At 44.5% G+C, this 72089-nt stretch overlaps 1 protein-coding gene across 2 annotated transcripts; it reads left to right on the top strand.

Annotated features, from left to right (window-relative positions):
* The first annotated feature begins 1661 nt into the window (after window positions 1-1661).
* PANX2 (pannexin 2) lies at window positions 1662-34747 on the top strand. 2 transcript variants are annotated; one of them, XM_077264896.1, is made up of 4 exons: window positions 1662-2060; window positions 2368-2674; window positions 27206-28654; window positions 31907-34747. In XM_077264896.1, exons 2-4 carry the CDS (start codon window positions 2449-2451, stop codon window positions 32275-32277), a joined length of 2046 nt encoding a protein of 681 aa, XP_077121011.1. In that variant the 5' UTR covers window positions 1662-2060; window positions 2368-2448; the 3' UTR covers window positions 32278-34747. The 2 variants fall into 2 exon arrangements, with proteins under 2 accessions (XP_077121011.1, XP_077121012.1); XM_077264897.1 differs by lacking the exon at window positions 1662-2060 and having other exon boundaries at window positions 2542-2674; window positions 27153-28654.
* The last annotated feature ends 37342 nt before the right edge of the window (window positions 34748-72089 follow it).

A 72089-nucleotide genomic window follows, 5' to 3' on the forward strand; every position in this document is an offset into this window, starting at 1 on the left:
ACTGTATGAAGACCTACTCAGCCATTTGTATCTTGGCAAATTCGCCACTGTCCCATATATACTGTTTGATGGACTCCACAGCGCCCTTAATATTGTATGATGGCTCCCACAGCTCCCTATATACTGTATTATGGTTACCACAGCACCCTATATACTGTATTATGGCCCCCTATATACTGTATAAATTCCCCCTCAGCCACTTATACTCTATTGTGACCCCCACAGCCCATTCTATACAGTATGATGACCCCCCACAGCTTCCAATTTCCTGTATTATGGCTTCCGCAGCTCCTTTTACACTGTATTAACTGTATTGTATTAACGCATCGGGTATTCTAGAATATGCATGTCCCCGTAGTATATGGACAATGATGATTCCAGAATTCGCGGCAGACTGTGCCCGTCGCTGATTGGTCGAGGCAACCTTTATGACATCATCGTCGCCATGGCAACCATTATGACATCTACGTCGATACTGTGCCCGTCGCTGATTGGTCGAGGCCTGGCGGCCTCGACCAATCAGAGACGCGAGATTTCCAGGACAGACAGACAGACAGACAGACAGACGGAAAAACCCTTAGACAATTATATATATAGATGATGCCCCACAACCTCTTATGGCCCTCACTTCTCCTTTTTTACAGTATTACAGTATTATAGCCCCCACAACCAGATAATATAAAAAAAACAATAAAGATTATACTCATCTAACACTGATTGCCAGTACTGCAGCCTCTATCTTGCTTCCGACTTCTATGGTGGACCTGCAGAGATGGTGCAATACAATAACTTCATCGCACTGCCTGTGTGGGTACACTGACATTGTAAACTGCAGGCCTATAGCGGTATCCGGCTTAGGAGACAGACAGTGATAGAGCACGGAGTTCTCTATCACTGGATTGAACTGTGTTGGCGTCATGTTGACACTGAGACTGTTAAATGCAGAGGTTGCAGGAAATCGAGGGCTCTCCGCAAGAGATTTGGGTCTGGAGCTCCCACAAGCAACACCCCAATATTTTTAATAATTTGTAAATATTCTTTTTAATAGTCTATTTAGCTTGCAACTGTTTGGTTTTATTGGTGTCCCATTAAATAAAGATTATAATGCATTAGTAAAGAAAACATTTTAAGGTGTTAACACAACTGCATAGATGCATAGATCTTAATCAAACAGACTTCCAAAATGAGAGAAGTTTGTCATTTTATAGAGCAGGTAAGACATCAAGATTTTTTTTAGTAGGCTAAGGCTATGTGCGCCATGACATTATACGGTCGGTTTCCTATCCACTCTCGGCAGTGTCTCAAGGACAGGTCGGCAAATTCGAGTTGATTGCAGTACTTGTTTCACATGCTGTAAATTATTTAGATGTTCCTTTTCAAGTGTAATACAGGGTCACACGTAGACAAAAGAAATACTACATTACCGAAAGCTATATCATATTTGTGTTATTAGTAGATTTTTGCCATTTAGACCCTTTTCTGCGCGTTTTTCAATAAGCACTTTACTACATAGATATTAACCTAAGGATCACAGAACTGCATTGTACCAGCCGTAGATGCCAATTTACTGTAGACATGAGGAATGAAAGAAAAAAAGGGAAAATCTATGTATTGGTAATGAAAAAGCTTATCTGATTGTGTGGCTGGGAGGAAGAGAGAACACATATGGTTGCATAGAGCAGTGAGGCTTGTAATGCTTCACCACAGCAAGAGATCCCACCTCCTTTTCTGGAGCCTGCAGTAAATGGAAGTGCTATGTGTCTTTTCTTCTCTGTTCATATGGCCGACCAGAATCCCTATTTACTACCAATCCTCCGTCCATGAGAAATGCCTTTCTCTATGTAATCAGGATGCACTGAGATTGCACATCAGACAATTCCAGCTGTCTTGTAGCATTAGGGACCGGTTTCGAGGCGAATGACAATCTCACTTCACTCATCCTCACTTGAACATTTGCCGGCTTGCAGGGACATGCAATGTAAGTTTTTGGTCTGCCTGAAATCTGTAGATGGCAGCTCTTCTGCACATCACCTTTCGGAAACTCAGGGGACATTCAGCAGGTAAATATGAAAATATCTGCACATCTACGTATATTCATAAAAGAATTCTGTCAATTATTTAGCACTATAGCGGCACTGCAGCGAAATGCAGATGTTGCTTCTAATGCCTAAAGTCCTAATTACAGTGTATGCTTTTTTATATTTTGCCTTTCCTTATTTTTATACAGCACTAGAAGCACCATATGCAGAATACCAATGGGTGATGGATGGCAGGATAGCATTTCCTATTCATCCATTGCATGTGTTTGTCAAGTTAAACAAGTGATGGACGGGTATATTTTCATGTTCCACATGTATTTTCTCACAGACTTGAATTCTCGGAACCAACAGCAGTTACTTCAGTAGCTGGTGAGAACACATAAAAGCAAAGAAGAAATCACAAACGCTTATGCAACATATCATCGATAACCATCCAGACATGGCTACTGCTTTGCTAGCTGGAGAGAAACTGAAAGAATTGATCCTGCCGGGGCAGCAAGATGATAAAGCTGGATCTTTAGCAGCTCTTATGGTCCAGCTGAAATTGGAACTGCCCTTTGACCGAGTGGTTACCATTGGCACAGTTCTTATCCCCATACTCCTTGTAACCTTGGTCTTCACAAAAAACTTTGCTGGTAAGTCAGATGTGATGTCACCGATGCAGACTGTTCATTCTTAGATGACAATTCTAAATCCTTGATATTTTAACAAGTCTATTTTTATAAAACACAATATATTGTTTAGATATGTCAATCCAATATAGTAGCCCAGCACGTAAGTTAGAAAAAAATCCATCACACTCCATTTGTTATTTTCCATTCATTTTCCATTTTGTGACTGCGACTGGATGAATTTCTTGCTGTATGTGTGGATGGGACTGTAACAGAAATGGTGTTGTGATTATTATTCCTGGGATATGAAGGTTTAGAATAACTGAATTGTTTAATGTGATTGTTTAAGGTGAATTGATCCAAACATGCAGCAGCTTTGTAAACCTTCTAGTCCAGGCGTGGGCAATTAATTTTCCTAAGAGGTCACAAAAGACGGTTAGACTGTTACTGTTGTGGAGGGCCAAAACAACCGACAGAACTTAATTCAATGGATTATTGTTTTATATTAATTTATATGACTTAATTTTGAGCAGAATTGAGTCTGTTCACTAGCTGCTACTGTTAATACCTGATATGATGGGGCTTATTGTGAAATGTGTTCTTATCAGAAACAGCTAGGCAAAACCATATAATTTACTGCTTTTTATAAAGTGTATTATAAACAGTAAGTCGTACAGCTGTCGGTCAGTCATTGTACCGTGATCAACAGTTTACAACACAATCTGATTCCTCTACAGGCCCCCACACAGGATGATGATGTCCCTACACAGCCCCAAACACATCATGATGTCCCTTCACACAGCATGTCACCAAAGAGCCCCCCATGCAGTATGCTATCCCCACACTACCCTTACACAGTATGATGTAAGGTTAGACCCCATATACAGTATAATATTCTCACAAAGCTCCTACACAGTATGTCCCCACAAAGCCCCTACAGAATATGATGTCCCACAAAGACCCTCACACAGGGCCCCCCACACAATATGATGTCCCCACACAGCCCCCTTGCACAGTATAAAATCTCTACACAGCCCCCTACACAGTATAATGTCCACCCAGCCCCCCCCCCCGCACAGTAAACTGTCCTCACAAGGCCCCTATGCACAAAGTCCCCTTAGATGGTATGAAGTCTGCAAACAGCCCCTGCCCCACTGCCCTGTGCAGCATGATGTCCTCACCCGTAAATCAATAGTACACGTGAAAATAAGAAACTTTGTAATATATCATCTTAGAATCAGCTTCTTTCCCCTATTGGACTGATCATTGCATCTTAAAATTCTCATTTCTTGGTTACAATCTGTCTTCAGTGGATACAGATATTCCCATTACTGAGATAGGAGGTGACACTTGGTTCCCATAAAGTTCTATGGAGAACTGTAACTGTTATTTCAGTAGAACTTGCAGCAGAATGTCTGCTTCTAGCTCTTCCCTTTTCCTTCCCACTCCCCACCCCATAGAATCCTGTAGGCAGTAACTATCATCCCTTATATCAGTAATGTGAACATCTTTCTCTGATATATTACAAAGTTGCTTATTTTCATGTGTACTATTGATTTATGAAATAAAAATTAGAACAACAGTTAATTTTTAAATGGTCAATAGTGAGCGACCTTAGGGTTAAAATATGAAATGTGTAAGGTAAAACCAAATATCCAGCATAAACATAAATCTTGTAAATATCAGCAGTTGTCTTTTCTCTTTGTTTCATTAGTCATAGAAATAACTTTATTTTTCTGCCACAATTAGGTCTCATGCTGCGGGCTTATATCAAACCTCAGTGTGACGGTGACTTTACATGGCGGCAACAGGACTTTTCTTCTAGTGTATTTCATGCAGATCCTTAAAACAGTTTTTCTTCTATTCACTGTGCAAAAATTATCTAGACGCACAAAGAAGAAAACATTTGGGGGAGAATATCATAAAACAGAATGAGTAAGCACATTTCTGATGCTAAAGAACTGCACACGTTTGTAGAGAGTCACACTTCTCATACTTTTTAAATGACCATTATTTTATTCTAAGGGGTAAAGTTTCTCCTTGTGGAGAGTGACATACCGGCTATGTACCCTTGAATAAAAAAATTCCCCACATTATATCCCTCAAGCAAAAATTAGCCACATCATGTGCTGCCAAACAAAAAAATCCATTCGTTGTGGTCCATTAATAAGAAAAAAATGTCCCATTCTGTACCCCTGAATAAAAATATTTTACTCACTCTACCCCTAACCCCAAAAAATGCCCTACAAAGTGTCCCCTTGAAAAAAATATCCCACACTTTTCCCCACAATTACAAAATTTACCCTACAATGCATCCCCTGAATAAAAGGTGTCCTAAAAAAAAGTACCTAAATAAAACTATGGACAAACAACTGTCCAAAAGGACAAAATAATGTACTCTTCTTCAACCATAAGCACTAGCATTATTAAAACATCTCTTTTATGAAGTATTATTTTAATGAATGACATGATATATGCAAAACTAAACACATTATTAAGACACGACCGAGGGACTTTATCCCTAATGTGTAGAATTTCCATTATTGCTGTCTAATTGAGCGCACTGTTCCTCAACTCTCCTATTGCTGTAATGGTTATGTTACTGGTCTGGGGCATGACTGTAGGGGGTGCAGGGTTTGCAGACAAACTTAGGTGATGGAGCCTAGTGGGCCCAAAAGGTACCTTTGGCTCTTATGAGAAGACCAATACTATTAAAGGTCCTGTGAGAGTGGGGGGCCTAGTTTGAGATGTTGCATTGAGACCCACAAGCTTCAAGTCATGCTACTGTTGATGGTGTATCTGCAGTACACTCCACCTTACTTGTGCAAGGGACAATCACTACAATGGTTAAAAACACACATACAAGCCCTCCTCAGGCACATTTCTCTATTAATCCAGATTCTGTGATAGGTGTTAAAAATTGTGGTGCCTGTCTCTGGCACAAGTACACGTGGTATGTTCTGTAGACATACCATCAAAACAAGGAGAATTTAGGACTAGTGCTCTCGATAGGACAGTAATACTAGAAAGTCCATATCAGAAAAGTTTTCCCAATATGCATAGTTCGTTGTTAGAAAAACAATCTGCGCTTTACTTACCCAATTCAGTTCCAGTGCTCTGTTGTGTGTCGGCAGCACTTCATATATGCAAATTGCCTCTTCAGAGAGGAAGAGGACTAGAACTCTAGTGCCACCGATTGGAAGTAGTGATCCTAAAAGTCAAAATCGACCTTAAGGAGCCTTGCAATATGACTTAGAATAACCCCATCTTCACAGAAAGCACTGATTGGTGATAACAGCTGTTACTCACCCACATAATACATGCCAAACTGTGTTTGGGACAAAAAAGTCTAACTCTGAAATGCTCAGGCATGCCCCCAAAATGCCCATAAAGGCCTAAAATGGCCCACATGGTTTTGCTAAGCACCACCCTTTATTCAACATAGTTTGCAGTAAAATTGGGACTGTTGACAAGTTTGATGACTGCCAGGTTGAGAGAAGATAAAGTGTGCTCTATTTAAAAAAAAAAAAGATTGGGTTCAATTCATAAAAGCTTTTAGACCAGAATTCTGGAGTAAAAATCTTTGAAGTTGCAAATTTTGGTGCAACACAAGATTGTGTAAAAAATTTTCCACTTTTGGTGTTCTCATGCCATTTTTTTGCCTTGCTTTGATAAAGTGGAGTAAGGCGTGTACCTCTTAATGAATCAGGAGTGTCTGACTCCAGCATGCCTCCTCATCAAGACCCATGTGTACAACACCAGTCCTGATGAATTGGGTCCAATGCCTTTGTGAATCCACCAGTTCATGTTTATATTACAACGTAGATTTGAAATTCAAAAATTGCAGAAAAGCTGGATGACCACCTCTGTATTTGTAGCCGCCACCTAGAAATAATATGAGCATAACATTTTTTTAAAAGAATCACAGAAGAGAAACTCTGAACAAAAAAGATGCAAATTTGATTTAAACTTCTAGTAATATTGTAGTGTGTTCATAAAAAAAATGACCTTGTAAGACTCTAAATTTATTTCCTGATTACAAAAAAGTATGTTATGAAAGAAAAGCATAAGACTTACAATGTGGATCTTCTAAATTGCATTTTTCTTAGTAGTTTTTCTTAATAGTTCTTCTTATTCTTCTATATTAACAATATATAAAAGGCAGTGGTAATGAGGCCAATTTTATGGTATGGTCATACCAACTTCTCCTATTAGTATTTGGCTATGTTAAGACAATGGACCATTCACAACCACAAATTGTGGACGTGACAGTGTCCTTTGGCAGCCCTGTGTACTTTGCCACATCGCAAATGGGTGCACTAGTTATGTACTATTGGGCATAACTGAAAATAGAAGTCTCATTCACAAAAGAGATGACATTACGACCCAATGGTCGCTCATGTGCACTACCCCATTGCCTTAGGGTACCGTTACACTAAACGATTTACCAACGATCACGACCAGCAATACGACCTGGCCGTGATCGTTGGTAAGTCGTTGTGTGGTCGCTGGAGAGCTGTCACACAGACAGCTCTCCAGCGACCAACGATGCCGAAGTCCCCGGGTAACCAGGGTAAACATCGGGTTACTAAGCGCAGGGCCGCGCTTAGTAACCCGATGTTTACCCTGGTTACCATTGTAAATGTAAAAAAAAAAAAAAAACACTACATACTCACCTTCTGATGTCTGTCACGTCCCCCGCCGGCGGCTTCCCGCACTGACTGTGTCAGTGCCGGCCGTAAAGCACAGCACAGCGATGACGTCACCGCTGTGCTCTGCTTTTACTTTACGACCGGCGCTCACAGTCAGTGCGGGAAGCAGACGCCGGGGGACGTGACAGACATCAGAAGGTGAGTATGTACTGTTTTTTTTTTTTTACATTTACAATGGTAACCAGGGTAAACATCGGGTTACTAAGCGTGGCCCTGCGCTTAGTAACCCGATGTTTACCCTAGTTACAAGCGAACACATCGCTGGATCAGCGTCACACATGCCGATCCAGCGATGACAGCGGGAGATCCAGCGACGAAAGAAAGTTTCAAACGATCTGCTACGACGTACGATTCTCAGCGGGGTCCCTGATCGCTGCTGCGTGTCAGACACAGCGAGATCGTATGGATATCGCTGGAACGTCACGGATTGTGCCGTCGTAGCGATCAAAGTGCCACTGTGAGACGGTACCCTTACAGTAATCAGTTTGATGTCCGCATGTGGTTTTGTTTGTCAACTCTTTGCTTTGATGTAGCCTAAGAGTCATAAAAATGTCATGTGGTACCAAGTAACAAAACAAAGAAGAATTCACATTAGGATGTGCTCAAATAAAAGTATTTCCAGTAAGTTGCACGTGGGCAGCACAATTTCCAGTGTTAGTCAGTGTGCAAGTACATGTGAGCATTTGTCGCTCGGACTTTACTGAGTGACAGATGACATTTTTATGACTCTGAAACTAAATGGATATAAGAGCAACTTGCACTATTCTTGTCCGTTTTTCAGAAGAAAACAGTGCATGTAATGGCAGACACCCTCACTTGTGTCAGCGTTAATTTGAACACAACCTAAGGGTGAAGCAGCCCATCAAGTAACCCCTTAATACCATATGACATACTATCCCATCAAGGTGACCTGGGACTTAATTACCAGTGACGGGATAGTACGTCATACTGTTTAATGCGACATCGCGACTTAAGTCGCGGTGATCGCATTAAATTTCCAGCACCATCTTACCTGGAGGAAGATGGCGTCGGCATCCCAGGGCCTGGCTCCGCTCCCAGGCCTCTCGATCGCTGTGATTGGCTGTTCAGTTCTGATCAGCCAATCACAGTGTTTCTCATTGTTTCAGCCAATCGGAGCGGCTGAAACAATGAGGTCCCTATGCATTTATCACTCTCCACAAGCTCAGAACAGCTTTTCCTTTGAGGCAGTACAAGAAAATAGCCCTCAAGCATCATTTGGTCTGTATTATATGTATATAGAGGGCCTTATGTATTTAGAAAGTCTTTTATATACAATGTAGACAATGATCCTTCAGAAATACTTTCTCATCTTGTACACTGGTGTGCTGAATGAATAGCCAGTTACCTATTATCATAGCTGGTCCCAAACATGTAAAGGTCTTTAAGTATTTAGCACAGTTGGAGCCATTCTTCAAGGGAACTTGTCAAAAACTTCCACACCCCAAAACCATTTATATGTCTATAAAATTCACTAAAAGATAACTATGTTGATTTCTTTATAAAACAAATGCACCACATTGTTATTGAAGTTCTGTATATATATATATGTGCCTAGAAGTGCATTGGGGTGTGACGATGCACTTACAGCTCCTGTCACACAGGTACACCAGTCACACAGGTACGTGTGATGCACAGTGTCCGGCTTACAGCCTATTAATGACGCCCATAATATTATGTCAGGCGGGCTTTGCATCACATGTACGTGTGTCACTGGCATTCTATTCAAGCTTCGTTTGTGTGCATTTTTTACCAGGCAGCCACCTCCTCCATGAATTGGTATGTCTGTGAGTGGCTGCTTTCATCAGTAGTTCGCACCTGTGCGTCCCCCACCTTTATAATTGGTGTCTGCTGCATCCTGCTTGTGCATTTGTGAGCTGACTTGGTTTTGGTAAGGCAGCTTTTTCTGGTTTGTTTGTTTTTTTTTATTTATGTCCTTAGGTTGTTACATTCTGGATCTTGTATCTCTACTGTGGAGTGATATACTTCTCCCTCTAGGACCTAGCGGTGATCTCCACCATCTGCTGCTGATTAACACACCCTTGCTGGATGTTTAAATATCTTTAGACACTTCAGCAAGGTGTCAGTGATAGCTCTATTTACCTCTGTTTGTTGGAAGTGCTAAAAGTCGACTAGTTTCTTCTTGGAGCCTCTTGAAGGATTACTGGCATGAGCTCTCTTGTGTCATCTCAAGCTAAGTGTATTCCCTCATTTGTCTTGCTGCTTTGTCTTTAGTTGTAGTGGGGGCTGACTAGTGCATACGTCGTCCCCTCCCTATCCAGGGCCTATCGCCAGAGGCAGTCATGGATTAGGTTCCTGCTCAGCGATAGGTGCGGAACCTATTTAGGGACATAAGAGCAGACAGGGTCTTGTCAGATCTGCCTAGGGGTCTCCACTCCCTCCTTTCCTAGTGTTTGGGCTCCCTCACCCTTTTCCCATTGTTGTGCACCTAGCTTATCGCTCACCCAGCGTGAAGAGCTCCTCAGCTTTACACTCACATATTCCCTGCCTTGTGCCACTCTGTTATGGTTGATAGGTCATTAGATTTGATACATGGCAGGGAATACTGCATGAGGCTGTGGAACTGTCAGTACATTGTCACGCCCCAATGCACTTCTAAAAACATACACAGAACTTCAAAATACAATATCTCGCTGCTGGAGCATCTCTTTGGAGTCATAAAGTGATCAACTTACTTATTTTTTAAAGAGCTGCACGGTCATATAAATGGTTTGGGACATAGAACTTTGTGACAGATTCCCTTTAGCTAATTTGGAACCTTCCATAAGATAAATGTCCAGGTACTATGTGTTCTTCTCTACAGTGATCTCTTAAAAGTAGAGAAGCTGCATCCAATCATGCAGCTGCAGAAGAGGGGAGCCGTCTGTCAGACACAGCCGGATTCCCCACAAAGAAGGCAGAGATGGTTTATTTCTGTCTCAGTATTCCTGATCACTGTATACACAGCGCTAAACATCCATTGTGTACATGGCATATAGGAAGTGCTGACATATCAGAAAGTTGGATTTTTGTGGATATTGTCTGCGCTGCTGTACAAATGGAAATCTTGACATATTGATGAAAAGGAATTGTGTTTTTATTCAATGCATTTTGAAGTCTATATATGACTTCTTCCTCAAGAAATACCACACACATATGATATGATATGTGGTAATTCCTGAGGAAGAAGTCATATATAGACTTAGAAACGCGTTGAATTAAACCACCATTCCTTTTCATCAATACGTCCAGATTTCCATTTGTTCAGCAGAGCGGACAATATCCACAAAAATCCTTTGTATGGTTCCTGACATGGTCAATCTTTGACCCATGGATCTGTGGCAGCTGACATTTATATGCCCTGTAAAAGGGGCACCAAGTGAGCAGTTTTCTGAATAACAGAATCTGAAATTGTTGGATAAGACCCTATGTGCGCTTCTTCTCTCCTATAGTTTCTTTGTTTGATATCAGAAAGTTGGTCATGTGAACGCTAGGTGTATAGAGGGAGCAGGAGTTATCTGGGACCTAGGAGATCCAGTAAGCTCTGTTGTGCAGTTTAGAACACAAATTTCTCCTGTAACTGAGGCTAATATACCAGCTATATTTGCATGGAAAATTGGGTAAGAATGGTGAAATGCCCCCCAAAGTATATATTAAAAAAATGTAAAAAAAAATGAATAACTAAAAAGGCACTGCCAATCTTGCCTCATCAAAATAAACCCGTGTCTGATAAATAGAAATTTCTAGTTAAAGGAAAACTTTAAAATGTACTTCAGTGGTCCTTTTTTGATTATAAAAATAGATGTGAAACACAGACAGGTATTATTTACTTTACTTTATTTCCCCACTAAAATCACCCAAAATCGTCAAAAATATAAAGAAAGAGAATATGAAAATAACATAAAAATGACACTGCAAGTATTATGAAAAAAAGATGCAAAAATTATTTGAATATCCAAATGAGAAAATTTTTGACAGCTCTTTATACTGCATGTAAGAAAAAAATCTGAAAATGTGGGGAACTGGAGTAAATGGCTTGGTATTGAACTGTTTAAACAAAGGCACAAGATGGATATCACAGGGCAGACTGTTACATTAAAGGGAAATTATCAGCGAGTTCGTCCTGCTCAAGCCATGGCATCATGAATCAGCCTTGCAGCCAGGTATACTGTATATTTCTCTTTTGCTTCGGTGTGTCACAAAAAGAATTATTTGAAGACCTTTTTCCCAAGTGCTGCAGCTAGTGATTGACAGGTCTCTTACCTTGGGCGACACCTGTCAATCATCTGGAGCAGTGCTGGAAAAAGATGTCCGCTGAATTGCTGTTTTTGCATTTACTTATATTAGTATAAGTGTACTAAGGGTGTATGTTGAAACAATGTGAAGTTTATGCTATGGCTATACGAGAACATGTGTCTAGTGCTTTTCTTTTCTGAATGTTAGTCTCAATTTACCATGGGCCTTCTTATGATAGAAGCCATATGATATTGCCCATGATAAATACTGTATATGGCAGCTGGCACCAAGAAGTTAAAGAATAGAGTTTTCTTTGACTCCAATCCTTTCCCATTTTGTTGTAATTCTTTGCTATATCTCTCAGGTATCTGTAATACATCACTCACTGTCCCTTCTAGTATCATTATTAAGATTGGTCTTTCTACCTAATGCCTGTTTCCCTGGTAGCTATTCCTATGGTCCAGTGGATGGGTACAAAATGATCAATGTTAGAATTTGTTTTTATTTGTACATGGACCTTAATGTGATATATATTTCCCTCCGGCCATGGGTGCTCTAATTTTATATGGGCTATTTTACCCTTCTCCTTACAAATCGTCCAAGTTACAATATTTGCAGGTTTTATATAGTGTGGTTTTGATGCAGTTTCTTTTAAATACAAAACATGATAAAAGCATACATGATAGACTTATTTTTTATATGACATGTTTCTGAACTAAAAAATCTGTGTTTTTAAAGCTCACAGGGTTAATGCTTGTTACTGATTATTGCCCGTGTAAACATGCCACCAATCACCTAATGAATGAGCCAAGCGGTCGTTAATCTGGTAATAATGATGACTTTTATGTCAACATAAATTATCCTTGGGATGTACTGCACATAAAATGATGCTGTATTGGGATAGAACAATCTCATTAATGGTTGTTCTTCTTCCATATAGTTTTTGTTGACCTGTGGAAATGGGGCTTTAAAGAACCAGGATCGACCTGCATTTAGTAATTCTGCACTCTTCTATGAGCCAAATAAATGATGTAAATTGACCATTATAGACAACAGTGAGGGGATATGATTAATACCATACACCTAATCACTTATTTAATAATTTTGAAGTGCACTGGCAGATCACATTGAAAACTGCATGATCAGTGCCAGGCAAAAAAGCAAGCTGTGTGGGTGGCTATTAAGAAATCTGTCTGATCACAGCTCGTGGTCTCATAATTCTATTTGCTTTATCAGAGTGATCTGTATAATCAGTGAAATGCAGAAAGGGAGCCAAGTGCTCTGTGCACATGACATGAATCCTCCCGAAAATAAACATTAAGACATAATAGTGGGGTCTGAGGAGGTAAATAAATCACAAGACTACCAAGTATAAATCCCAGAGAAGTTTTAATTATTACATATATTTTCTTATTCTCTGATCTCTAAATATGGTTATGTGCATCAAAGTCTGCACAATATGGCAATCCTGCTTACATAGGACATACAGAAAAACACTAATAATACATATTTAGCCTGCTTCAGAATTTAGCTGCTTCTGACAGACATTATTATATTATTTTGAATTTTCATTTTAAATCAGCTATTTGATTCTGCAGAATTCAAGAAAGGTAGATAGCACTGTGCCAAGTAGTACTGCGTTATCTGGGAGTGTTATCTGAGAGAGGCATTAAACAGTGAATGTCATCCTCAAGGTCATATGCAGCTAGTGTACAAGGCATCCCCATGTAAACCTTCTTCGGCTATTGCAGATAAACAAACATTTCTTAAAGGTGGATTAATAAAATTAGCTATACTTCTAAAACAAAAAACTAAACTAAACATTAAGGGTGTGTGCACACGTAGCATATTTTTCGCGTTTTTTTCGCGTTTTTTCGCTATAAAAACGCTATAAAACCGCGAAAAAAACGCTTAACATTAAGCATCCTATGTAACAGAATGCAATCCGCATTTTTTGTGCACATGCTGCATTTTTTTCCTGAGCGGAATCGCATTCCAGAAAAAAACGCAGCATGTTCATTAAAATTGCGGAATCGTGGCGATTCTGCACACATAGGAGTGCATTGATCTGCTTACTTCCCGCACGGGGCTGTGCACACCATGCGGGAAGCAAGCAGATCATGTGCGGTTGGTACCCAGGGTGGAGGAGAGGAGACTCTCCTCCACGCACTGGGCACCATATAATTGGTAAAAAATAAAGAATTAACCGCTCATGTGACTCACGCGACCAATCACAAGACAGTGACGTCATCGCAGGCCCTTCACTGCACTCCAGCTATAGGAACGGACGCCGCTGAGGTCTGCAGGTGAGTATAACCATGTTTTTTATTTTTTTTATTATTTTTAAACATTCGATCTTTTACTATTGATGCTGCATAGGCTGCATCTATAGTAAAAAGTTGGTCACACTTGTCAAACACTATGTTTGACAAGTGTGACCAACCTGTCAATCAGTTTTCCAAGCGATGCTACAGATCGCTTGGAAAACTCTAGCATTCTGCAAGCTAGTTTTCTGCGGGTATATGCATGCTAATTCTGCATGCGATATACCCGCGGCAGGAGGCGCAGAATTGCCACGGAAATTTCCGCGGCAATTCTGCAACGTGTGAACTTAGCCTAAAATATTCTATGTATCACATTTATGTTAGATGTAAAATATGCCTTTTGTAATTATTTATTGGGGCTTCATGGGTCTGACCTTTATTTCGCTTTATACAGATTTAAGCTAGAAATATTGATTTAGAACAATCCCCAACTGAACAAACATTTAGTTGGTATCAAGATTGAATACACAACTTTAGTGGTCATGTAGTTTGTTACTGATAAGACAGGTATAGTTAGAAACTCTGTGCCTTAAGAGGGTGGTCTGAAACTAACATTTATTTTAATTCTAAATGTCTGTCAATTTAATGTAATAATCAAATCTCTTTTCTAATATACTTTAATTAAAAAGTCCTTATTGTCTCCTCACTACGCTATCTAACTGCGTTATTTTATTTTTTTTACCTATTTCCATTTTGATGACTCTTCATTTGAGAATCTCCAGTCCATGCTGCGAAACTCAAGCAAGACATCAGGGAGCAGAGGCTGTGGTCACTGCCGCAGCCTGTGCCCCCACCCTGAAAAGCAGTATCATCAGTGACATCCGATTCAGGGGCTGGGCTACTCCAAGCTCTACTGAGCATGCGCTGATTGTCAATTCCAACGTATGCTCATGAAATTCCTTATATGACAACCTTTGGCACGCTCAGTGTAGGAATGAATGTGTCGCATGGATTTATGACTTTCTATATTAAATAAGGAATGTGCTCCTCAGACCTTTTGGGGGCATCACAATCATGGACCAGACATCAATCACAGGACAATAAATCTTTCACACTTCTTATCTATGAACTGTTCCAATATTTAGGGCCACAACTGTTTCTCCCTGTCCCACATTGATAGTTCTGCTTCACATCACTTGTCTTATCTATTGCATTATTCCTGTGTTCTCTTGTGCATAAAAATGTGACTCTTCAGATTTTGTGTTATTCTATGCCTGATGAAGAGACCTGAGTATTCTCGAAAGCTTGCAATTTGTTGCCATCTTTTCAGTTAGCCATTAAAAGGTATCAACCACTGAGGATTCTCAAGTTTTTATATTTTTCTATCTACTGGCTAACCCGGTACAAAGATATATATTTTCCTGTATCAATAGGATCTTGTCACTGTACAATATTCTTTTTCATGCACAGTGACAGTGCACTATCTCAACACATCTGATGAGAAGTGTTCAGCCAGCAAAAGAGTGCACTGTCAGTTCACATTGTATGGTAAACAAGGTGAGCAGAGACCAGCCCTGCCACTGCAAGTGACGGTAACTTAATAAATTATCTTACCAGCATTTATCACCTAACCATATTGTTGAGGTCTGCCAGCTGAGCCCCCGACCGACTATGAGATGTGTGACTTATCACCTCTCTATTCACTCTCTATGGAATTGGTGAATAGCGTGATTAGTCACGCATGTGTACTACTGCTCGATTTACTTTGGGACCTCTTAGAGTAATTTTATAGATTAAAGAAGTTGTCCACCTTTGGGGTCATTTTTTTGCTACTAAAATTCATGTACTTTTGGCTAAAAATCATTATTTTTGTAATTGGGTTTCAGTTAAAATTTTGCAGTTTCCCTTCTAAAACCTCAGTACCTATTGCTGGCTACAGAATGGGTTATCTGAGAATTCATCAGTGAGCTCATTCTGGAACGAGAGTTTGTAATTTCTTTCAGCTCTTCTCTTCTTATTTATGACCACAGATGACTTCTAAGTTGAGTGTTTGGGAAACAAAAGCCTGTAAAAGCCAATCAGTGCAAAAGTTTTAACCCCTTAGTGAGAGAGCCAATTTTGTACTTAATGACCGACCCAATTTTTACAATTCTGACCACTGTCACTTTGAGGTTACAGCTCTGGAACTCTTCAACGGATCCCACTGATTCTGAGACTGTTTTTTCATGACATATTGGACTTCATGTTAGTGGTAAATTTTCTTCTATATGACTTGCGTTTATTTATGAAAAAAACGGAAATTTGGCAAAAATTTTGAAAATGTAGCAATTTTCAAACCTTTAATTAATATTTGTGCCCTTAAATCAGAGTCATATTGCACAAAATAATTAATAAATAACATTTTCCACATGTCTACTTTACATCAGCACAATTTTGGAAATATTATTTTTTTTTGTTAGGATGTTATAAAGGTTAAAAGTTGACCAGTGATTTCTCATTTTTCCAACCAAATTGACAAAATAATTTTTTTAGGGACCACCACCTCACATTTGAAGTGAGTTTGGGGGGTTGATATAATAAAAAATACCTAAAAGTGACACCATTCTAAAAACTTCACCCCTCAAGGTGCACAAAACCGCATTCAAGAAGTTTATTAAGTATATCTAATATATAAAGCTGAATGTGTGTATGTATGTATGTATGTATGTCCGGGATTGGCATCTGAACCGTCGCAGCTACAGGCACAAAATTTTGCACAGTCACACGTCTGGACCCCGAGAGCGTCAAAGCTATGTTGTGAGGTGAAATTTTAACCCCGCGCTTTCCAATTCACCAAACAATTTTGCCCCTATCTACATAATGGGGAAAAAATGAAAGGAAAAGTGTTGGAGGCAAGTTAACAGCTGCCAGATGTGAACAAGGGGGACTTAAAGAATGACAGCGATGGCGCCAAAGAGTATATACTGTACAGTTGCTAAGGTGGGGCCCCGACATGGGATAATCACCACACCACCATGGGGATATGAACACACACACAGAAAATGCGCCACACACTACCACGTGCTCGAACACATATACCACCGTCAGCGCACATTTCACCACACATACACCAACCTCGCCACATAAAAGTCGAAACACAAAAGTCGCCGCTCAAAACTCGCCACGCGCAAAACTCTCCACATGCAAAACTCGCCACACGTGCAAAACTCGCCACATGGAAAACTCGCCACACGCAAAACTTGCACACGCGGAAAAATTGCCACATGCACAAAAGTTGCAACACATGCAAAAGTTGCCTCACACAAAACTTGCACATACTCAAAAGGCACCACACATAAAACTCGCCACGCGCAAAACTCGCCATGCGCAAAACTTGCTGCACACAACTTGCTACACTAACCTGTCACATGCAACTCGACACACAAAAAGTTGCTACACGCATGTCGCCACACAAAACTCATCTCACAAAAGTCGCTACATGCATGTCGCCACACGCAACTCAACACACACAACTTGACACACGAAACTCGCCCTGTTATGGTTCTCAATGGCAAGAGAACATAGCCCAGCAAACATAAGTACTAGCTCTTGGAAGGATGGAAACTAAACTGACCATGAACTAAACCTGCCGCACAACTAACAGTAGCCGGGTAGCGTTGCCTACGTTTTTTATCCCTAGACGCCCAGCGCCGGCCGGAGGACTAACTAATCCTGGCAGAGGAAAATATAGTCCTGGCTCACCTCTAGAGAAATTTCCCCGATAGGCAGACAGAGGCCCCCACATATATTGGCGGTGATTTTAGATGAAATGACAAACGTAGTATGAAAATAGGTTTAGCAAAATTGAGGTCCGCTTACTAGATAGCAGGAAGACAGAAAGGGCACTTTCATGGTCAGCTGAAAACCCTATCAAAACGCCATCCTGAAATTACTTTAAGACTCTAGTATTAACTCATAACATCAGAGTGGCAATTTCAGATCACAAGAGCTTTCCAGACACAGAAACGAAACTACAGCTGTGAACTGGAACAAAATGCAAAAACAAACGAGGACCAAAGTCCAACTTAGCTGGGAGTTGTCTAGCAGCAGGAACATGCACAGAAAGGCTTCTGATTACAATGTTGACCGGCATGGAAGAGACAGAGGAGCAAGGTTAAATAGCGACTCCCACATCCTGATGGAAACAGGTGAACAGAAGGGATGATGCACACCAGTTCAATTCCACCAGTGGCCACCGGGGGAGCCCAAAATCCAATTTCACAACATCGCCCTAAAACACACACAAGTCTGGTATTATCCTTCAAAAATAAAAATCTGATTAATAAGCAGACAAACTACAAGAGCAACAAATGTACCATATAGGAATCCGGCAGCTGTCAGTCACATGACCAGTCTATTATGTGCATGTGTGAGCTAATATATACTGCCAGGGTGTGGGCTTCCTGTAGGCTGGGGATTTGTCAGGCTGCCAATTTAGCTTACAAATATTGAGGTAAAAATACTGACCAAATAACGTGTGAACGAGGTCTAATACAGGAGGAGATGACATACAGATATATACTATATACAGGAGGAGATGACATACAGGTATATACTACATACAGGAGGAGATGACATACAGGTATATACTATATACAGGAGGAGATGACACACAGGTATATACTATATACAGGAACAGATTACCTACAGGTATATAGTATATACAGGAGGAGATGACATACAGGTATATGCTATGTATAGGAGGAGATGACATACAGGTATATACTATATACAGGAGGAGATGACACACAGATATATACTATATACAGGAGATTACATACAGGTATATCTAATATATAAAGCTAAATGTGTGTATGTATGTATGTGTGTATGTCCGGGATTGGCATCTGCACCGTCGCAGCTACAGCCACAAAATTTTGCACAGTCACACGTCTGGACCCCGAGAGCGTCATAGGCTATGTTGTGAGGTGAAATTTTAACCCCGCGCGTTCCAATTCACCAAACAATTTTGCCCCTATCTACATAATGGGGAAAAAGTGAAGGGAAAAGTGTTGGAGGAAAATTGACAGCTGCCAGATGTGAACAATGGGGACTTAAAGAATGAGAGCGATGGCGCCAAAGAGTATATACCGTACAGTTGCTAAGGTGGGGCCCCGACATGGGATACTCACCACACACGGGGATATGAACACACACACAAAATGCGCCACACACTACCACGTGCTTGAACACATACACCACCCTCAGCACACATTTCACCACACACACACCAACCTCGCCACATAAAAGTCACCACTCAAAACTCGCAACGCGCAAAACTCGCTACATGCAAAACTCGCCATATGCAAAACTAGGCTCACGCAAAACTCGCCACACGTGCAAAACTCACCTCATGGAAAACTCACCTCATGCAAAACTTGCACACACAGAAAAATTGCCACATGTACAAAAGTTGCACCACATGCAAAAGTTGCCTCACACAAAACTTGCACATACTCAAAACGCACCACACATAAAACTCGCCACGCGCACAACTCGCCATGCACAAATCTTGCTGCACACAACTTGCTACACTAACCTGTCACATGCAACTCGACACACAAAAAGTTGCTACACGCATGTCACCACACAAAACTCATCTCACAAAAGTCGCTACACGCATGTCGCCACACGCAACTCAACACACACAACCTGACACATGAAACTCGCCCTAAAACACACAGAAGTCTGGTATTATCCTTCAAAAATAAAAATCTGATTAATAAGCAGACAAACTACAAGAGCAACAATTGTACCATATAGGAAATACGGCAGCTGTCAGTCACATGACCTGTCTATTATGTGTATGTGTGAGCTAATATATACTGCCAGGGGGGAGGGCTTCCTGTTGGCTGGGGATTTATCAGGCTGCCAATAGCAACCAATCACAGCTCAGCTTCTATTTTGCTACAGTTAATTAATCTGAGCTCTGATTGGTTAATATAGGCAACAAAGACATTCTCAGTATAACAAAGCTAATATATGTTAAGAAATGCTTCTATTAGCTTAGTTTTTGCCTTTTAATAATTACATTTCTATCTATTTGTTTTGTGGTTTTTGTGTGCAGAATAAATTTTTGTTAACACATTCTATTTTGCTAACAGCAGTCATTAACCCGGGCGAAGCCGGGTAGTACAGCTAGTTATTTATAAAGTATATCAGGAGAAAATGGACAACAAAATTTGTTGTGCAATTTCTCCTGAGTACGCTGATACCCCTTATGTGGGGGAAAGCCACTGTTTGGGTGCATGGCAGAGCTCAGAAGGGAGGGAGCACCATTTGACTTTTTTTAACTCAAAATTGTCTGGAATCAATGGCAGTCACCATGTCGCATTTGGAGACTCTCTGATGTACCTAAACAGTGGAAACCCCTCAATACTAACTCCACCCCAATACACCCCTAACCCTAATACCAACCCTAACCCCATCACCACCCTAACCCCAACACCACAAACCTAACCCCAACACAACCCTAACCCCAACACAACCCTAGCCCCAACACAACCCTATCCCAACCCTAACCCTAGCTGTAACCTAGCCTCAACCCTAGCCTAACCCTAGCCATAACCCCATCCCTAACCCTAGCCCCAACCCTAACCCTAGCTCTAACCCCAAGCCTAACCCTAATCATAGAGAACCCTAACCCTGATGGAAAATGGAAATAAATACATTTTTTTATTTTATTATTTTTACCTAACTAAGAGGGTGATAAAGGGGGGTTTCATTTATTATTTTTTTTTATTTTGATCACTGTGATAGGGTCTATCACAGTGATAAAAATTAACCAATAGAAAAAATCTCCCATTGCTGCCGGGTGCTGGATGGCAGATCTCAGCGGGTGCACTGTGCATGCAAGAAGACAAGACACCGAGGGCCGGGGGACACAGCCGGAGAGACCGGGGGACACTGGAGGTACTGGGTGGGTTCAGGGGACCCTATTTCTCTCTCCTCTTATGTGCTAGATCATATCAGAGGGGAGAGATATCAATAGGAAATTCAACTCTTTTTTTTTAGGTCGCCGTTATTCCGTGAATAACGGTGATTGCAACACTGGGGTCAGTAAAAAACAACCAGAATCATGTTCTCTGGAGGTCTCCCAGTAGCTGAGACCCCGTAGATTTTTCAACGCTGGGGGGAGCTATAACCTCATTTCTCAGTGCTGTTAAAAGCAGCGCTGAGGAATAAGTATGGAGCACCTGCCAGGGCTGTGGGGATACTCGGTACTGGGTCGGTTCTTAAATGGATGTGTCACTGCAGCAGTGACCTAGTTCGTGACCCTGAGCATCCAATGAAAATGATAAAATGAAGGGGAATAAAGTTTATAGGGGAATTGTTCGTGATGCCATCTGTGAGGCCCATGCTGCTTAAAGGGGCTGATGGTGTTGCAGCAGAGTTGGTATAGCTCCCCACAGGTAGAGCTTAGTCCTCAGGGCAGTTAAAGAAGTGTATGATAAAGTTATTGACGGGTGGTAGTGGTGCAGGGCAAGCGTCGCAGGAAAGAATTTAGAGGACACAGCAAGATGCAGTCTTCATGTTTTACTCAGAGCTCTGATGTTATTCCCCAGCTGGGGTGCTGTGTCCTCCAGGTCAGCGGTCCAGGAAACTCTCCAGTAACTTAGGGTACTTGTTCAGAACCCCCTTTTATATGCCTTTCCTGGCCATCTCACTGCACTGGCTGCCTCCTTTCCTGCCCTGCGCTTCACACCCAGTGTCCCGAGCTGGTAGTAATGGGTCCTGCCGGGCGACATCTTCACTGCCCCTTGACCCTCTATGTCAACCTTTTCAACAAAGTAGGTGCGAGATTGGCTGTCACACTTACAGTCACGACAGTCTCTGGGTTTCTAGTTGAGATTTGTAGTTCCTCCACTAGATCAGGGTCCGGTTCCCCTTTCTGCAACCTGGTCCCTCCACCTGGCAATGGTCAGCATGGATGCGGGCCTCACGGGTGGCTTCTGCACTTCCCGTGCCCCTAGGACTGCTTTGTTCTTCCTGGGAACTTCTTTCCTTTCTCTCTCCCTCTTCAGACTCTCAGGAGCTTCAGACCCACACATCTGCTCGGCTCCACTTCTCTTCATCAACTCCCTGACTCCTCCCTCCTGTCTCCCCTGACAACTCCTCAGTCTCCACCCACACCTTCTACCTAATCCCTCCCTGGTCTGGGGAGGTCTAGTGATGGGTGCAAGTGTTAGGGTTTTGTGCAGTGTCCCCTCCTTACCAGAGAGTTGGAGTACCACACCCCTGGATGAGAATCAGTACCTCTGTGGCGACTGAACCCTCAGGGGCACCACAAGTACGCTCAACTACCACTGTTAAAAGGTGTATCGGCGGTAGTTAAGGGGTTAATGAAACCCAATTGCAAAAATTATTTTTTAACATCACACACATATATTTAATTTTAAAAAAATTCCTAAAATGTTGAGTACACTTTGATCCATTGTAGATTTTCCAGCTACATACAAGCTGGCTGTAGATTAATGGCCCATTTAGACAGGCCGACCATAATTCTATGTGCACAGAAGGATCATTAACTATTGCTCTTTGTGTACAGAAAATCATAGTTATCGGGAACATACGTCATGTTATACAGGACGAAGTGATGGCAAAAAAAATTATTTTAATAAAGGCATGAACAAACCAATAACCTGATGAAAGCACGTTTTCCTTATTTATTGGGTAATTGCCAGCATGTTTACACAAGATGACAATTGGCGAACAAGTATTCTAAGAAACGCTCTTTCCAGTTAGTCTAAATGGGTCTTAAGTGAATGTATTGCTATTTATCACTATTGCACATAGTTAAAGAACCACTCTATAAATTTTTATTTCAGCGCTGGAGTGGTGCCACTAATGTGATATCCCTGACCCTAGTATTATACATTCCAGCTGCCGTCTTGTTCTATTCCCGCTGCCGCTCTAATCCCGATCCGTCATCTAGCGACCGCAACTTCTTACTGACGGAAGTCCAAAGTAAGTGACAAACTCTAAACGTAAGTCTTTGAGAGCTTCATTCTGGCTCTGATAGTTTTACATTGAGTAGTGACTTCTAGATCGACCAGCAAATACTGGAATGATCCGGCAAGTCACAACCTGCTGAAGAATACCGACCGGAGTGGCACCGATAAAAGATGAGGACGGCAGCTGGTCAGTATAAGTCTAGTTAAAGGGAATTTCGATTAGTGACACCATGCCAGCAGTAAAATAAAAAAAAACTGCTGGAGTGGTGCTTTAAGAATCTTTTCTTATGTTTTATATAAACCACAATTGTACTCTCTAAAACCTTCAAGGTCAGTTCCTAAAAAATAAGATGTTAGAAAATGAAAATTGCATTTGCAATCAGGATTCATTTCTTTTTTTCTTTAAGCTTTTTTCACAAAATTGTTAGGTGCATGCTAAGGTATTGAAGTCCATATATTCATGATCTGGCGCTTGCCCCGCTCAACCCCACTGATTGACAGCTTTCTCTCTGTACTGTGCAGCACACGCAAATAATCAGATTCATATCAGATTTTATGCTGGTGATCATATACAAATAATAATAATTATGTATGATTTTTAAAAATAGAAAAAGGGTAAACAGCTGCCAGACATCTCAAGCACCATTCAAGTATAAAGTGGCATCAGTTCATTAATATCTGAAAAATAATCATACATCAGCTGTATAGACTGCTGTGTTATTATAATAGCGTATTTATGTGAGTGGGGTTTTAGTCTGTTATTTACTTGGTATCAATGTTTCAGGATATAAAGATTCTCTTTTTACTCAGTTTTATATGATCATTGTGTATTATCTGTTGATCGAAATTGTTATATTGTGTAAATACACTCATAATTCAATAGCCTTGCAATAAATGGAGTGAGTGGTAGAGCCTTCAGCTAACGTTTTTCAATACTCAAGTATGCCCTTCAAAGCTTTGCACTAAATACACACACTTGAAAGAATGATCTGAATAGTGTATTATTAAATTGAATACATATGTATTTACTTATCTATTTTACAAACATCGATAGATATCAATAGCTACATTGATAAAATACAAAGGGGTGTATGATAACACAGAATACAATGTGGTAAGCGCATACGAATAACTGATAAATTGTAAAATGCTACAATTTTCAGTTACTGTAAAAAAAAATATATATCTCTCTATATATATTTTGCCAAAGAGCCCACAAAATTTTCCAGTTGAATAGCCTGCATTAGTTGAACAGATGGCGCACTTCTCATGCATGTCTATTATTTTTTTTAAAAAAATATATATCCCTTTGCGACATTTATGTACAGATTGACAAATGAATTCTCTACCATCTGTGTCTTGTTCTAGTTACATTTTGGCCATGGTACACATTAATAGGGAGGAGACCGATCCCTTTGCTTTAAAGGCTAATACGTCTATGCATAAATTTGTATAACTTAACAGTTACAAGATATGGACACCTTCAAGGTCAATTACTTATTTATTTTACTTAATGTAAAAAAATCTATTTTACCATTGTGATTCATTAAAAATTCCAATAGTTTGACCAGAATGAAAAAAAAACAACAAAACATATCATTATAATTGTAGGGGTTCTAAATATGTAGATGTTAGGCCTCTTTCACACTTCCGTTTTTTACAATCAGTCACAATCCGTCAAAATGTTGAAAAGACAGATCCTGTGCAGATTGTAAAAGACGGGTGCACTGTCCCTGTTTTCTGACGGATCCGTCGAGGCTATGTGTGCACGTTGTGTATGCATCTTCGCAGTGTTTTTGCTCTGCGAAAACGTATGCACAACACAACCCAGGTTAAAAATAATAATAAAAAAAAATTGTGATATTCTTACCTTTCAGCGTCCCCTGCAGCCTTCCCGATGCTTGCGATGCTGCTGGCAGCTCCCGTTCCCACTAATGCCTTGCGAGCAATGACCTGTGATGACGTAGCGGTCTCGCAAGACCGCTACGTCATCGGGTCATTTCGCAACAAAAGGCTGCAAAGGACGCCGGAAAGTAAGAATATCATGATTTTTTATTTTTTTATTATTTTTAACATTATATCTTTTTACTATTGATGCTGCATAGGCAGCATCAATAGTAAAAAGAGAGAGAGAGAATTTTCCTGACTGGAAATTCTTTCTCGCATGCTCAGTTTCAAAAGACGACATCCGTTGCTGGATTCCTGCTTTTGACAGTCAGCGACAGATCCTGCGTCCATAGGCTTCCATTATAGCCAATGACGGGCAGCGCAGGATCCATCACTGAGCGATTTTCCGATGTGCAGAAAAAACGTTCCTCTGTGCGTGGTCTCCGCCCAACGGACAGCAATTGCTAATACAAGTCTATGAGAAAATAAACGGATCCAGCAGAAACATTTGCTGGATCCTTTTTTTTCACAAAACGACGCATTGTGACGGAAAAAAAAAAAGATGGAAGTGTGAAAGAGGCCTTAGTCTCCCTATCATAGACAAATTAGTAAATGGCTGAGTTACTGGCATATGCAACCTAGAAAAGGATACAAAATATCCAAAAACACTACTCAAAGAGATATATAATATTAAAATATAATGTATATTTTATTGCAAAATAGTACACATTAAAAAATAATACACATTAAAAAAACATGAATCAAGAAATTAAACTGATGCATGTGGGAGGGATCAAAAGAGGAAATTAATCGAGTTTGAAAGGGTGGTAGAGTGGTGTAAGGTCAAACTGCGAATACCAGTTGCATAAGTATATATGAACCCTACATACCAGGGATGCCAAAGTGGTAGTCGAATGTATAGATATAAATATATAAGTAACATTTAGTTAATCCACATGGAGAGGGGTGCAATATAGAGGTTACCCATGATGTAGTTAGTCGACCATCCACAATACCACCCACCCCAACGTGCGTTTCACTGATGTGCTTTCTCCCCTTCTGTTGCATGAACCTACAAATCCCCGTATGTCCTGAACAAAGCTAAGGAGATTTTGGAAATTGTTATCAGTCATCATGAGACTGTGGACCATGCAGGGACCACTGTACTAATGAGATACAGGCAGTATCACAAATAAACATTTACATCCTATTACATCCAGGCATCTTAAAGGTGACATCTTTTCTGATTAGAGAACTTTTCTTTATTTTCTTCTTTATCCAAATGCTATGAGGATTTTTACATCCACAAATCATTTCTACAGACTTCCATTGCCTCTGGTCTTCTGCAGCACATCCCAACAGGTTTCCCTTAACAATAACAATGTGATTAGAATGCTCGTGAATAAAAATATCTGCCATATGCTGTGCCCCTGAATAATTGCCCCTCACAGAATATGACTCCCACACTGTCCCTCTTTTGGTACATGCCCTTCACACAGCCCTCTCGTTTCTCTGCCCCATCATACTGTCTCTCCTATACTGCTCAGTCTGTGCTTCTTCCTCACTCGGCATACTGTCTCCTCCATACCATACAATTATACTGTCCCCCCATGCTTCCCCTTCTCGAAACTGCCCCTCCCCCACACTACCCAGTCTCTGTACTGCTCCATTACTGAACTAAGTCTGATGGGAATGTTTTTCACACTTATTTACTTATTTCTGAGCTTTTTTCAGCTGATTTATGGCCACATTAAAGTTGAGATCAACTTTGCAGTTGTAAATCAACTGAGACGAGCTGATAAGAAGGAAGTTAAGATCTATAAACTCTCCCTAGAAGAAGCTCGCTGATGGATTCTCAGTCAGCACAGAGGCTATGGAGGGCAAACGGTGCAAAGTTTTTAACTGCAAAAATGACTTTTATCCAAAAATACATGCATTTATGTAAAGTAAAATGAAGATGTCCATATCCTTTGTAGACATTTCAGCAGTGTAACACAAGGTGAACAATACACGATAGTGTATCACACTATAGATCTACTCACAGTAATGCAAAGTTAAAATGATTATCCTAATGACTCTGCTTATGCATGCTGCCAGAATCTCCAGATACATAAGCTTATTATAGCTTCATATCAATTGCTTTTTTTTCCTTACATCTGTTATCAACATGTCTCTGTATCTTTTTTTTTTGTTAATTTTGTTTATAGATTTTAGAAGATTGAATTTCTCCAAAGACATATACATACACTGTATAATCACTCTGATTCAGCTGCATTTGGCATTATGGTTATACTTTACTCCTGAGAAAAGCCCTTCTGTGCCTCAGGACATGCTCACATATGCTATTTCCCCAGTGTCACATTCGATCACTATACATTTATTTATTTTTCAGAGTTTCTTTTGTAGGCTAAAACTACAGCAGTGACTTTTCTATCTGTTATACAGAGGAACCTATCTATTGCTACACACCTCACAACTTCACCCGGGACCAAGCACTGTATGCCAGAGGATATTGCTGGACAGAACTTAAAGATGCACTTCCAGGTGTGAATGCCAGCCAATGGCCATCATTGTTTGAACACAAGTTCCTGCCATATGCTTTACTGGCCTTTGCTGGAATCATGTATATTCCGGCCCTAGGATGGGAGTTCCTTGCCTCAACAAGATTGACTTCAGAGTTGAACTTCCTACTTCAAGAAATTGACAACTGCTACCACCGAGCAGCAGAGGGAAGAGCACCCAAAATCGAGAAGCAAATTCAAACAAAGGGTCCCGGCATTACAGAAAGAGAGAAGCGTGAAATTATAGAGAATGCAGAGAAGGAAAAAAGCCCCGAACAAAACCTTTTTGAAAAATATCTAGAAAGACGAGGTCGGAGTAACTTTTTAGCTAAACTATATTTAGCAAGACATTTGCTCATTATATTTTTAAGTATCATACCAATGACTTATTTAAGTACTTATTATGCTACACAAAAGCAGAATGAGTTCACATGTGCGCTAGGAGAACCCCATCTAAAAACTAGCAACTCAAAATTGCATATAAGAGTTAATTGCAAGTTGCCATCTGTCCAACTCCAGCGAATTATTGCTGCAGTCGATATTTTTCTTCTTAGTTTCATGAACCTAATCATCCTTATAAATTTAATACACCTCTTCATTGTAAGAAAGTCCAACTTTATTTTTGACAAATTAAATAAAGTTGGAATAAAGACTAAGAAACAATGGCAAAAATCCCAATTTTGTGATATTAACATTCTAGCCTTGTTTTGTAACGAAAATCGTGACCATATAAAATCTCTAAATCGTCTTGACTTTATAACCAATGAAAGTGATCTTATGTATGACAATGTGGTTCGTCAACTACTCGCAGCATTAGCACAGTCTAATTATGACGCTACTCCAACCATGCGAGATTCCGGGATCCAAACTGTAGACCCCAGTCTAGACCCTGCTGATATTGATGTCAACGAACAGCTTGTTATAAAGCGACCTAGAAAGAAAATGAAGTGGATCCCAAGTAGCAACCCTTTACCCCAACCCTTCAAGGAACAATTAGCCATAATGAAGATTGAAAATAGTAAGCCAGAAAAGCCCAAGCCAGTGAGGAGGAAAACTGCTACAGACACCTTAAATGCTCCACTTTTAGATGCTTCCAAAACTTCACCCCAGCCTTCATGTCAAAAGAGTGAGGCCAGCAGCATGGCAAGCATCATCAGTGAAAAGAAACATACTCGGCACTTCTCTTTAGATGTTCATCCTTATGTACTTAGCAATAAGAAGGCCAAACCAGAAACACAGGAAACTGCTCCCATTGCAACATCAGAAAGTCAAGAGAATGGTTTCTTTAGCCAAAATGAAGGTGTCATGGCCCATGTGTCTGCCTCTGCTATAGGTAAGATCTGTGTAGCCATATATGTTGATTGATTGTGGGCTACTTCCAGTACATTTATTTCCATTCAATACATACAAGCATATTGAATCTTGAGACATGTAGAATCCTTAATGCAAAGTAATATGAACAAACAAAGCAATCCTGATAGCACTGATAATAGTAATGAGCCACAGAAACTGAAATTCTGAAAACTAACATGTAAGATAGTGGCATTTCAATAGATGTCATTGTGGTTGTGTGTATTGGCTCCAGGCTTCAAGACATAAGGCACAATGCAAAATGCTAATGTCAACACAAGATGAAATGATGACAATTATGTCTGTATATCTTATGTCTTGGTCCGTTTCTGGCTGTTCTAGTACTCGGACTGCCAGGATCACAGCAAGCAACAAGATATACAATGTACCCATACCAATTAAATCAGGCCTATTAAAATGACTCTTCCCAAAATCATGAAAATACCCAAAAAAGAGAAACTAGCGGAAGCATATGTCAAAAGTATCCAAAATCATCAAATTTTATTGAATGTTAATTAAGAAAACTACTATCAATAAATATAAAAACAATTTATCTTCTTATACCATCCTCTGGGGAATACACATACAATATATAACCGCAGGTGCAAGGTTACATACAACAACCATATCAAACTGCACAAAAACACTTGAAATAGTCAGTTTAATGGGCAGACTGTATTACTGTTGGAAATCAATCCAGACTTTTTACCATATGTCACTTGTTAGTGGGGATTACCACCCCTTACCATAATAAGCCTGGATCAACACCAAAAGGAAGATGGACATAAAGTAAAGTGCTCAGTGCTTTGTAAACCAGTTAGTGTTTCTGCCAAAGATCAATTTAAAGTCATAACAGTGCTGTGCAAAAGGGGCTGGCGATCACACCGTGCCCCATGTTAAACTCATATTACTAGTAAGAAAAATGGATGCAATACATAACCTGCACGTGCAGTCCTGAAGGCCCCAACGCGCGTTTCGCGTCTTGCTTCTTCCGGGGGAATGTATTACTAGTAATATGAGTTTAACATGGGGCACGGTGTGATCGCCAGCCCCTTTTGCACAGCATTGTTATGACTTTAAATTGATCTTTGGCAGAAACACTAACTGGTTTACAAAGCACTGAGCACTTTACTTTATGTCCATCTTCCTTTTGGTGTTGATCCAGGCTTATTATGGTAAGGGGTGGTAATCCCCACTAACAAGTGACATATGGTAAAAAGTCTGGATTGATTTCCAACAGTAATACAGTCTGCCCATTAAACTGACTATTTCAAGTGTTTTTGTGCAGTTTGATATGGTTGTTGTATGTAACCTTGCACCTGCGGTTATATATTGTATGTGTATTCCCCAGAGGACGGTATAAGAAGATAAATTGTTTTTATATTTATTGATAGTAGTTTTCTTAATTAACATTCAATAAAATTTGATGATTTTGGATACTTTTGACATATGCTTCCGCTAGTTTCTCTTTTTTGGGTATTTTCAAGATATACCATGTATTTGGAAGGCTACACTCATATGCTAACTTTGTTACTTGATTTTTATATCATGTACCCAATTTTCAGAAAAATAATTTTTGGCCATATGATACTACTAAAATTGCCTGTGCTAAACACAAAACAATTATTCTTTCTCCCGAGTGAAAAACAAAACAAATATTCTGACGACTTCTACTTCTTCCAAATTCAAACATGAAGAATTGGTACCATTATCATAAAACAGATGAGGTAGAGCTGTAACTCCGTCATTGTCACTTAGGCCAGGTTCACATTGCATTAAAGCAGCCCGTTCAACGCATAGCGTTGACGGGCAGCGTTAACACTATAGCATACACGCCATCGCGTTATGCTATACCGCTAGGACAGATCATTCATCTGTTCTAGCGGTGACGGAGCCTCATACGCTGCAGCCCTCGTCCGAGGCTCCATCGCTGAATGACAGCACATCGCTTGCGCATGCCGATTATGGCATGCTTTGGCGATGCGCCCGATAATAGGGGTTAATGGCAGCGTTAACGGACCGCGTTAAACCGAGTTATGCCGTGGTGTAACGCAGTCCGTCTAAAGGACTGCATTAACGTAATGTGAACCCAGCCTCATGTACAAGCCTGTGAGCTCATAGTATACTTACCCTTCATCTGCGCCAGGGCTGTACCCAGACCCAAGGGTCAAAGCAGGAATGTGGAGCACAGGAGGGCAAAGACAGAAGCATAGTCAGACAGCCCAGGCAGGCAGCACGGGTTCACTATACAAAGCCGGGGTCAGGAGTGGGGTGGTCAGACAGAATGGGTAAACAAGTCAAGTCAGTAACAGGTGTGACAAGACAAAAAAAAGCACTTAAACTGATTGCCGGAGACAGACAGGAACCAGAAACCTAAGTTCAGGCAGGGAATAGAAGGAAGAGCTGCCTAATATATCTCCTGCTGGCAGGGGATAGGCTAGGGAGGCCAAACCCTGGAGGACGCAGCAGGCTTAAATTCCTGCAGGATCTGGCCGTGCCTCCCTGTAACTAGGTGGAGACAGCAGGAAGATGCAGCAGAGTTGGTAGAGCAGAATGACGTAACTCAGTAAAGCGGTCTGACATGGAGAGGGAAATAGCAGCAAATGGTCTTGAGAAAGATGCCAGTCCGGTGTGAAATAAAAGCCATTCTTTATTTATTGAGGATCAAGGATCTTCATTTCGGTTAGCGCAGCCTAAAACCGTAAATTGTCTTTTCCTTTCAATCGCCCTGGTGGAGTTCATCCCCCAGCCACGGAGGAGCAAAAACCGTTATTAAGCCTTCACAGAAGTTGTGCCTACACAATTCACTGAGGTGAGCAGATGACCTGGTTTTAATATATATTTTTTTAGGAAGGTATCACCCTGTGGTTTGGTTCACTCTGTTTCCCTACAATGTTTATTTACGTTTTTCCTCCTGTACATGTTAGTACAGCTTTCCTCAGACCGCACACCGCCTGTACACAATATGGCCTCCGAAGGAGGGATATGTGAACAGTCTAGCTCAGCAGCCCTGCTCCTATTGAAAACTCTGCACAATGGAAATCTCTTTTTCAATTGGAGTAGATGGTTTGGCAGGTTTGGTCAGATGTTCTTCCCCCAGAAGCCATTTTTTGGGCAGTACAGCTCTGCAGTCTATTAAGAAGGCTGTAATAACAAGAACAAGAGGAGAACCTATAATACATATATATTAGTACTGTATGTGCCACAAAATTAAAATGTGCTTTTTTTTTTACAGATGTATCCAAATCATCTAAAATTCTTGAGAAAGAAAACCAGCCATTATCTGAAAGCTGTGGAGATGTTTCAGTATCAGGGACATTTCTTACCAGTGGCAGTCATATGGTGAGCGCTACAGTTTCCACGTCAAGCGTTACCCTCAGTCAGCTGAAGCCTGAGCCAATGAGTGTATTCAACCGTAACCCAACTCATCCCTTGCTCCACATAAGCACTTTATATGAAGACAGGGAGGAACATGTTACTACTCTGATAGATAGAGATGGAACCTCTCCAGACTCAGCAGATATAATTACCGTCATACCACCAAAGCAGGCAATGTTAGCCTCTTACGAAGAACCTAGGGCTATAATAACTTCAGTGGACTATTAGATTTGGTAGACCGCATTACACCACCATGCAAACTCACTGCATGAGCATGGAAAACAGAAATGAGCTATCTACTAAATATGCAACCAGCAACTTTCATACAGCTTAGTCACCACTGTTGGGTATCCAAACATTCCTCCATGTAGTCAGCAGTGTAAAGCACAAGTTGTATTGCGTCTATTAGATAATGCAGCATGACACTCAGGCAGTATACAAACACTGGGCTAAATTCCAACTGGGCAGTACGCCACTCACAATTGGTTAACATTATAATAGTGTTAATTAGGTTTGATTCGTAAAAACAAGCTACTGTATGTAGAATTAGAAGTATTTTTACTGTAAATCACAAAGGTGTGTATTGGGCTGCCTTGAAGTGTAATAACTATTACTATTAGTTTTGGATGCCAAATCCTCACAGTAATTTCTGCATCTTTTATATTTGGAATCAATGTAAAGAGATTGTTTAAACGTAAAGAAATAGCAATATATTTTACATGAAATCTAAGTACAAATACAAAGGGAACATATTCTTTTTCTAAGTAGGATTTATTTTGATTCAATATTTCTATATTTATTCTACAAAATACAGTGGCACAAAATAATATTGAGAGCCCCGGGTAATCAATATTACACAAGGAAATAATATCAGTATTGAAAAAATGACACCAACCTTTCAATGTGATTTTTCTAATTGTACTGATACGCAGCAAAATAATAAGTCATAAGATCTGTGAAATCCATTCATAATAAGCCAATCAGCTGCCATTTTTTTCCCCAAAATTTACTACATTTTTTATTAAGACTTCTTTGGTTGGGCCATTCTTTAACCTGAATACAATTACAGAGATATTTTTCATGTGCGACTTTAATGAAACAGGTTATTCCCCTGATAAATTGTGAGATAATTCATCCAAATGGTGCACTCCATGTCAATTCTGTAGCAGAAATCCAAGAGGTAATGTTTCTCCTTGCGGAGAGTGACATGTCAAGCCTGACATGATATTGTGAGGAGACTTTTAAGCCGCAATTCTCCTTTGGGAAATATGTAAATTGTCTCTTCAGAGATCAAGCGGACTAGAACTCTAGTCCCACTTATAGGAAGTAGCAATTCTAACAGTCAATATTGAATCTCTAACGAGCCTTGTCACATGACAGGATAAAAGCCAAAACCAAAACTCAATGCTTCTAACCCAACCAAGCCAGATCTCACACTTTGCACTGATGAGGGGCAGTAGCCCGAAACATAGTGTCTGATTAAGTGCTTTACATTATGAAGCACGTGAGCACTCTACGGCACTATTATTTGCGGCTCAGGTATTTGCACCCTTTATGAGTCTGATATTTGTGCCCTGTAGCAATCTGTTGGCCCTTATGCATTGGATAGTGTAAATGTTGTGTTGTTTGGCCATTTTATTTATGCGCTCTATCTCTTTTATTCAAATACTGTATTTGGACAGCCTATATCCCTAGTCAGTGCCAAGTTATAGTTATTCATATTACAGAAGTGGTTGTTTCACCATTGTGTTCATATTAAATGAGAACTCAACTTTCATTTTTTTATTCCAATTACTTGCTCCACCAAAAAAAAAAAAAAGCTCCAACGCCGCCTCTGTTGCTTAAATTGGCTGCAGTGGTGATTATGAGTACAGCATGTGACCGCAGCAGACAATCACTGGACTGATTGGTGATGCCGATGTAGCTGGCACAAGACTGCTGAGCCCAGCGATTGGCTGTGGCAGTCACGTGATGTAATCATGACATTACGACTGCAGCCACGTGAACAAATATATTGGAGGCAGTGGCAGAGAGGCAGCGCTGGAGCGACGGTTAAGCTCTATACAAAAATTTTCACTAGAGTAAGCCATCAAATAAACAAAAAAAGGAGGAAATCCTCACAATTCAGGGACCACCAATCACTTTTGCTGCAGTGTTCCAGTGTTACCATTTATTTAAGGAAGGAGTCCAGCCTTTTTTCTTTTCATCCCTCTTGATTGTCTATCACACGCTACCCTTCTCTTATATAGTACAGTCATATCCCGGTAGTTCAGCCTCCATCTTGACTTCTCGACATCCTGCATTTTATCCATGTGTGCTCTGCTATTAAACCAGTACAGCATCACATTGGTAGCTAGAGCCAGTGATAATCCTCCCTTATATATATATATCTTTTACGTCTTTTATAATTTTGTGACAGGAGCCATCCAATCATAATAAGTATTTATGATAGAAGTTTCTGTTCCCCCGCGAAGAACTTCAGCGATACAATCTATGCAATTCAACCATGCAAGCAGTTCTGGTGACTGAGAATGCAAAGGCAATTAATTTCCAAGGGCACTCCATGAGATCACACAACATAAATGGGGAGAAGGAATCCATGAATTTCCATAACAAAATGAACTATTTAAATATGGTATTACAAATTTAACTAGATGGGCATTTCCTGAAGGAAATACATGGTGCTTGAACAGCGCTGCCAGCTTTACAGCAGCACTTTTCACACACGGGACAGGGGGGCCACTTACTTTTTCACACCCGGGACCAGGGAAGCACTTACTTTTCCACACCCGGGACCGGGGCGCACTTACTTTTGTACACCCGGGACCGGGGCGCTCTTACTTTTGCACACGGGGCCGGGGGCGTACTTACTTTTGCACACGGGGCCGGGGGCGCACTTACTTTTGCACACGGGGCCGGGGGCGCACTTACTTTTGCACACGGGGCCGGGGGCGCACTTACTTTTGCACACGGGGCCGGGGACGCACTTACTTTTGCACACGGGGCCGGGGGCGCACTTACTTTTGCACACGGGGCCGGGGGCGCACTTACTTTTGCACACGGGGCCGGGGGCGCACTTACTTTTGCACACGGGGCCGGGGGCGCACTTACTTTTGCACACGGGGCCGGGGGCGCACTTACTTTTGCACACGGGGCCGGGGGCGCACTTACTTTTGCACACGGGGCCGGGGGCGCACTTACTTTTGCACACGGGGCCGGGGGCGCACTTACTTTTGCACACGGGGCCGGGGGCGCACTTACTTTTGCACACGGGGCCGGGGGCGCACTTACTTTTGCACACGGGGCCGGGGGCGCACTTACTTTTGCACACGGGGCCGGGGGCGCACTTACTTTTGCACACGGGGCCGGGGACGCACTTACTTTTGCACACGGGGCCGGGGGCGCACTTACTTTTGCACACGGGGCCGGGGGCGCACCTACTTTTGCACACGGGGCCGGGGGCGCACCTACTTTTGCACACGGGGCCGGGGGCGCACTTACTTTTGCACACGGGGCCGGGGGCGCACTTACTTTTGCACAAGGGGCCGGGGGCGCACTTACTTTTGCACACGGGGCCGGGGGCGCACTTACTTTTGCACACGGGGCCGTGTGATAAATGATCATGTCCTAAAATGGATACCGTACATTTGCATAGCTGCCATCTTTGGAAGGTCAAGTTTGGGGTAATGGAAAGTTCGCCATTATTTCCTATGGGAAATTTTTTTTTTAAAATGCGATTTAAATAAAATCTACATATCGGATCGACTATAAAAGTCATAGCACACCTGTCCCCACCGAGGGCTTCGAAACGCCGCCTGAACGGGGTCTCTGCGCCGAGCGGTTCGGGCCGCATTAATTGCGGAAAACGCGGAGAAGAAGAAGAATAATAATAACTAGATGGGCATTTCCTGAAGGAAATACATGGTGCTTGAACAGCGCTGCCAGCTGCCAATGAACCTCAGGAGCAAGTCTGGCATGCAGGGCCCTGCCCCTGGGTATCCAATTTGGCCCCTTGGTAGCCACTTTGATGTGCGGGGCCCCTTGTTAGCAACTTTGACCCCTTGGTAGAAACTTTGATGTGCGGGGCCCCTTGTTAGCAACTTTGGCCCCTTGGTAGCCATTTTGGCATGCAGGAATCCTTGGTAGCCATTTTGGCATTTAGGAATCCTCGGTAGCCACTTTAATCGGAGGCCGGGAACCCTCGGCCTCCGATTTGGTGGCCGGGGACCCTCGGCCTCCGATTTGGAGGCCGGGGACCCTCGGCCTCCGATTTGGAGGCCGGGGACCCTCGGCCTCCGATTTGGAGGCCGGGGACCCTCGGCCTCCGATTTGGAGGCCGGGGACCCTCGGCCTCCGATTTGGAGGCCGGGGACCCTCGGCCTCCGATTTGGAGGCCGGGGACCCTCGGCCTCCGATTTGGTGGCCGGGGACCCTCGGCCTCCGATTTGGAGGCCGGGGACCCTCGGCCTCCGATTTGGAGGCCGGGGACCCTCGGCCTCCGATTTGGAGGCCGGGGACCCTCGGCCTCCGATTTGGTGGCCGGGGACCCTCGGCCTCCGATTTGGAGGCCGGGGACCCTCGGCCTCCGATTTGGAGGCCGGGGACCCTCGGCCTCCGATTTGGAGGCCGGGGACCCTCGGCCTCCGATTTGGAGGCCGGGGACCCTCGGCCTCCGATTTGGAGGCCGGGGACCCTCGGCCTCCGATTTGGAGGCCGGGGACCCTCGGCCTCCGATTTGGAGGCCGGGGACCCTCGGCCTCCGATTTGGAGGCCGGGGACCCTCGGCCTCCGATTTGGAGGCCGGGGACCCTCGGCCTCCGATTTGGAGGCCGGGGACCCTCGGCCTCCGATTTGGTGGCCGGGGACCCTCGGCCTCCGATTTGGTGGCCGGGGACCCTCGGCCTCCGATTTGGAGGCCGGGGACCCTCGGCCTCCGATTTGGTGGCCGGGGACCCTCGGCCTCCGATTTGGAGGCCGGGGACCCTCGGCCTCCGATTTGGTGGCCGGGGACCCTCGGCCTCCGATTTGGAGGCCGGGGACCCTCGGCCTCCGATTTGGAGGCCGGGGACCCTCGGCCTCCGATTTGGAGGCCGGGGACCCTCGGCCTCCGATTTGGAGGCCGGGGACCCTCGGCCTCCGATTTGGTGGCCGGGGACCCTCGGCCTCCGATTTGGAGGCCGGGGACCCTCGGCCTCCGATTTGGAGGCCGGGGACCCTCGGCCTCCGATTTGGAGGCCGGGGACCCTCGGCCTCCGATTTGGAGGCCGGGGACCCTCGGCCTCCGATTTGGTGGCCGGGGACCCTCGGCCTCCGATTTGGAGGCCGGGGACCCTCGGCCTCCGATTTGGAGGCCGGGGACCCTCGGCCTCCGATTTGGTGGCCGGGGACCCTCGGCCTCCGATTTGGAGGCCGGGGACCCTCGGCCTCCGATTTGGAGGCCGGGGACCCTCGGCCTCCGATTTGGAGGCCGGGGACCCTCGGCCTCCGATTTGGTGGCCGGGGACCCTCGGCCTCCGATTTGGAGGCCGGGGACCCTCGGCCTCCGATTTGGAGGCCGGGGACCCTCGGCCTCCGATTTGGAGGCCGGGGACCCTCGGCCTCCGATTTGGAGGCCGGGGACCCTCGGCCTCCGATTTGGAGGCCGGGGACCCTCGGCCTCCGATTTGGAGGCCGGGGACCCTCGGCCTCCGATTTGGAGGCCGGGGACGCTCGGCCTCCGATTTGGTGGCCGGGGACCCTCGGCCTCCGAATTGGAGGCCGGGGACCCTCGGCCTCCGATTTGGAGGCCGGGGACGCTCGGCCTCCGATTTGGTGGCCGGGGACCCTCGGCCTCCGATTTGGAGGCCGGGGACCCTCGGCCTCCGATTTGGAGGCCGGGGACCCTCGGCCTCCGATTTGGAGGCCGGGGACCCTCGGCCTCCGATTTGGAGGCCGGGGACCCTCGGTCTCCGATTTGGAGGCCGGGGACCCTCGGCCTCCGATTTGGAGGCCGGGGACGCTCGGCCTCCGATTTGGAGGCCGGGGACCCTCGGCCTCCGATTCGGTGGCCGGGGACCCTCGGCCTCCGATTTGGTGCCCGGGGACCCTCGGCCTCCGATTTGGAGGCCGGGGACCCTCGGCCTCCGATTCGGTGGCCGGGGACCCTCGGCCTCCGATTCGGTGCCCGGGGACCCTCGGCCTCCGATTCGGAGGCCGGGGACCCTCGGCCTCCGATTCGGAGGCCGGGGACCCTCGGCCTCCGATTCGGTGGCCGGGGACCCTCGGCCTCCGATTTGGTGCCCGGGGACCCTCGGCCTCCGATTTGGAGGCCGGGGACCCTCGGCCTCCGATTCGGTGGCCGGGGACCCTCGGCCTCCGATTCGGTGCCCGGGGACCCTCGGCCTCCGATTCGGAGGCCGGGGACCCTCGGCCTCCGATTCGGAGGCCGGGGACCCTCGGCCTCCGATTCGGTGGCCGGGGACCCTCGGCCTCCGATTAGGTGGGCGGGGCCGGGGGGGCACTTACTTTTCACACACGGGGCCGGGGGGGCACTTACTTTTCACACACGGGGCCGGGGGGCACTTACTTTTCACACACGGGGCCGGGGGGGCACTTACTTTTCACACACGGGGCCGGGGGGGCACTTACTTTTCACACACGGGGCCGGGGGGCACTTACTTTTGACACACGGGGCCGGGGGGCACTTACTTTTCACACACGGGGCCGGGGGAGCACTTACTTTTCACACACGGGACGAGAGGGTGTCATATTGACTTTATTCTGATGTTTGACTGTGATAAATGATCATGTCCTAAAATGGACACCGTACATTTGCATAGCTGCCATCTTTGGAAGGTCAAGTTTGGGGTAATGGAAAGTTCGCCATTATTTCCTATGGGAAATTTTTTTTTTTAAATGCGATTTAAATAAAATCTACATATCGGATCGACTATAAAAGTCATAGCACACCTGTCCCCACCGAGGGCTTCGAAACGCCGCCTGAACGGGGTCTCTGCGCCGAGCGGTTCGGGCCGCATTAATTGCGGAAAACGCGGAGAAGAAGAAGAATAATAACTAGATGGGCATTTCCTGAAGGAAATACATGGTGCTTGAACAGCGCTGCCAGCTGCCAATGAACCTCAGGAGCAAGTCTGGCATGCAGGGCCCTGCCCCTGGGTATCCAATTTGGCCCCTTGGTAGCCACTTTGATGTGCGGGGCCCCTTGTTAGCAACTTTTGCCCCTTGGTAGAAACTTTGATGTGCGGGGCCCCTTGTTAGCAACTTTGGCCCCTTGGTAGCCATTTTGGCATTTAGGAATCCTTGGTAGCCATTTTGGCATTTAGGAATCCTTGGTAGCCATTTTGGCATTTAGGAATCCTTGGTAGCCACTTTAATCGGAGGCCGGGGACCCTCGGCCTCCGATTTGGTGGCCGGGGACCCTCGGCCTCCGATTTGGAGGCCGGGGACCCTCGGCCTCCGATTTGGTGGCCGGGGACCCTCGGCCTCCGATTTGGTGGCCGGGGACCCTCGGCCTCCGATTTGGAGGCCGGGGACCCTCGGCCTCCGATTTGGTGGCCGGGGACCCTCGGCCTCCGATTTGGAGGCCGGGGACCCTCGGCCTCCGATTTGGAGGCCGGGGACCCTCGGCCTCCGATTTGGAGGCCGGGAACCCTCGGCCTTTGATTTGGTGGCCGGGGACCCTCGGCCTCCGATTTGGAGGCCGGGGACCTCAGATTTCGTGGCCGGGGACCCTCGGCCTCCGATTTGGAGGCCGGGGACCTCAGATTTGGTGGCCGGGGACCCTCGGCCTCCGATTTGGAGGCCGGGGACCCTCGGCCTCCGATTTGGAGGCCGGGGACCCTCGGCCTCCGATTTGGAGGCCGTGGACCCTCGGCCTCCGATTTGGAGGCCGGGGACCCTCGGCCTCCGATTTGGTGGCCGGGGACCCTCGGCCTCCGATTTGGAGGCCGGGGACCCTCGGCCTCCGATTTGGAGGCCGGGGACCCTCGGCCTCCGATTTGGAGGCCGGGGACCCTCGGCCTCCGATTTGGTGGCCGGGGACCCTCGGCCTCCGACTTGGAGGCCGGATACTCGGCCTCCGATTTGGAGGCCGGGGACCCTCGGCCTCCAATTTGGAGGCCGGGGACCCTCGTCCTCCGATTTGGAGGCCGGGGACCCTCGGCCTCCGATTTGGAGGCCGGGGACCCTCGGCCTCCGATTTGGTGGCCGGGGACCCTCGGCCTCCGATTTGGTGGCCGGGGACCCTCGGCCTCCGATTTGGAGGCCGGGAACCCTCGGCCTCCGATTTGGTGGCCGGGGACCCTCGGCCTCCGATTTGGTGGCCGGGGACCCTCGGCCTCCGATTTGGAGGCCGGGGACCTCAGATTTTGTGGCCGGGGACCCTCGGCCTCTGATTTGGAGGCCGGGGACCTCCGATTTGGTGGCCGGGGACCCTCGGCCTCCGATTTGGAGGCCGGGGACCCTCGGTCTCCGATTTGGTGGCCGGGGACCCTCGGCCTTCGATTTGGAGGCCGGGGACCCTCGGCCTCCGATTTGGTGGCCGGGGACCCTCGGCCTCCGATTTGGAGGCCGGGGACCCTCGGCCTCCGATTTGGTGGCCGGGGACCCTCGGCCTCCGATTTGGAGGCCGGGGTCCCTCGGCCTCCGATTTGGAGGCCGGGGACCCTCGGCCTCCGATTTGGTGGCCGGGGACCCTCGGCCTCCGATTTGGTGGCCGGGGACCCTCGGCCTCCGATTTGGAGGCCGGGGACTCTCGGCGTCCGATTTGGAGGCCGGGGACCCTCGGCCTCCGATTTGGAGTCCGGGGACCCTCGGCCTCCGATTTGGAGGCCGGGGACCCTCGGCCTCCGATTTGGTGGCCGGGGACCCTCGGCCTCCGATTTGGAGGCCGGGGACCCTCGGCCTCCGATTTGGAGGCCGGGGACCCTCGGCCTCCGATTTGGAGGCCGGGGACCCTCGGCCTCCGATTTGGTGGCCGGGGACCCTCGGCCTCCGATTTGGAGGCCGGGGACCCTCGGCCTCCGATTTGGAGGCCGGGGACCCTCGGCCTCCGATTTGGAGGCCGGGGACCCTCGGCCTCCGATTTGGTGGCCGGGGACCCTCGGCCTCCGATTTGGAGGCCGGGGTCCCTCGGCCTCCGATTTGGAGGCCGGGGACCCTCGGCCTCCGATTTGGAGGCCGGGGACCCTCGGCCTCCGATTTGGAGGCCGGGGACCCTCGGCCTCCGATTTGGAGGCCGGGGACCCTCGGCCTCCGATTTGGAGTCCGGGGACCCTCGGCCTCCGATTTGGAGGCCGGGGACCCTCGGCCTCCGATTTGGAGTCCGGGGACCCTCGGCCTCCGATTTGGAGGCCGGGGACCCTCGGCCTCCGATTTGGAGGCCGGGGACCCTCGGCCTCCGATTTGGAGGCCGGGGACCCTCGGCCTCCGATTTGGAGGCCGGGGACCCTCGGCCTCCGATTTGGAGGCCGGGGACCCTCGGCCTCCGATTTGGAGGCCGGGGACCCTCGGCCTCCGATTTGGAGTCCGGGGACCCTCGGCCTCCGATTTGGAGGCCGGGGACCATCGGCCTCCGATTTGGAGGCCGGGGACCCTCGGCCTCCGATTTGGAGGCCGGGGACCCTCGGCCTCCGATTCGGTGGCCGGGTACCCTCGGCCTCCGATTTGGTGGGCGGGGCCGGGGGGGCACTTACTTTTTACACACGGGGTCGGGGGGCACTTACTTTCCACACCCGGGGCCGGGGGCGCACTTACTTTTGCACACGGGGCCGGGGGCGCACTTACTTTTGCACACGGGGCCGGGGGCGCACTTACTTTTGCACACGGGGCCGGGGGCGCACTTACTTTTGCACACGGGGCCGGGGGCGCACTTACTTTTGCACACGGGGCCGGGGGCGCACTTACTTTTGCACACGGGGCCGGGGGCGCACTTACTTTTGCACACGGGGCCGGGGGCGCACTTACTTTTGCACACGGGGCCGGGGGCGCACTTACTTTTGCACACGGGGCCGGGGGCGCGCTTACTTTTGCACACGGGGCCGGGGGCGCGCTTACTTTTGCACACGGGGCCGGGGGCGCGCTTACTTTTGCACACGGGCCCGGGGGCGCGCTTACTTTTGCACACGGGGCCGGGGGCGCACTTACTTTTGCACACGGGGCCGGGGGCGCACTTACTTTTGCACACGGGGCCGGGGGCGCACTTACTTTTGCACACGGGGCCGGGGGCGCACTTACTTTTGCACACGGGGCCGGGGGCGCACTTACTTTTGCACACGGGGTCGGGGGCGCACTTACTTTTGCACACGGGGCCGGGGGCGCACTTACTTTTGCACACGGGGCCGGGGGCGCACTTACTTTTGCACACGGGGCCGGGGGGGCACTTACTTTTGCACACGGGGCCGGGGGCGCACTTACTTTTGCACACGGGGTCGGGGGCGCACTTACTTTTGCACGCGGGGCCGGGGGCGCACTTACTTTTGCACACGGGGCCGGGGGCGCCATTACTTTTGCACACGGGGCCGGGGGCGCCATTACTTTTGCACACGGGGCCGGGGGCGCCATTACTTTTGCACACGGGGCCGGGGGCGCCATTACTTTTGCACACGGGGCCGGGGGCGCACTTACTTTTGCACACGGGGCCGGGGGCGCACTTACTTTTGCACACGGGGCCGGGGGCGCACTTACTTTTGCACACGGGGCCGTGTGATAAATGATCATGTCCTAAAATTGATACCGTACATTTGCATAGCTGCCATCTTTGGAAGGTCAAGTTTGGGGTAATGGAAAGTTCGCCATTATTTCCTATGGGAATTTTTTTTTTTTAAATGCGATTTAAATAAAATCTACATATCGGATCGACTATAAAAGTCATAGCACACCTGTCCCCACCGAGGGCTTCGAAACGCCGCCTGAACGGGGTCTCTGCATCGAGCGGTTCGGGCCGCATTAATTGCGGAAAACGCGGAGAAGAATAATAATAATAATAAGAAAATATAAGAAATCGGATTACAATATGTTGCTTGAACCTAGGAGGTTCAAGCACCATAATAATAATAATAATAATAATAATAAAATATAAGAAATCGGATTACAATATGTTGCTTGAACCTAGGAGGTTCAAGCACCATAATAATAATAATAATAAAATATAAGAAATCGGATTACAATATGTTGCTTGAACCTAGGAGGTTCAAGCACCATAATTATGTATACTGGGAGACTAGTTACAAAAAAATTGCTGGACTGTTACAATAATGGACGACTCCAGAGTTTTTTTTTTTTTTTAGTAATCCCTTTTCAGTCATATGTGAACTGTGCATGGGTTATAATTATTACCCATCTCTGATCCTCTTTTGCTCTTCTGTAGCCTATTAATCATTTATCAGGTAGCACAATGCCCCTTGAAGCCTTCCATTAGTCCTTCAATCAAATGTACAGATTGACTATAGTATACTATACACATCATGGGCGGACAGATACAAGAGGGCCTGTGCAAGAACAGAATATGGGTCCTTTGCAGTCCAATAATATGTCTGTGGCAATAGTGGTTTACGGTTTTGGATATGGAAGTAGCCCCCTTACCTCTTGGGCCCCTGTGCGACCGGACAGGATAGTTAATGGTATGTCCGCCCCTGATATATATACCATATGCTTATTCTGAAAGTCGGTTGATTACATAAACTTTGATGTTCACACATTTGTGATGTGGATCTCAGCCAATAATTTGCTAAGTTTTAGGCGCTAAAACTGTTGTTTGTACTTTTTATTTTACATATATAAATATAGATATGTTTATATTTTCCATTATATAGTAAATAATACTATAATTAAAGGAAACACTATTTTTATATATTGATTCATTGGTATGGGCATGAACACAATCAAATAAATCAATAAATAGGTGATCAGGGTACAGAATGCTGCACATCATTCTCTATTGCGCACAGCATGGATATTCATCCACGTTTATCACTTTGTATAAATCCACACGTTTAAAACATCCACATAATAAAGGCTACATGCATGCAGTTGTGGTAACAGAATGACAATAGGTGAAAAGCAACACATTTCTGACCTCCGGGGGCCTTAGTAAGAACCTTTAATGTAAAGTAATAAAAATGGAAGATTTTAAAGGGACATGTGCTGACTATGTTTCTTGGATTGGACTTCATTGGAGAGTTATTTTTGCCGCATACCTCATAGGTGAATGGTAATACTTCATTGCGACATGTTAGTCTTAACAGTATAAATAGTTATAATTACAAAGTGCTTGAGAAAAAAAAAGGAACTTTACAATTCACTTGTTATGATAAATACTTCTTGTTCTCAAGAGCAAAAGTATTTGTTAACTTTACAGTGTACTGTTTGTTGGTCAGGTTACTGGTTACTTCTCGGAAAGTTAGCGCAAATCCAGCACTTGTTTTCCAGTGTGAATAAAAACGTTTATTGAAACATCCAAATAGTTTAAAAGCATAAAAAAAGGACACCCTGTAAAAACCTACGCGTTTCGAATCAGCATTTATGTGTGGTTCTTATTCATGGCATGTACTGGTTACCGCTGCAGTCAATGAGTGGTGGCTGGTCTCCTAGGCCAAGAGTACATTGCTTGTAAGTTCCTCTTGATGCACGCTGCTCTGAAGCTGGCTAGATCGCTGTATTCTGCTAGCTTCAATGCTCCTCCATTGCTGCCTCCAAAGGGGCACAGTTTAGACAGTGGCTCAACCATGTCAATAGTCTAAATGGTCAACCATCAGAATCATACAGTCCCACAACTAGAAAGCCGGGGGGCAGGGACGTGATGCGCTTCTTAAGAGCTATATTGAGGACTATCTTTTAATTGTACTCTGTACATTTTTGTATCCATCCCATGTATAGTTATGGAAATGTTTCTTTTGTGATTAATAACTAAACTAAAAATGAATTACTTGTGCAGCATTGTGGCAGCTGAAACAGGAGGCGAGAAACACGTCAAGATACAGTTCAGCCTAGTTTACTGACTGTAAACCAAAAAAACTATATTAAAAAATGAGGCAAAAATTGGAACAGGACAAATCATGTTTCTTTATTATTTGATTTATTTAACCCCTACTAGTACTGTGCATGTCGTGTCTCCCCCTTTGAGGGATGAGATCACATGAGCCCACATCTTTCCCAGCACATGTCAGCTGTTGTGATCCATCCGTGGCTATTAACCATTTAAATAGTTTGACAGTGGCATTTAACATGCATTTCTGGCAATTGCGCCGGAAATCCGCCCATCGGTGACCCCCGTCACCTGATCGCGGGTCACCGATGGATTGGCATGACAAACAGAGGTCTCCTGCAGACCTCTATGGTTGTCAATGCCGGATTGCTATGAGCCCGGTGGTCGGCGCTCATAGTAAGTCAGCAATTCTGCTATTTACAGGCAATCTGATCATCATCTGTATGTAGCAGACCCGATTGGGTTATGGCAGCTTCTAGTGGAGAAGACTATTGAAGCATGCCAAAAGTAAAAAAAAATGTTTTTAAAAATATTTTTAAAAATATAAAAGTTCAAATCACCCCCTTTCACAATAAAACAATAAAAAAAATAAAACCTACACATATTTGGTATCGCCTCATTCAGAATTGCCCGATCTATCAATAAAAAAAAGGATTAACCTGATCGCTAAACCACGTAGCGAGAAAAAAGTAAAACAGGGCCAGAATTACGTTAGTTTGGTCGCCGAGACATTGCATTAAATGGTATCATTAAAAATGTCAGCTCGGCATACAAAAAATAATCCCTCACCCAACCCGAGATCACGAAAAATGGAGACGCTACGGGTCTCGGAAAATGGTGCAATTTTTTTTTTTTTACAAACTTTGGATATTTTTTCACCACTTAAATAAACAAGTACCTAGACATGTATGGTGTCCACTCTTAATGACCTGGAGAATCATAACGGTAGGTCAGTTTTAGCATTTGGTGAACATGGCAAAAAAAAAATAAAAAAAAGTTGTGGAATTGTACTTTTTTTGCAATTTCACCGCAGTTGGAATTTTTTTCCCTTTTAGAGTACACGATATGGTAAAACCAATGGTGTCGTTCAAAAGAACAATGTACAACTCGTCCCACAACAAACAAGACCTTATTTGGCCATATTGACGAAAAAATAAAAAAGTTATGGCTCTGGGAAGGTGGGGAGCGAAAAACGGAAACGCAAAAATGAAAATGAATTGCAGCGCAAAGGGGTTAAAAACAAGGAAAGCAAAAAGTAAAAATTTGGGGAATGGAAAAAAGGTGGGTGGGAAGGAAATAAAAAGGAGGAGAAGGATGGATGCGCAAGGTGTATACAAGGTACCAATGTATTTTCATATATACACTGTACAAACAGAGATAAATATTTACAATTGAAATATAGATGACAGTCAAACATTAATAACAAAATATTTAACCATACAAAAAGTCACATTTCATGTAACTATGTAATATAATATAGAATGTACACTGTGCAGCAATAGATAAATAATAAAATAGTAATAAATTAATTAATTAATTATTCTGGACTGAATAGATATTGCACAGTAAGAAAATGTACGGCACCCTTTAATAAGGCCATTCAGAATGCTGAAGCTGTAACCAAGACACTGACCATGAAAGGCATATAACAGCCCCCACCGCCACTCCAATGCACGTTTCGCTATAGCTTGGTCAGGGAATTTACTGACTGACTGTAAAGTAGGTGCACAATTTTGCTGAAAATTTTTCTGTAACACAGCATAACCATTTACAGTTTTCAAACTGATTGTAAACATATTTTATGCTGTGATTTTCATGCCAACACATCAGTATTTGCAAAGATTTTTCTGCTGCAAATACTGATGTGTTTGCATGAAACTTGCAGCATAGAATATGCATTTTTTATGTATTTTTGATAAGGTTTTTATGCGTGTTTTGCTGCATGTTGCCCACTAATTCGTATGGGTCAAATCTGCAGCAAAAGCGCTAAGGGTATGTTTCCACGTTCAGGAAACGCTGCTTGTTTGACGCTGCACAGCGCTGCAGCGTCAAACAAGCAGCGTCCAGATGTTCCTGCATAGTGGAGGGGATTTGATGAAATCCTGTCTCCACTATGTGTGGAAACCCGCACGCGGCGGCCCTGCGACTCCGGACATGCTGCGCGTCTTTTCAGATCGCAGCATGTCCGTACACCTTGCGGGGACGCAGCGTCCCCGCAAGGCATATCACAGGGCCCTATGGGAGAGAGCGATCATCCCGGATGTGAAGAGTTAACACATCCGGCATGATCGCGTCCCATTAAGGGGGCGGGGCTTAGCGCCGAGCGGCTTCGCTGCTGCGGCGATACCGCCGCCCATCCGTAACGTGGAGACATACCCTAAAAGAATTGACATGCTACAGAGTTAAATATGCTGCAAATCTGCAAGGAAAAAATAAACAACGTGTGCATGAGACTTCAGGAGTCTCATTCACTTAGCTGGTACTAGGAAATCCTTCAGGTTTTGTGACAAATTTGTGCAGGAAAAATTGTGATGAAAACTCGAAAATACCGTGACATGTGCACAGTCCCTAATAGATGCGCTGTTTTGCAGATAAAGCTTCTGTTTTCCTAAAAAATTGTGCAGCCTTCTCCCTGGGGTCCTTATCCTAGAGTCTAAACTGTACATACATATGCGCAGAGCCTTTACAACCATGCTCAGAGGCTGTACAGCATCCTAGCCCGGAGATGCACAGGCTCTGTGTGCTTCTGTGAAGGCTGTGTTTAATATGGTACATAAGGAGATATTCTCGCACTTGGAACTTGATTCACATAGACAATACCTCAGTACAGCATTAGCTTCTAATGGAGCATGCCAGTATATTTTTTCCTCATTTTTCTTATGGCCATGTCTATAATGCCTTACAATAGGCATCATCATATTTAGATTATAACTTTCCATTAAGTCGCATGTAGAGTTAATTAGTGTAGTAAGTTCAGGTTATACCAGCATCTAGCTAAATAGTGGGCCTCAAGAATCAATGTTACTGGCGGGCCGTTGCCAACCCAGACTGACACTGCCTACAATATATATTGACTTCCTGGGATGGATCTGTATAGCGTTTATCCAAATAGAGAAAATGAACATCGTGGACAGGGATACTCTGCTAAGATTCACCTCTCTTTAGTCTTATCCAGATGTCAGCGTTTGTCATCTTTTTTATTTCCAAGGACAACACAAGGAATCATTGTATGCTATTGGGCTATTCACATGTTTGCTTTTTTTACACCAATGGCCAACATAAAAAAATGGGATATTTCGCATTCTGATCACATTGCTAACAGAAATCTCACCTTTAGTGAAAGGGTCAACAAAAAGGATGAATGACACCCAAATTGCATCTGTAACAGCTGACTGCTACGGGGTTCAGCTGCCTGGCTTGTGGAGATCAATGAGCTCATGTGAATGTCCTCATTTTTAAAAGAGATTAGCCATATTAGTCCATTTTATACATGTCTTGAAAAAGTATTCACATCACATGAACTTTTCCACATTTCTCATATTACACCCACAAACGTAAATGTATTTTATTGGGATATACCAACACAAACTGACAAGTATTTGTGAAGTATAAAGTATAAATACATGGTTTTCTAAATATTTAAGAAATCTAAATATGAAAATTGTGATGTGCATTTGTATTCAGCCCCCTCAGTCAATACTTTGTAGGACCACCTTTTGCTGAAATTACTTCTGCAAATCATTTGGGGTATGTCTCTACTAGCTTTGGACACCTAGAGGCTGAAATTTTTGCTCATTCGTCTTTGCAAACTAGTTCTAGCTCAGTGAGATTGGATGGAGGCGTCTGAACAGCAATTGTCAAGTCTTGCCACAGATTCTCAATGAGATTTAGATCTGGACTGTGACTGGGCCATTCACACACATGAATATGCTTTAATCTAAGCAATTCCTTTGCAGATCTGGCAATGTGCTTAGGGTTGTTGTCCTGCTGGAAAGTAAATCTGCACCACAGTCTCAACTCTTTTTCAGCCTATAACAGGTTTTCCTACAGAACTGCCCTGTATTTAGCTCCATCCATCTTCCCATCAACTCTGACCAGCTTCCCTGCCACTGCTGAAGAAAATTATTCCCACAGCATAATGCTGCCACCACCATGTTTGGCTGTGGGATGGTGTTTTTAGAGTGATGTGCAGTGTTAGTTTTCCGCCACACATAGCGTTTTGCATTTAGCCCAAATAGTTATTTTTTTATACTATCTGACCAGAGCACCTTCTTCCACATGATGTCCCCTACATTGTTTTTTGCCAACTGCAAATGGGACTTCTTATAGCTTGCTTTAAAAAATGACCTTTCCCACTCTTCCATAAAGGACAGATTTGTCGAGTATATGACTAATAGTTGTTCCCTGGACAAACTCTCCCACCTGAACTGTGGATTTCTGCAGCTCCTCCAGAGTGGCCATGGGCCTCTTTGCTTCTTCTCTATATAGTGCTCTTCTTGGTGTGTTTGTAGTTGTACCATTCTCCTTCCATTTTTGACAGATGGATTGAACAGTGTTTCATGAGATGTTAAAAGTTTGGTCTATTTTATAAAACCTAACCCTGGTTTACTCTTCTCTACAACTTTAAATCCAACCTGTCTGGTGTGTTTTTTTCCATAATGCTGTTTGATCCCTAATGTTCTCAAACAACATCTGAGGTCTTCACAGAACAGTTGTAGTTATATTGAGAATAAATTACACAGAGCTGGACTCAATTTACTAATTATGTGACTTCAGGAAGCAGTTGGTCACTCAGGATTTTATTTACATTTTATTTTGGAGTAGGAGACTACAGTGGGTTGAATACAAACGCACGTCACAAGTTTTAGATTTATATTTTAAACTAGTTAGTAAACCATGCATCATGTCCCTTACACTTCATATATGCAAATTGTCTCTTCAGAGAGGAAGGGGACCTGAACTCTAGTGCCACCTATTGGAAGTAGCAATCCTTCAAATCAATATCAACCCTTTAGCCAGCCTTGCAATATGACTTAGGAAAATTGCAAAATCTGAATCTCAATTTGCAGACAGTGTTTTGGGGTATTGCCCTTCGTCAGTGCAAAGTATGAGATCTGATTTGGCTACGTGAGAGGCTAAGACTGGAGTCTAAGGGGTAAGTTTTCTCCTTATGGAGAGTGACATGCCTGGTCTGGCACATCAGTATGAGGAAACTTAAAGCCTTGCATGCTCCTTTGGGAAATTAAATATGCAAACTCTCTCTTCAGAGAGGAGGACTAGAACTCTAGTGAAACCTAATTTAAGTAGCAATGCTACAAGTCAGTATCGACCCTTTAACGAGCCTTGCAATATGACTTAGGATAAAATCCAAATTAGAACCTTAATCCTTTACATTTCAGAAATACTTGACATTTTGGGTTGGTCCATCGAATAAAATCCCAATAAAATAAATGTCAAACTCTGGAAAAATTTACTGGGTATGAATACTTTTTAAAGGCACTGTATAAGTGGGCAAAAGACAAATTGCATTTACATTCACTATAAATTCACTTTTAGACCCCTTTTAATTATAACAAAATGAATCTATTGTATCCATGCTTGGAACCATTCTTTTTCTAATTGTTCCAATGCATCTAAAGTAATAGAAAAAAATGAAGACAATCTGCAAATAGTCCTAATTTAAATAAATCCTTCTGTTAGGAGAAGTTTCTATATACATACTGTTTTTTATCTGTCTGCTCCACTGTCTTGACCTTAGCGGGTAGAGAGAGTAATAAATTGCTGCAGTCTATGGCCCTATTAGCACATACGTCGGGACCCTATTTTGTGGGGTATTTTGGACGTATGTTCCGACGGGGACACACAAAGCAATGTGAAAGCATCCTTAGACATGCTGGTTCGCATTGGAGCTGCTTACACAAATGGAAGAACTTTTTATAAATTAAGACTTTTATCACATTTGCATTATATTATAATTGAGATACAGCAGAACAACAAAAAACATTGTCTAAAAAAGAGTAAAGGTGTTCATTTATTTGTATACTTTTATATTAAACACTGCATGACTAAATTAATGTGAATCTGTCAGTAGGATCAACCCTCGTAACCCGTCTATATGGGTATAGAGGTCATAACTAAAACGATGCCTTTATATCTCTGATCCAATGTCTTATTCCTGCGAAATCCACATTTTTATTAATATGTAAATTAGCTGTTAAGATCTATGGTCTGGACGTAGATCTACCTGAGAATCTGCCACCAGTGCTTATTTTAAATGAAAGGGGGAGTCACCAGTGTGAGACATTTAATTTAAATAAGCACTGGAGGCAGACTCTCAGGTAGATCTGTCTGGAATAAGACATTGGATAGCAGATATCAATTTATTCAACTTCCTCCATATAGATGGCTTAGAAGTGTTGATAATACTGACACATGGCCTTTAAATGCAGACACTACAATTTTGAGTGGTAGTACAGGACATGGGTTTTGAGTGTAGAAAAAGAGAGCAAAACATGTGTATTTACAACCAGTGTTTCTTTTATTTCAAGATGAGCTATTTCCAAGCCACAGAGTTTGTAAATATCCATATTACCAGTCAGTAACTACTCAAAGTCATTATGACATTTCACCACACTGGAAGACTACAAAGATTGACTTCTTAAAACAGAGATATATGTATGTCAAAACTGTTACCCAAAATTGCCAGTTTTACCACACATATTTTAGTATAATGGAGCCATGGAAATGATCTCCTACTCTCCATGGTAGTCTCTGCATTTAGTACCCATAGGTGTATAGGACAGATACCAACTAGCTTTATAAAGAGATTTGAAAAATGTAAGTGAAGTGAACGTCATTTGCCGTGTTCCTGCCTTTGATGAGGGCTCGCAAATCAAGCCTGCATCTTTCCGTGCACATGACGACTGATTTAATCAGCGACCTTGTGCCTCTAAAAGCCGCAGATGGAGTGGAGTTCTGCCGTCAATTTCTGACAGCGACATTGTTCCACACTCCCATTGTCATACCCGTGACGTGATCACGGGGCACCAATGGGTTGTCATGATAGCCTGTGGCTGGTGTTCATAGGAGATCGTGAAAGAAAAAGTTTTAAAAAATATATGAAAAATAAAAAAAATGCAAAAGTTCAACTCACCCCCCTTTTGCCCCATTAAAAACAATGTAATTAATAAAAAAAAATACACAAGCATTTATATGACTATATTGACGGAAAAATAAAATGTTATGGATCTTGGAAGAAGGGGAGGAAAAACAAACAAACAAAAAAGATGGAAAATGGTCACTACATGAATGGGTTAATGTAAAGTGCATTTAGCTGTAACAAGCTTGGAAGTCCTTGTCATAACAAGATATGGAAATCTTGTTTCTTGGAGGAATGTTTGATAAGAATATAAGGTTATCATGTGTTGAAAGAAATAAAAAAAAACTACACTGAAAAATCATTATTTATTTTATCTGTTGAGTCCAGGATATCTAAGTCTAGGACAGGAAATGATCTCATGGTAATAATTCTAGATGCAAAATAGAAAGTACTTTATATCAATCAGATTTATTATCTATCCACAGGACAGGTGATAAATGTATGAACATTGGAGACTATCTTGTGAATAGGAGGGAATTGTAATTTGGTGAGAAACTCTGTAAAAGAGTGCCTAAACCGTCTGTTGTAAGAAAGCAGTAGGAAGGAGGACAATGGACTGGTCTTCACTTAATTGTATTAAATGTCTTGTTACATTATTGCATTATTTTCTTCTAGACACTAAAAGATAACTCCCCTTCAAGAAGGAGCTAGTTTTGTGTTCTTGATTTAAGGTACCGTTACACTAAACGACTTACCAACGATCACGACCAGCGATGCAATCGTTGGTAAGTCGTTGTGTGGTCGCTGGGGAGCTGTCACACAGACAGCTCTCTCCAGCGACCAACGATCAGGGGAACGACTTCGGCATCGTTGAAACTGTCTTCAACGATGCCGAAGTCCCCCTGCAGCACCCGGGTAACCAGGGTAAACATTGGGTTACTAAGTGCAGGGCCGCGCTTAGTAACCCGATATTTACCCTGGTTACCATTGTAAAAGTAAAAAAAAAACACTACATACTCACCTTCTGATGTCTGTCACGTCCCCCGCCGGCGGCTTCCCTGCACTGAATGTGTCAGCGCCGGCCGTAAAGCAGAGCACAGCGGTGACGTCACCGCTGCTGGCGGCGCTGACACATTCAGTCAGTGCAGGAAGCTCTCGGCAGCAGCGCGTAACCCTGTGGACGCCGGGGGACGTGACAGACATCAGAAGGTGAGTATGTAGTGTTTTTTTTTTACTTTTACAATGGTAACCAGGGTAAATATCGGGTTACTAAGCGCGGCCCTGCGCTTAGTAACCCGATATTTACCCTGGTTACAAGTGAACACATCACTGGATCGGTGTCACACACACCGATCCAGCGATGACAGCGGGTGATCAGCGACGAAATAAGGTGCTGGACTTCTAGCTCCGACCAACGATATCACAGCGGGATCCAGATCGCTGCTGTGTGTCAAACACAACGATATCGCTATCCAGGACGCTGCAACATCACGGATCGTTGTCGTTCTCGTTGGAAAGTTGTTCAGTGTGAAGGTACCTTTAGGTTTTCTTGATGGAAACACTGTTTATGACCAGTTCTTGGTCTAAATAGCCCTGGTTAGTTGCTCATATTTCAGCCTGATTGATTTCAATGACAGAGGTTCAGGCACAGTCCTTAGACATCTCACTGTGTGCCATAGAGCTTAATTACCTTATTTTGTAGAGCACAGTCCTAATTCTAAAAGATTACTAAATATATAAAATATATAGGACCAAAGGTTCAGTTTGTTATACAATATATTTAACAAATTTATTTATTATATTTAACCCCTTCATGACCTTGGGATTTTCCATTTTTCGTATTCGTTTTTCGCTCCCCTCCTTCCCAGAGCCATAACTTTTTTAGTTTTCCGTCAATATATCCATGTGGGGGCTTATTTTTTGCGGGACGAGTTGTACTTTTGAACGACATCATTGGTTTTACCATGTTATGTACTAGAAAACGGGAAAAAAATTCCAAGTGCGGTGAAATTGCAAAAAAAGTGAATTCCTCATTTGTTTTTTGTTTGGCTTTTTTGCTAGGTTCACTATATGCTAAAACTGACCTGTCATTATGATTCTCCAGGTCAGTACGAGTTCATAGACATCTAACATGACTAGGTTATTTTTTATCTAAGTGGTGAAAAAAAATTCCAAACTTTGCTAACAAAAAAAAAAAAATTGTGCCATTTTCCGATACTCATAGCATCTCCATTTTTCATGATCTGGGGTCAGGTGAGGGCTTATTTTTTGCGTGCCGAGCTGGCGTTTTTAATGATATCATTTAAGTGCAGATACGTTCTTTTAATCGCCCGTTATTGCATTTTAATGCAATGTCGCGGTGACCAAAAAAATGTAATTCTGGTGTTTCGAATTTTTTTCTCTCTACGCCGTTTAGCGATCAGGTTAATGCTTTTTTTATTGATAGATCGGGCGATTCTGAATGCGTCGATACCAAATATGTGTAGCTTTGATTTTTTTTTTATTGATTTATTTTGATTGGGGTTGAAAGGGGGGGTGATTTAAACTTTTATATTTTTTTCACATTTTTTTTAACTTTTGCCATGCTTCAATAGTCTCCATGGGAGGATAGAAGCTGGCACAACGCGATCGGCTCTGCTACATAGCAGCGATCATAAGATCGCTGCTATGCATCAGAAATGCAGGTGTGCTATAAGCGCCGACCACAGGGTGGCGCTCACAGCTACCGGTGATCAGTAACCATAGAGGTCTCAAGGACCTCTATGGTTACAGTGCAGAAGCATCGCTGACCCCCGATCATGTGACGGGGGTCGGCGATGCGCTCATTTCCGGCCGCCTGGCCGGAAGCGACGGTTAAATGCCGCTGTTTGCGTTTGACAGCGGCATTTAACTAGTGATTTCACCCATTGGTACATGTCAGCTGTTCAAAACAGCTGACATGTCGCGGCTTTGATGCGGGCTCACCGCCGGAGCCTGCATCAAAGAGGGGGATCTGACCTCGGACGTACTATCCCGTCCGAGGTCAGAAAGGGGTTAAAAAATTGGCCCCGATTCATCAAATCCGGTGTTATACATGCCAATATTGACAAGGGGGCGTATTGGAGATAGTTACGCATGATTCATTAGCAGGACTGGATTAAAAATTATGGCATAAGGCACCCCACAGCTCATCATAAATTAGGTGAGCAGGTGTCACCATGCCCAGGCCCAATCCTAACTCCACTCATTTTGCCGGAGCTGAACAAACTGAAGACAAATGGCAAAATTTGCAAGCTTTTTGTCAACTCCGCATTGCACAAAAATTTTACGACTTTTTACAGTGTTTCTTAATGGCGCTTTTACTTTCCCATGGACCAGTCTTGAAGCACGACTCGGCAGAATCAGAGATGAAATATAGAGTTTATTTTTGTATTGTATTTTCTAATAACCTAATTTTTTATTTTGAAGAATAAAAATAATACATTTAGACTAAAGGTTCTGTTAAAATAGCAATGTTTATTGTGAGAGCATTGTAATAATTAAATGATCAAAGCTCAACTATAAGACCACAGCAATAATGCTTTACAAATTAATCGCTACAACTGTATCACAATCACAACCTGTCAGTTTGGATACATTTTTCCCCCATGTTTACTGACAATTGTGTGCTAGTAGGTGCTGTTCTTATTAGACTTGATGACTATTTCTGCTACATAATAAGTATACAGAGGTAGAATTAGATTAGAATTATGGAAAATGTATTATCTTATGCTACCACTATACTGTAACGTTATGATTCTAAAGAATTAATCTAGAGATAATACATTATTATTTTTTATTATTATTATTATTATTATTATTATATGCAAAGTTATTTCTCAATGGCCCTATACGTTGTTGTTCAATGACACTATTATGCTTAATAATATGCATAACAATAGACATCAATAAACTTATTTCCTACAATATCTATTTGTTTGATTGGATTATTATTTCCTTTGTACTATAAAAAGTAAAGTAAAGCATCCTCTATAAGTTCTTTTAGACTTAAAAAAAGAAATGTATACATCATGGGGAAATTATAAATATGCTATGAATATGTAGAATGGAGTAATGTTAACCTTTGATCTTGCAACAAACTTAATAAAATAATCCTATTTAAAACTTGTACTGTATGTGATATGCATGTATAAGGCTAAGTGCACACGTTGCAGAATTTCCGCGGAAATTTCCGCGGCAATTCTGCAGCTCCTGCCGCGGGTATATCGCATGCGGAATTGGCACGCATATTCCCGCTAAAAACTAGCGTTTTGCAAGCATAATTAGCTTGCAGAATGCTAGCGTTTTCCAAGCGATCTGTAGCATCGCTTGGAAAACTGAATGACAGGTTGGTCACACTTGTCAAACATAGTGTTTGACAAGTGTGACCAACTTTTTACTATTGATGCTGTCTATGCAGCATCAATAGTAAAAGATAGAATGTTAAAAATAATAAAAAAAAACGTTATTCTCACCTTCCGCAGACAGCCGATCTCCTCAGCGGCTTCCGTCCGTCATGTGACCGCGACGTCATCACAGGTCCTTCACACACAGCATCTATAGGAACGGAAGCGGCAGCATGCACCGCTGAGAGGCGGGAAGACTCCGGGGGCCATCAGAAGGTGAGTAGATCACGATTTTTTATTTTAATTCTTTTTTTTTTTACCAATTATATGGTGCCCAGTCCGTGGAGGAGAGTCTCCTCTCCTCCACCCTGGGTACCAACCGCACATGATCTGCTTACTTCCCGCATGGTGGGCATAGCCCCATGCGGGAAGTAAGCAGATCAATGCATTCCTAGGTGTGCGGAATCCCCGCGATTCTGCAAATTTAATGAACATGTTGCGTTTTTTTCTGGAATGCGATTCCGCTCAGGAAAACAGCGCAGCATGTGCACAAAAATTGCGGATTGCATTCTATTAAATAGGATGCTTAATGTGAGTGGTTTTTTTTGCTGTTTTATAGCGTTTTTATAGCGAAAAACCGCGAAAAAAACACGAAAAATCTGCTACGTGTGCACACAGCCTTAAAGGGGAACTGTTGCTAGACTAAAAGGAGCCAATTTTTATCTAATCTCTTGTAGGAGGGATGTACCACTTCCTATTATGAGGTTTATGAATAGGATTTGACTTTAGGAAAGATGAAACTGCTTTAAAGAACTAGTACAGTGATGGCGAATCTTTTAGAGACCGAGTGCCCAAACTGCAACCCAAAACCCACTTATTTATCACAAAGTGCCAACAAGCCAATTTAACCTGAATACTGTGGTTTTAGTTTAAAAAAAACAACTCATGCAGAGAGCAGGCAGAGTATGCGAGGGCAGCAGAGACCAGCCACAGACAGGAGCAGGGGTACCAGACTGCAGATATAAAGGAATATGCTTCCTATACTGGTATATGCACCCCATTCTGGTATATGCTCTCCCACCTATCCTGGTAAATGCTCTCCCGCCCATCCTCATATATGCTCCCCCCATCCTGGTATATGATCCCCCCATCCTGGTATATGCAGCTGATGTCAATCTCTGATAGGGGCATTTAACTAGTACCTGCAGGAAGCGCGTCACTAATCCTGCCCATTGGTGACCCCTTCACATGATCGCAGGACACCGATGGGTGGGCATGACAACTAGAGGTCTACAGCAGACCTCTGTAGTTACTGCCAGATTGCTATGAGCGCCGCCCCTGTGTGTAGCAGAGACGATCAAAGTACTGCAGTTTCAAGTCTCCCATGGAATTGAAGTATGCAAAAAGTAAAAAAAATTTATTAAAAAATATAGAAGTTCAAATCACCCCCCTTTCGCCCCATTCAAAATAAAACAATAAAAAAATCAAATATACACATATTTGGTGTTATTGCCGCATTCAGAATCGCCCGCTCTATCAATATAAAAAAATATTTACCTGATTGCTGAATGGCGTAATGAAAAAAAAATTTAAACCGCCAGAATTAGGGGTTTTTTTGTCGCCGCTACATTGCAATAAAATGCAATAACAGGTGATCAAAACATTGTATCTACACCAAAATGGTATCAATAAAAACATCAGCTCGGCATGTAAAAAATAGCCCTCACACAGCCCCAAATCACAAAAAATGGAGACACTACAGGTCTTGGAAAATGGCGCCATTTTTTTGGGGGGGGATTTTTTTTCACTATTGTGATGCAGTGATTCCTATTCCCCAGAATACGCATGGAGGCGTATTGAGGCCATAGGAATGCATGGCAGTCGCAGGCATAACTATGGTGATGAGACAAAGTCCAGCATTATTGTGAATGGCCGGTATGTGTGTTGCAGAGGAAGATACTCTGCACTGTCAGCCTGAAGTAATGTTGTTCTGGGACCTGTAGTCCCACAAGTAATTGTGTTGTTTTAGAGGGAGGCTGGCAGGGCTAGTTCTGAGAGCTGGGTGGGTCGGACTAGCCACACACACACACCTCCCACCTATGGGAGTGGTTACAAGTATTTAATTTGACCAGGGTATAGGTCACATGGTGGAGAGTGTTTGGATCTGTATGGTCCATATGCAAGGTTCTGGAAAAGCCTATGTGTTGGGAGTGCTATCTCCCTGAATAGCACATGGTGGGGCTTTGGCACTAGTGGCCTATGTGTTGGACGGTCCCAGCCGGGGAGGGATGTCCTGAAGAGCGCACGGAGAGGCTGTGATCCTGAGTGGCCTGGGTGTTGGGAGGTCCAGAGTAAGGACAGGATCCCTGAATAGCATGTGGTGAGGCCATGATCCTGAATGGCCTCTGTGTAGGGAGGTCCTGGGAGTAGGACTGGATCCCTGCAGAGCACGAGGTGAGGCCAAGGACTTGCAGGCTACTGTGCGGGGGAAGCTACCGTCCTTCGGTGGGTCTGAAACCGACTATTGTATGTCTGTCAGGCAAGTTGGTGATCCCCGTTAGGCAGCTTCTCCAGTGGATATAATGAGCTGTTCGGCGAGTGGTCTCCTGCGGAAACTGGACAGAGAAGTCTGGCGTGTTTAGAGACTCCGTATTAAAGCCGAGTATTAAGAAGCGTTATGAACTGTGTGGTCACTCATGGTAACTGGGCGGACTGAGGTCCAGCATGATTAGTGACCGCAATTTAATGTGAAGTCCTGATACAGTGTGTAATGGACTGTTTGTGATACAGTTTATGACTCTTTAAAAAAACGCAGATTGTTTAAGTGAAAAAGTGTTCTTGTGTACCTTGAATCCCATTGCTAAGCGAGTATTCCCCAACCCGTTAGTGAGTGCTATCTCACACTACTTAAATAAAAAATAACCTATATATGTTTATTGTCTGTGAACTCACTGATTTGGAATCACCATTGTGCGGGATTAGTGATGCGCTATAGCGAACAGACTAGAAACAAGAGTGGACCCTCTGGACCGTGGGAAGACCTACCCCTGGGCGAGCGGACCTAGGGTGAACATGACCCCTTTACAGGGACCGTAAGGAGCAGGCCCAGAGGTCACTTACCCATGGTGAAGATACCAAGAGGGGCGGCTCCAGGAGGGAAGGGAAGAGAGTTAATGCAGAAGCTGGATACTAGCGGGTGGTACGGGTAGTCAGAGAGCTTGACAGGAGGGCTGGAAGACCGGAACGGAGTAAAGCTGAGGGAACAAAACAAAAGGAAAAGTTAGCAACTAGAGCAGGGTAACCAGCAGTAGCTGGATAGGAAACCAAAGAGAAGGAACGGACGGAAAGCGTAAGCGAAGACGCAAACGGAGAGAGTACGCTGTGGAGGGAACGGAAGGGGCCGGACGCAATAGCAAAGGCTAAAACAATCAGGCGCCAGGAAGCAGGAGAGCCTACCTCTTATAGTAGAGGCAGGGATGGGATTGGTTACCTGGAAAGCTGACCTAATGATCCCAGGAAGTGGAAACAGGAAAGGTGCGCCTGCGCCCCTTGGGAAACCCAGAGCGCCTGCGCAAAGACAGCATACCTGCAGAGGAGCTAGGCACCGGAAGTGCTGGAGAAGCACAGACGTGCACAGACTCGGAAGTAGATTGCCGGGGACTCTCTGCAGCAGAGGAAGAGCCGGCGCTCACAGACCCAGGGGCAGGACGGGCGGAGAGCGCAGGACCGGAAGCAGACCTCGGGACAGAGAGGTGAGAGCGGCGGAACCCAGGCACAGCAGCAGTGGAGCGGCGATGCGGGGAAGCGGTGACGGTACCAGTACCCCCCTCCTTACAACTATCCCCTACGTAAGGCAGCAAAAAATTTGTTAAGAATACGAGGAGCATCGATGTTCTCCAAAGGCTCCCAGGACCTCTCCTGAGGACCAAAACCCTTCTAATCGACCAAGAAAAAATCTTTTCCCTTTAACTTTCTTAACAGCGAAAATATCCCTCATCTCAAAGACGTTGTCAGCGCTGACTGGTTGAGAAGAGGTACAAGAAGAGGGATGAAAGCGGTTAAAGACAGCCGGTTTGAGAAGAGAGACATGAAATGTATTGGGTATACGAAGCGAGGCAGGCAATCTCAGCTTGTAAGCGACATCGTTAACTTGACGCAGAATCTCGAAAGGACCTATGAAACGAGGACCAATTTTGTAGGATGGAATCTTGAGTCTGATGAATCTTGAAGAAAGCCAGACCTTATCACCAGGTGAGAAAGGAGAAGAATCTAAACGCCTCTTGTCAGCTTGCTTTTTCATTCTTGAAGACGCTTGTTTAAGCGTCTCTTTGACCTCGTCCCAGATCGTGGAAAACGTGAGAGCTAAAGAGTCAGCTGCTGGAACACCAGAGGCAGGAGAAACTGGTAGGGGCAAACCAGGATTTGTCCAAAAACAACGAAAAAAGGAGTTCTTGCAGAGGCCTCACTGGAATGGTTGTTGTAGGCAAACTCCGCCCAAGGAAGCAAGTTGACCCAGTCATTATAGTGAGCATTAGTGAAATGTCGTAAATAGACAGCCAAGGTCTGGTTGGTTCGTTCCGCCTGACCGTTAGTTTGAGGGTGATATGCGGAAGAAAAGTCCAGGGATACCTTTAAGAGTTTGCACAGAGCTCTTCAAAAGCGGGAAGTAAATTGTACCCCTCTGTCCGACATGATGTGCAGAGGTAAGCCACGGAATTTGAAAATGTTCAGGATAAAAATGTTCGCCAACTCAGGAGCAGAAGGTAAACCGGCAGCGGAATAAAGTGAGCCATCTTAGAGAATCTGTCCACCACAACGAGGATGACTGTACATCCGGAAGAGCTGGGTAGATCGGTAATGAAATCCATGGCGATATGTTGCCACGGCGCAGACGGAACTGGAAGAGGAAGCAGGTTTCCAAGCGGTAGTTGTCTAGGTACTTTGTTTCTGGCACAAGAAGGACAAGATGCTACGAATTCTTTTACATCTTGACGTAACGTAGGCCACCAATAATACCGAGAGATGAGGAAAGTCTTCTTGGTCCCTGCATGACCAGCCAATTTGGAAGAATGACACCAAGATAACACCCTCCCTGTGTCACCGTCCGAGACAAGAGTCTTACCCGGTGGAGGACGGAACATCTGTAAGGGAGCAACGGTTATGATTTTAGTTGGATCAATGATGTATGCTGGCTCCTCTACAATATCCGACGATTGGAATGACCTAGACAGAGTGTCAGCTTTAATGTTCCTATTGCCAGGCCGAAAGCGTAGTTCAAATTCAAAACGGGCAAAAAATAGAGACTATCTGGCTTGACGTGGGTTTAATCTCTGCGCAGTCTGCAGGTATGCAAGATTCTTATGATCGGAGAAGATTACAAAAGGATGAACAGACCCCTCTAGCAGATACCTCCATTCCTCTAAAGCCAATTTGATGGCCAACAACTCTCGATCACCAATGGTATAGTTCCGTTCAGAAGTCGAAAAGGCTTTAGAGAAGAAGCCGCATGGAGCCGTTCGACCTTCAGGAGTCTTTTGTGAGAGCACAGCTCCAGCACCCGTAGAAGAGGCGTCTACTTCCAGAATAAATGGCTTGTTCACCTCCGGGTGATGCAAGACAGGAGCGGTGGAAAATGACTTTTTAAGCAGAGCAAAGGACTCTTCAGCCTCCGGGGTCCATTCCTTGGAGCAGGAACTTTTACGGGTGGGAGAAAAAAAAGGATGGATCACTGAAGAAAAATGCGGAATGAATTGCCTGTAGTAATTGGCAAATCCGATAAACCGTTGGATGGCTTTCACTCCGCAGGGCCGCGGCCAGTTAACGATGGCATTCACCTTTTCAGGATCCATTTTAAGACCAGAGTCCGAGATGATGTATCCAAGGAATGGCAAGGAGGTTTGCTCGAACACACATTTCTCATACTTGGCACACAGGTGGTTGTCTCTTAGGCGTTGCAAGACTTTGTGAACACTCCTACGATGCGATGGGATATCAGGAGAAAAAACAAGGATATCATCCAAATAAACCAAAACACATGAGTAGAGGAGATCTCGGAATACATCGTTGACGAGTTCCTGGAAAACCGTGGGAGCATTGCAAAGGCCGAAGGGCATAACTAAATACTCGTAATGTCCATCCCGGGTGTTAAAGGCGGTCTTCCACTCGTCGCCGGAGCGGATCCGGACTAAATTGTAGGCGCCTCGCAAATCAAGCTTAGTGAAAATACGAGCACCTCGAAGGCGGTCGAAGAGCTCCGGAATAAGAGGCAGACGATACCTATTCTTGACCGTGATGCTGTTCAATCCACGATAATCTATACATGGTCTTAAGGAACTGTCCTTCTTTTTCACAAAGAAAAACCCTGCTCCAGCAGGAGAAGTGTTATGGACCTGGTGGTTAGGAGCACCCGAAGTGACCTGATGGTTAAAACAGAAAACCTGGGACAAGCTCTGAGGAGGTGGTAACTCTACTGACCGCAATCCCTAATCCTATCACACACACTAGAAATAGCCGTGGAGCGTACCTAACTCTCCCTAGACGCCTCTTCACAGCCTAAGAGCTAACTACCCCTAAACATAGAAATAGTAGCCTACCTTGCCTCAGAGAAATTCCCCAAAGTAAAGGTAGCCCCCCACAAATATTAACTGTGAGTTAAGAGGGAAGTGACAAACACAGGAATGAAACAGATTTTAGCAAAGGAGGCCAAATCTTCACTAGATAGACAGAGGATAGGAAAGGGATCTATGCGGTCAGTATTACAAACTACAAAAACCACGCAGAGTGTGCAAAAAGACCTCCACACCGACTCACGGTGTGGAGGTGCAGCTCTGCACCCCCAGAGCTTCCAGCTAGCAAGGAAATATCATAATAGCAGGCTGGACTAGAAACATAGCATGTACTGAAAAATATATTAAAAAACAGATGAACAGCAAATGACTAGCAAGGACTTAGCTTCTGCTGGAGTAGACAGGTCATCTGAGAAATCCAAGAGAGATCTGAACCAGTACTGAGACATTGACAGCTGGCATGAACTAACGACCTGGGCAGAGTTAAATAGGGAAGCGAGCAGAAGCAATAAACGAGGGCAGCTGAGAAAGCCAACCTCAAAGATCAGCAGTTCCACTCAAAGCCACCAGAGGGTGTCCAAGGACAGAACTCACCAAAGTACCATTCACGACCACAGGAGGGAGCCCGAGAACGGAATTCACAACAGAGAAGAAGACTTTCGGATGAATCCTTTAGCTAGATTCTCTTGTATATACTCAGACATAGACTTGGTCTCTGCTGCCGAGAGCGGATAAATTCTTCCTCTGGGTGGAGAACAACTGGGAAGGAGATCCACCGGACAATCGTAGGAACGATGGGGAGGAAGATTTTCAGCCTCCTTCTTGCCGAAGACGTCAGCATACAACCAGTAAGGAGAAGGCAAACCAACAGGAACACCAGTGGGCTGAGGAGAGGACACTGGACATACCGACCGTAGACAACGATCATGACACGAAGGGCCCCACCGAAGCATGTCTCCTGAATGCCAATTCAGAGTAGGCTCATGAACTCGAAGCCAGGGAAGACCAAGCAAAAAGGCGTGAGAGAGGTTAGGCAAAACATAAAAAGCGATCTTCTCATGATGAAGAGCCCCGATTTGTAACTCCACCTCCTCAGTAACAAAAGAAATTGCCTCCTGTAAAGGTCTTCCATCCACAGAAGCCGCGCCTGAATCCACATACACTACTTCGGAAGACCGACTCTGGTTGGAAACAAAAAGAACAGAAAGAGTCAAAGGTTGAGAGGAAACATGGTCACCTAGGGAGGCCTCTCTTACCTGACCTAGGCGGAAAAGTTTTCCGGTCTGTCTGGACAGCTGCGAAGCAAGTGAGCGGCACTGCCACAATAAAAGCAGAGACCCTGAGTACGCCTCTCTTTACGACGTTGTTTAGTTCAGCCATTTTTACACGATCCACTTGCATGGGTTCTGGTGTTGGCAAAGAAGAAAAAACAGAAACGGGGACACGAGGACTGCTGGACTGACGGAAAGTAGATGTGGAAGGATTAGGTCTCCTCTCTCGAGCAGACTCACGAGAACGCTTTTGAAAGCGGAGGTCTATCCGGGTAGCGAGAGAGATAAGACCCTCTAGAGTAGTTGGGGTGTCACGACCAGCAAGCTCGTCCTTAATCCGGCTAGACAGGCCCCGCCAGAAAGCGCCCACAAGAGCCTCATTGCTCCACCCAAGCTCCGAAGCCAGAGTACGGAAGCAGATGGCATATTGTCCGACAGAAAAGGATCCTTGACGTAAATTAAAGAGAGACTCAGTAGTGGAAGCTAAACGTCCGGGCTCATCAAAAACTTTACGAAAGGTCTCAAGAAAATCCTCTAAGTGGCAGACTACGGGATCGTCACGCTCCCACAAGGGATTAACCCAAGCTAAAGCCTCCCCCTCCAAATGAGACACAATAAACGCCACTCTCGCTCGATCTGAGGGGTACTGCTGAGACAGAAGCTCGAAATGGAGATGGCATTGATTCAAAAACCCCCGACAGAGCTTGGGGTCGCCGGCGTACCTGGGAGGTTTGCCCAAACGAGGAGGAGGATGAGGGTTAGGCAAAGTACTGGAATCAAGAGAGGATGCCTGCGCAGAAGCAGCAGGAGCGGACTGTAAGTTAAACAGGCGATCATCAATAAACGCCATATAGCTCAGCATGCGGGCCTGAGTATCCCGCTGCTGAGTAAGCTCCTGTTGGAGGCTAGCCAGTTGGGCGGCATTGACAGGGTCAGCATTCTGTATAGAGGTTAAGCGTGACTCCATAGACTTCATAAAAGCCATTATGCGCTGCTGATTATCACGCAAATGGGCTAACTCCTTTTGGGCCGAAAAAGGGGTACCTGCAGGGTCCATGGCCTGATTGTACTATAGCGAACAGACTAGAAACAAGAGTGGACCCTCTGGACTGTGGGGAGACCTACCCCGGGGCGAGCGGACCTAGGGTGAACACGACCCCTATACAGGGACCGTAAGGAGCAGGCCCAGAGGTCACTTACCCACGGTGAAGATACCAAGAGGGGCGGCTCCAGGAGGGAAGGGAAGAGAGTTAATGCAGAAGCTGGATACTAGCGGGTGGTACGGGTAGTCAGAGAGCTTGACAGGAGGGCTGGAAGACCGGAATGGAGTAAAGCTGAGGGAACAAAACAAAAGGAAAAGTTAGCAACTAGAGCAGGGTAACCAGCAGTAGCTGGATAGGAAACCAAAGAGAAGGAACGGACGGAAAGCGTAAGCGAAGACGCAAATGGAGAGAGTACGCTGTGGAGGGAATGGAAGGGGCTGGACGCAATAGCAAAGGCTAAAACAATCAGGCACCAGGAAGCAGGAGAGCCTACCTCTTATAGTAGAGGCAGGGATGGGATTGGTTACCCGGAAAGCTGACCTAATGATCCCAGGAAGTGGAAACAGGAAAGGTGCGCCTGCGCCCCTTGGGAAACCCAGAGCGCCTGCGCAAAGACAGCATACCTGCAGAGGAGCTAGGCACCGGAAGTGCTGGACAAGCACAGACGTGCGCGGACCCGGAAGTAGATTGCCGGGGACGTGCTGCAGCAGAAGAAGAGCCGGCGCTCACAGACCCAGGGGCAGGACGGGCGGAGATCGCAGGACCGGAAGCAGACCTCGGGACAGAGAGGTGAGTGCGGCGGAACTCAGGCACAGCAGCGGTGGAGCGGCGACGCGGGGAAGCGGCGACGGTAACATGCGCTTCCTGTAAGCGTGAGTTAAATGCTGCTGTCAGAGATTAACAGCAACAGTTAACAGTTAGCAGCCGCGGGTGGATCGTAATTCCATCCCCAACTGTTGCGGGCACATGTCATCTGTATAGATCAGCTGTCATGTGACTGGAAAGGTGCGGGCTCCAGCGCTGGAGCTCACACCAAACAGGGGGAATTTGACATGTGCGTACTATTACGGCACATGTCAGAAAGGGGTTAAAAGCTGTTTTAGTGTCTGCTATTATTATCTCTTGTGGTAGGACATTCCACAGACTGACTACTCTAACTGTGAAGAATAGTGTTGAGCGATACCGTCCGATACTTGAAAGTATCGGTATCGGAAAGTATCGGCCGATACCGGCAAAATATCGGATCCAATCCGATACCGATACCCGATACCAATACAAGTCAATGGGACTCATGTATCGGACGGTATTCCTGATGGTTCCCAGGGTCTGAAGGAGAGGAAACTCTCCTTCAGGCCCTGGGAACCATATAAATGTGTAAAAGAAAGAATTAAAATAAAAAATATCGCTATACTCACCTCTCCGACGCAGCCGGGACTTCAGCGAGGGAACCGGCAGCGTTGTTTGTTTAAAATTCGCGCTATTACTTGGTTACGTGAATTCCCGGCTTGTGATTGGTCAGGTCGGCCATGTTGCCGGGACGTGGACCAATCACAGCAAGCCGTGACGAAATTACGTCACGGCTTGCTGTGATTGGTCCGCGTCCCGGCAATATGGCCGCCCTGACCAATCACAAGCCGTGACGTCACGGGAGGCTGGACACGCGCTCATTTTAAAATGGGCGCGTGTCCAGCCTCCCGTGACGTCACGGCTTGTGATTGGTTGCGCCGCGGTCAACCAATCACAAGCCGGGAGGCTGGACGCGCTCATTTTAAAATGGGCGCGTGTCCAGCCTCCCGTGACGTCACGGCTTGTGATTGGTTGCGCCGCGGTCAACCAATCACAAGCCGGGAGGCTGGACGCGCTCATTTTAAAATGGGCGCGTGTCCAGCCTCCCGTGACGTCACGGCTTGTGATTGGTTGCGCCGCGGTCAACCAATTACAAGCCGGGAGGCTGGACGCGCTCATTTTAAAATGGGCGCGTGTCCAGCCTCCCGTGACGTCACGGCTTGTGATTGGTCAGGGCGGCCATATTGCCGGGACGCGGACCAATCACAGCAAGCCGTGACGTAATTTCGTCACGGCTTGCTGTGATTGGTCCGCGTCCCGGCAACGTGGCCGACCTGACCAATCACAAGCCGGGAATTCACGTAACCAAGTAATAGCGCGAATTTTAAACAAACAACGCTGCCGGTTCCCTCGCTGAAGTCCCGGCTGCGTCGGACAGGTGAGTATAGCGATATTTTTTATTTTAATTCTCTCTTTTACACATTTTAACATTAATGTTGTTGCGATACCCGATACCCGATACCACAAGAGTATCGGAATCCCGGTATCGGAATTCCGATACAGCAAGTATCGGCCGATACCCGATACTTGCAGCATCGGAATGCTCAACACTAGTGAAGAACCCTCTCCTATTTAACTGATGTAATCGCCTTTCTTCCACCTGGTCCTCAGTATGGTCTTTGGAAGTAACAAGTCATGTACCTGTGCTTTGTATTATATGGAGGACTTTGTGGAAGCATTCAATTATATGGAATGGAAAGCAATGTTGGGCAATTATATTATATGGAGGGTTATGTTGGGCCCATTATATTACATGGAGGGCTATGTGGGCCCATGATATTATATGGAAGGTAGTGTGAGGCCATTATATTATATGAAGGGCTACGTGCGGTCCTTCATATTATATGGAGGGCTGAGTGGGGGCCATTCTATTATACAGAGGGCTATGTGGGTCCCATTATATTATATTCAGGGCTATGTGGGGCCCATTATATTATATTCAGGGCTATGTAGGGGGACATTATATGGAGGGCTATGTAGGGCCATTATGTTATATGGAGGGCTATGTGTGGCCATTATATTATATGGAGGGTTATGTGGGGTCCATTATATTATTTGGAGGGCTATATGGAGCCATTATATTATATGGAGGACTATGTGGGTCCCATTATATTAATTAGAGGGCTATGTGGGGCCCATTATATTATATGCAGGGCTATGTGGGGGCCATTATATTATATTCAGGGCTATGAAGGACCTATTACATTATATGGAAGGCTATGTAGGGCCATTATATTATATTCAGGACTATGTGGGGCCATTATATTACATGGAAGGTTATTTTTGGCACATTACATTCTATGGAAGCCTATATGGGGTCAGTATATTATATGGAGGGCTATGTGGGCCAATTATATTATTTGGAGGGATATGCAGGGTCTATTATATTATATGGGAGGCTATGTAGGGCACAATATATAGTACGGAGGGCTATGTGGAGCCCATTACATTATACGGAAGGCTATGTGGGGCCATTAAATAATATGGAGGGCTATGGGGGGACTATTATATTATATGGAAAGCTATGTAGTGCCATTATTTTATACTGTATGAACAGCTATGTGGGGCCCATTATATTACATGGAAGGCTATGTGGGGCACATTATAATACATGGAAGGATATGTGGAGCACATTATATTACATGGAAGGCTATGTGGGGCACATTGCATTACATGGAAGGCTATGTGGGGACCACTATATTACATGGAGGGCTATGTGGAATTCCTTATATTACATGCAAGGCAATGTGATGCCATTATATTAAATGAAAGGCGATGTGGGGGCCATTATATTATATGGAAGGCTATGTGGAGCACTATATATTGTGTGGAAGCCTATGTGGGGCCCATTATATTGTATGGTGGTCTATGTTGGGGCCCATTACACTGTATGGAAGGGTATGTAGGGCCCATAATACTATACAACGAGATATTTGGGGCCCATTAAATTATATGGAGGGCTATGTGGGGCCCATTATATTATATGGAGGTATGTGTTGGGCCCATTATACTATATGGACAGCTAGATGGGACCCATTATACTAGATGGAGGGCTAGGTGAGGACCATTGCACTATATGGGAGCTTATGTGGGGCCTATTATACTATATAGAGGGATATGCAGGGCCCATTATCTTATATAAAAGGCTATGTGGGATGCATTATATTATATGGAAGGCTATGTGGGGCATATTATACTATATGAAAGGCTATGTGAGGCCCATTATATTACATGGAAGGCTATGTGGGGCCCAGTATATTATATTGAAAGCTATGTAGAGGTTAGTAGGGGCCATTATACAGTGTGTGGGGTTGTGTGAGGTCCATCATACTGTGTAGGGGCCATTATACTGTATGGAAGGCTGTGTGGAGGGCTTTGTTTGGGTCACAGTTGGGGCATCATATTGTGTTGGTGGTCACCATACTTTGCTGTCCACCCATAGGGGTGGAGCCGCATATTCATCACTGTAATGAGCGGTACCACATAACCGCTCACACAGGACAAGCTGCCGGCGCTGAGAGGAGACATCACGGGAGCTGGGTGAGTATTTCTCTGCAAGCGGGCGGGCGCACGGGGGGTGGGAGGTGACCCCCAAACTTTATTTTTAACAAAAAAAAAGAGAAAACTTGATTTCTCATCTCTTCTCTCCTACAGGGGAGAAGAGATGAATGCTGCCTTCAGCACCACACGTAGGGGACAGCGCTTACTGTAGCGCTGTCTCCTGCACGGTCCGTGTGGTCCTCAGGTGGCACACGGCTGCCGCACGTGTGCCCTACTGATGTGCCATGTGAGCACACGGACACACGGACACGGATAACTCCGGTACTGATTTCTCCGGTACCGGAATTATCTGGACGTGTGAGACTGGCCTAAAACATAGCGGAGCATCAGTGACACCGGCATGAATAAAGTATAACTTTCAACCCCACAGTAGTGCTACGATTCGCCTTCACTTCCTTGCACTGAACATCAGCTGTCTGTTCTAAGCAGCGAGAGATCATGTTCAGTTATGTGAAGTGACTGGCTGCTGCTAGTTATGCTGGGAATTTCAGGTCGGTCTACTTTCCATAAAAATTCTGCAATTTACATATCACGTGTGCACATCATATTGTATCTAATGACTCCCAAATTATTTTTTCATTAAACATATTTAGAAAGTTTTTTTTTTTCTCATAACTCAAATAATTAAATAAAAAATATGTGTAAACCATGGTGATCGATATTCTTAAAGGTTGTGGAATTTTGTAAAAAATGTTTAAAAGTGGCAAAATCGTTTATAGTTCTGTCTTGGAGGCATACATAGGATAGCATATTGCAAATTAGAAGTAAAGTCATCACAGTGCTGAAAATGTACACAGTTACATACAGGTGCTTCTCACAAAATTAGAATATCATCAAAAAGTTAATTTATTTCAGTTCTTCAATACAAAAAATGAAACTCATATATTATAGTCATTACAAACAGAGTGCTCAATTTCAAGTGTTTATTTCTGTTAATGTTGATGATTATGGCTTATAGCGAATGAAAACCCAAAAGTCATTATCTCAGTAAATTAGAATACTTCATAACAAAAGCTTGAAAAATGACTTTTTCTGAAATGTTGGCCTACTGAAATGTATGTTCAGTAAATACACTCAATACTTGGTCGGGGCTCCTTTTGCATCAATTACTGCATCAATGTGGCGTGGCATGGAGGTGATCAGTCTGTGGCCCTGGTGAGGTGTTATAGAAGCCCAGGTTGCTTTGATAGCAGCCTTCAGCTCGTCTGCATTGTTGGGTCTGGTGTCTCTCACCTTCCTCTTGACAATACCCCATAGATTCTCTGTGGGGTTAAGGTCAGGCACGTTTACTTTGCTGGCCAGTCAACCACAATTATACTGTTGTTTTTAAACCAGGTACTGGTACTTTTGGCAGTGTGGACAGGTGCCAACTTCCAAGTCCTGCTGGAGAATGAAATTTCCATTTCCAAAAAGCTTGTCGGCAGAGGGAAATATGAAGTTCTCTAAAATTTCCTGGTAGACGGCTGCACTGACTTTGTTCTTAATGAAACACAGTGGTCCTACACTAGTAGATGACATGGCCCCCCAAACCATTACTGATTGTAGAAACTTCACACTAGACCTCAAGCAGCTTGGATTGTGTGCCTCTCTGCTCTTCCTCTAGACTCTGGGACCTTGATTTCCAAACAAAATGAAAAATTTACTTTCATCTGAAAACAACACCTTGGACCACTGAGCAATAGTTCAGTTCTTTCTCTCCTTGGCCAAGGTAAGACGTTTCTGGCGTTGTCTATTGGCCATGAGTGGCTTAACACAAGGAATGTGACACTTGTAGCCCATGTCCTGGATAAATCTGCGTATAGTGGCTCTTGAATCAATGACTGCAGCAGCAGTCCACTCATTGTAAATCTCCCCCAAATTTTTGAAAGACCTTTTCTTAACAATCCTTTCAAGGCTGCGGTTATGCACCTTTTTCTACCACACTTTTTCGTTCCTCTCAACTCTCCATTAATATACTTGGATACAGCACTCTGTGAACAGCCAGCTTCATTAGCAATGACCTTTTGTGGCTAAGGTCTTTCAGCTTCCGTCACAATCCATCGAGTTTTGAGAATGCAGGATCCTGCAAAAAAATGTGCAGGATCCTGCATTTTCCCATAGACTTGTATTGGCGACGGATTGTGACAGATGGCCATCCGTTTCATCCGTCGTGCACTGGATCCATCGGAAAATAGCGGTCCGTCACGCGGAGAAAACGTTCAAAGGAAAGTTTTTTCTGCACGTCGGAAAATCGGTCAACGACGCATCCTGCGCTGCCCGTCGTCGGCTATAATGGAAGCCTATGGACACAGGATCCGTCGCTGACCGT

This window comes from Ranitomeya variabilis, chromosome 5 (genome assembly GCF_051348905.1).
Source record: "Ranitomeya variabilis isolate aRanVar5 chromosome 5, aRanVar5.hap1, whole genome shotgun sequence".
NCBI classification, from domain to species: domain Eukaryota; kingdom Metazoa; phylum Chordata; class Amphibia; order Anura; family Dendrobatidae; genus Ranitomeya; species Ranitomeya variabilis.

Excerpts from the sequence above, each read along its gene's own strand:
- PANX2 (XM_077264896.1), top strand. The coding sequence starts at position 2,449 with ATGCAACATATCATCGATAACCATCCAGACATGGCTACTGCTTTGCTA. Across the intron at positions 2,675-27,205 it reads CTTCACAAAAAACTTTGCTG|AGGAACCTATCTATTGCTAC; the intron begins GTAAGTCAGATG and ends TCTGTTATACAG. Across the intron at positions 28,655-31,906 it reads TGTGTCTGCCTCTGCTATAG|ATGTATCCAAATCATCTAAA; the intron begins GTAAGATCTGTG and ends TTTTTTTTACAG.